The sequence below is a fragment of the Arachis hypogaea genome, chromosome 14, assembly GCF_003086295.3.
Source record: "Arachis hypogaea cultivar Tifrunner chromosome 14, arahy.Tifrunner.gnm2.J5K5, whole genome shotgun sequence".
NCBI classification, from domain to species: domain Eukaryota; kingdom Viridiplantae; phylum Streptophyta; class Magnoliopsida; order Fabales; family Fabaceae; genus Arachis; species Arachis hypogaea.
The window spans coordinates 113116806-113188894 of NC_092049.1; the positions used below are offsets into that span (position 1 = coordinate 113116806).

Genomic DNA, 72089 nt, shown 5'->3' on the forward strand with positions numbered 1-72089 from the left:
TGGTGCATATATATACGTTGCTATTATGTATGTTTATCATTATAGTAGTTATAATGACTATATAATTTTAGTAATACTTAAAAAATATTGTTAAAATTAAAGTAATATTTTTTTTTTAATTTAACAGTATTTCAATTTGAAAATAAAAATAAAAAATGTTAGAAAAAATATATTTTTAATTTTAGCAATACTTTTTAATAATTGCTAACGTTATTTAGTTACTGTACTCATTGATACCATAGACTCCTATTTATATACTTATTTCAGTGTATGTTATTTGAACCGGCTATTAAATTTAAGAATAGAACAGATGAAAATAAAAGCGTGAATTATACAATTGAATCAATAGTTATAAAGTGTGTGTCTAAAAACTTGTACACCAATTCTAAATAGAGCAATACTATAGAATCATCATAATTTATTGTTTGTAGTCAGCAATTAACTAATAATATTTAAAAATATTAGTTAAAAATATAATATTAGACTAAAAATATGAAATTATTAATTAAAATATTGACCAATATAAATTAAAATTGTTAATTAATCTTTAAACTTTTCTCATTCTAATATACAAATAATATCTTCCATATTTGAATATCCATTCAAACTTTACGTTAACTTACCCCAAAGAAGGCTAATAATTAGGGGAGTAGATCATCATGTCATATGAATTTTACAAAGCCTTAAGGACGGAAAAATCAGTATATAATTTGCCCTTATCTTCAAGCATCTCATTTTCATATGATACCCTATTATTCTAATAACCACTATCAAAAGGTCTCATCTAAAATGATCAACATTAAGACTAAATATTTTCATCTATATGTTTGGTTTAAAGGGATTGGCGGACATGAAAAAACCTCCAGAAATGATCTCTGGCAACATGACAGCAGGTTGAAAATTATAATCTGGTTATTATTTTTGTTAACTTGAAATAATATAATGTTCTTATATGACATGTTGAAACTAACATTAGTTTGCGTCTTTAATTTCTTGATTTTAATTATAATGTTTGATAGTGCAGTGATGTGTGTGTACTCAGCATTATTCATGAGATTTGCATGGATGGTAAAACCAAGAAACTATCTGCTTCTTGCTTGCCATGCTTCCAATGAGGCTGTACAACTATGCCAGCTCTCCCGCTGGGCAAAAGGCAATGGGTATTAACCTAATTACTTACCATCCCATTATAATATATATATATATATATATATTTGGTTTAGAAGATTTAGGATTTATATCTCGGTATCAAATATATGTCTACAATATTATTGTCCTAGTAGTATTAAAATAACTTCATTTCATCTTTTTGTTATTTTAAACTTTTTATTATTCATCTTAATTTCATACCCATTTTAATGAACCATATCATATATTGCCAGGGCCGGATTTAAGTAGTGCATTGTGGGGGCACTGACTTTTCAAAAACTTTCATTTAGTGCATAGTAAAAAAATTTATTTGCCCCCATAGTATACATGAATTTGACTCTACTCACAATTTATTCTCTTGGTCACAGTGTCCCTACATAAATGAAAAGAAAATTAAAAGATCCCACCATATTATAAAATATTATATTAATTATTTAATAAAAAATAATTAAACTCTTATAAAGTGAAAGTTAGTTTATGTAGGTAGAGGAAATTAAACTCTTATGTCTTATTGCATTTTTTTTTATTCGTGTGGTTAACTTTACTTGAAATAAGAAGAAATTATAGCCAAAGTAGTAGTTCTTTAGTAGTGTGTATATGGACTATGATTTCACTGTTACTTTTATCAACAACTTCTTATTTTGTTTTATATATTGATTTTGAAATTGTATTTGATTAATGAATTTGATTTTGATTTTGTGACGTTAGATTTTTAATAGACTATTGTTGGTACTTTAGTATTTGGTGTTTTGCATGTTGCAGCATCTTTAGAGTTTAGTGTTTGGTATTTTGCAAGTTGCAACATTGTCAGAGTTTAGAATTTTTCAATTTTCTTTTTAATTTATTAAAGGTTGATCTTTATTTTGTTATACTTTTTAATTTATTCAATTGTTATGCATTTATTTTGTAATTATATTCTTGTGTATTTTTTTTATCTGTTATTATTTAAATTATTATTTTTAATTTATTAGTTAGTTAATTTAAAAATTAATTATAGTTTATAATAATAAAATATAATTATAGAAATAATTATTATATCATATAATTTTTATCTCCACTGACAAAATTTTTTAGATACGTCATTGTGTATTGTCGTCTCTTTTTATAGTATTGCTGACTCTTATATAATCTCTGCGTGCTTATTATAGTTTTGCAAGTTTTATTAGTATGGAGTACCTCTACTAATAATTCTATCTTATATATTTGAGCTTACATTAATAGACATTTTGATATAATTATTAGGTACCTCTCTGAGAAGAAGGGTGAAGCTTCATCCAAGTAACTTCATCCTCAATTTAATTTACTTCTCTTCTAGGGAGGAGAGATACGAGACTGTGCATAGATATGATTCTTCATATACATGAGTACATAGTTTTGATTATATTTTGTGTTGTTTACAACCAATGTAAAATTTTGTGTTCTATTTGTTTATTGACCATTTTTGTATAGGAATTCTTTTTTCCTTCCACTCATCTTTCGTGCGAGTTTCTGATATTGAGAAAAGAACATGATGTTAATTATATTATATATGTGTTATAAAGTGTTTGACTTAGCAACAGTTCTCCATAAAATTGCCATTAACCTATCAAATTTTGATGCACATTCATAAGTGTTGATCTAAACCATTCCTTTTTTATTAATTTGCGACAATTTTAGAAATGTACGCTAAGTTTTTGCCGCTATTTTTCACATGTGTTATAATATATATAGGAATGTAGAGAAGTCTTAAATATCTAAAAAATATAAATGTTATTGTATGAAAGAACATGCTAAAGGGACAGGATTCTATTTATTGTGTGAGGTATGACTGGGTTTCTAGTGAACACCATTTTTATGCCAGGTGAAAAATTTTCAGTAGGAATCCTCTTCTTCCTTCAGTCTCTGGGTACTTTCTTCTTGGACCTCCTCCCTCCTTAGAAGGTGGTGAATGCCCAACACCAAACTTAGGTTTGATGTCGGAAAAAACTGTATGGGTTTCCAACAAAGGGGGAGGCTTGAGTAATGAGCTCTGCATGCATGCACCTCCTTCTCCAGAAAGTGGTGAAGGTTTATAAACCTTGAATACCAAGTAGTTCATAAAGCCTTAAAACCAATTCACCTCTCTCAACATCTATCAGAGCTCTCCCAGTAGTCAGGAATGGTCTTCTTAGGATGATGGAGTCCTTTGCATCCTCTCCCATATCTAATATCACAAAATCTGCAGGGAGGAATAGCTCTCCAATCTAGACCAAGACATTTTTCACTAGCCCATGCGCTTGCCTCAGAGATTTGTCAGCCATCTCTAATGCTATCCTTGTAGGCCGTGCCTCTTGAATTTACAGCTTCTTCATTACGAACAAAGGCATCAGGTTAATACTTGAGCCAAGATCACAAAGAGCTTTGTCAAAGGTGATAGTCCTAATAGTGCATGGAATCTGAAAGTTCCCTAGATCTGGCATCTTCTTAGGCAGCTTGCTCTAAATGAGTGCACTACACTCCTTGGTCAGTACCACTGTTTCATCTCCCTTTAAGGCTTTCTTCTCAGAGAGTAGGAATTTCATGAGTGCCATATAGGGAGGCATTTTCTCCAAAACCTCAGCAAAAAGAATATTTATTTGTAGCTTTTTAAAGATTTCCAAGAACTGAGAGAACTTCCCGTCCTTAGTCTCCTCTTGGGGCTTCTGAGGTTGTGGTGTTTCAGGCTCTTGAATATGCGCTTTAGGTGGGGCATGTAATAATGCAGCTTCAGCCTTTTTTGGAGTTTCTTTCTCCTCTGACCCCTTAGCAACTTGTGCCTCCTTCTTCAGTTTATCTATATGTCACCAGGAAGAGTGTTGGGGGGTCTCTCAGGTATTCTTTTGCTCAGCTGACCCACTTGTACTTCCAAGTTCCGAATGAAAGCTCTAGATAGTCTCCTGCATAAAGCTATGGGTGCTCTTGAAAAGCTCTGCAACTAGAGTGGCCAAGTCAGGAGTATTCTGAGGCTGGGTGGACGCCTGCTGTTGTTGAGAAGCTTGAAATTGGTGGCTATTGAAATTGTTGAACTTGTTTTGATTCAAACCGCCCTGAGAGTTATTGTTAAAGTTCTGTTAAGGCTTCTGGGGTTGCTCTCTCCATCCAATTTTTGGGTGATTCCTCCATCCCTGATTGAATGTATTTGAATAGGGATTATTACTGGATTTCTTGAAGAATTTTCCATATAATTAACTTGCTCAGGAGTGGGTTGAGCATAACCATAATTTTCCCTTGGCTGAAGTCTCCACTCATGTCATATAATACATCTTGAGTAGTTGAATTCATTGCATATGGGAGAAAGATAGAGTAATTTCATGTGATGGGAATATAGTGAAATTTAAAGTTGAATTTGTGTTATAGTTGAGTTGAATTCTAAACTTATTATTGATTATATTTGGTTGATTATAATGTGTTAATTGCTGGTAGACTATTCAATTTTTTGTTTTATAATGTAATATATTGTTTTATAGTGTAAGATATTGTTCATTGTTGTTCTATGTTATTTTTTTTTAACACTAGAGCTCAACACAACACAGTGGAGCAACAAACTAACAGACACATCAGTACCAAAAAGCCTAGTAAAAAGTGACACAACACCTTTCCATTCGTTGGCGCTCATCACCGTCATGTTGAAGATCTCTTCCACACCTTTGCTTACATTCTGGAATACTCTTCTATTTCTTTCCAACCAGATGTTCCAGACGATTGCATAGAAGCATCTCAGTCGTTGCTCTCGATCCTCCTTCCTCCTTGGTTCCTCTATCCAGCTTAAGAAATGTTCTCGCATCAAACCTGGAAAAGCCCACTGTCGGCATAACGTCGATATCCAAGCACTCCAAACTTGCTAGGCAAATCCACAACCTAGAAACAGGTGGTGGGCTTGCTCCACCTCAGTATGACAGAAAACACAGATATTATCTTCTTGTCTGATAATTCCAAACCTGCTAAGCTTGTCTTTTGTACTCACTCTACCTATTAGGACAAACCAAGTAAATAGTTCCACTCTGGGTGGTACTAAACCTTTCCAGATAGTCTTCGTGAAGCTGTAACTGGTAACCTCCTCTGGGATCAATTCTTCCTGCCAAACCTACACAAATGAGTTAGTTGAAAAAACTTCTTTTCTGTCTAGTTTCCACACAACACTATCCTCTCTGTTTTGTATTAGATTCACAGGTCTCAACACTTCGTGTAATTCACTCAGAAGTTCTAACTCCCATTGAAAGAGCTCTCTTTTCCAATGGAAATTCCAAATCCACTCTAGCCCATCCCAAAACCCACAATCTCCTATAACATATCCACATTGGTTTGAAACAGAGAATAGTCTGGGGAATCGATCCTTCAAAGATCCACAGTATAACCATACATCCTTCCAAAAATGAGTATGCCGTCCATCACCAACCTCCATGGACAAACCTATGATCATCTTCTCCCTTAAGTGTTGATTTGTTATTTGTAATTGACATATATCCTTCCAGGGGCCTCCTCTAGTAGGTAGTACTTGAGTTGACAGTAGCTCATTAGGATTTAGGTTGTTATAAGAGCACACCACTTAAATAACATAGCCGTGTTGCGGATCATAGCATTTCCAACTCCCAATCCTCCCAATCTCTTGGGAGCCTACACCACTTCCCATTTAACGAGTGCCATCCCATTATTTCCATCCTCCTTCCTCCAAAGGAACCTTCTCTGTAGGGAGATCAATTTTTTAGCAACCGCTTTTGGCATCTTGAACAAACTCAGATAATATACTGTTAGGCTATTTAACACTGACTTGATCAGCACCAACTTCCCAGCTTTACTCAGCACTTTCGCTTTCCATAGGCTTAGCTTCTCCTCCACTTTATCTATGATGGGCTTCCAAGTTTTCACCAGCCTCAAATTTGCTCCTAAATGAATTCCCAAGTATTTGACTGGAAGGGAGCCTCCCTTGTAGCCCAACAAACGGCACATACTCTGGACCCATTGCTGGTCACAGTTTACTAGAATCAAGCTCGACTTATCAAAATTAATACTCAACCCTGACATCAGCTCAAAGCACCTCAAGAGTCGCTTGTAGTTCTTGATAGTCTCCTCCTCCGGTGGGCTAAATAGAATTGTATCATCCACAAACTGAAGATGCGATAGCTCTATACTATCTTGCCCAACCAACAATGGTGATATACGGCCATTCCTGACCGCCTCTCTAATCATCCGATGTAGCACATCTACAACCAGTACGAACAGGAACGGAGAGAGTGGGTCACCTTGTCTCAAGCCTCTTTCCATTTTGAAGGGTTTGGACGGTGAACCATTTATCAGGACTAACATAGAAGCTGTCGTCACACACTCCATAACCCACGATCTCCATCTAATCCCAAATCCTATCTTCTGCAGCACTAAGTCCACAAAACTCCACTTGACTCTATCATATGCTTTTTGGAAGTCTAACTTTATTATTGCTGCCTCCTCCTTCCTTCGCTTGAGCCAGTCCACAGTTTCACATGCAATGAGTGTCCCATCGTGTATTTTCCTGCCTTTCACAAATGCGTTATGAGTCTCCCCTACTAGCTCTGGCATTACTTATCTCATCCTCCTCACCAGTACTTTGGAAATGACCTTGTACACACACCTAACCATACTAATAGGTCGCAGGTCTTTAATCTCCCTTGCCCCCACAAACTTCGGTGCCAGCGCCACCCAACTGATATTGGACTCCGCCGGTAATCTTGATGTCTGAAAGAACCCGATCACAGCTGTCGTGAATTCCAGCCCTATCTCCTCCCAACACCTCTTAATGAAATTCATGTTGTACCCGTCACAGCCTGGCGCCTTAGAGGACTCACAATCCCAAACAGCCTCTCTTATCTCCTCAGCTGACGGCAACATTTCCAACTTTACAGCCTCATCCTGGCATATCCTTCCCACTAGACCATCCCTGAAGCCCACCATAGGAGAGTGTTTCTATTGATATAATTCCTTATAGAAGTCGATAATAGCAATTTTAATCATTGCCTGATTCCTGACCTGTCTGCCGTTGACTAGCAAAGTATCTATCCTGTTATTCCTCCTTCTTGCTGAGGCTATGTGATGAAAGTATCTTGTATTTTTGTCCATCTCCTTGGCTTGTCTTGATCGGGACATCTGCTTCTAATGAATCTCTTTTCTCACATACCACTTGTCACAGCAACTTACTAGCGCCTTTCGCCTAGCCTCCATAGTTCCATCATACACTCCATTGCTTACCAAGTCATCAATCTTTTTAATTTCTTCCTCAAAGGTCGTAATCTTCTTATCCATATCACTAAAATTGGCCTTATGCCACCTTCTTAAAGGAATCGACAATGCTTTCAATTTATCTGTGAACTGAATCTCCCCCAAGCCTCTCCACTCCTCCTTCACCATTCTAATGAAGCCTTCATGCGTAAACCAGGAATCTAAACTTCTGAACGGCCTAGGTCCTCCCCGCATTTTGTTGTCTTCTACGATAATAGGGCAATGATCTGACAGCCCCCTTGGTCCACCTCGTACCCGAGTCTCCAGAAACTCCTCCAGCCACTCTAGGCTAAACATAGCTCTATCAATGCGACTACAAGAGCGTCCCCTAAACCATGTGAACATACGATCAGTGAGCGGAAAGTCCACTAACTCCATATCTTGGATCCAAGCCTTAAAATCTTCTGCAGACCGAGGTAAGGCCCCATCACCTTGTCGTTCCTCCACCTGTACTATTTCATTGAATTCTCCAATATAACAACAAGGCACTTGGCATAACCCCACTATTTAACTCAACTCTTCCCACACTTGCAACTTTGCACCCCTTTCATGTTGGTGCACGAAAATTACTTCACACTATGTAATTCCGCACAACTAACCAGGAAGTGCACTGGGTCGTCCAAGTAATATCTTACGTGAGTAAGGGTCGATCCCACAGAGATTGTTGGTTTGAAGCAAGCAATGGTTATCTTGCTACTCTTAGTCAGGATATTAATTTGTGGTTATCAGTTGACTTGCAAATGAACAAGAGAGAATGAATAAAAGGTTACTTGTTATGCAGTAATGGAGAATATGCTGGAGTTTTGGAGATGCTTTGTCTTCTGAATCTCTGCTTTCCTCCTGTCTTCTTGTTCACGCACGCACGTTTCTTCTATGGTAAGTTGTGTGTTGGTGGATCACCGTTGTCAATGGCTACCATCCGTCCTCTCAGTGAAAATGGTCCAGGTACGCTGTCACCGCACGGCTAATCATCTGTAGGTTCTCGATCAAACCGGAATAGGATTTACTGTCCTTTTGCGTCTGTCACTACGCCTAGCACTCGCGAGTTTGAAGCTCATCACAGTCATCCAATCCTTGAATCCTACTCGGAATACCACAGACAAGGTTTAGACTTTCTGGATTCTCATGAATGCTGCCAATGGATTCTAACTTATACCACGAAGACTCTGATTAAGGAATCTAAGAGATACTCATTCAATCTAATGTAGAACGGAGGTGGTTGTCAGGCACACGTTCATGGGTTGAGAATGGTGATGAGTGTCACAGATCATCACCTTCGTCATAATGAAGCGCGAATGAACATCTTAGATAGGAACAAGCGTATTTGAATAGAAAACAAAAATACTTGCATTAATTCATCGAGACACAGCAGAGCTCCTCACCCCCAACAATGGAGTTTAGAGACTCATGCCATCAAAGAGTACAAAGTTCAGATCTAAAATGTCATGAGATACAAAATAAATCTCTAAAAGTTGTTTAAATACTAAACTAGTAACCTAGGTTTACAGAAAATGAGTAAACTATGATAGATAGTGCAGAAATCCACTTCTAGGACCCACTTGGTGTGTACTGGGGCTGAGACTTAAGCTTCTCACGTGCCTGGGCTGTTTTGGGCGTTCAACGCCAGGTTGTAACTTGTTTCTGGCGTTGAACTCCAACTTGTAACCTGTTTCTGGCGTTGGACGCCAGACTGCAACATGGAACTGGCGTTGAACGCCAGTTTACATCATTTATCCTTGAGCAAAGTATGGACTATTATATATTGCTGGAAAGCCCTGGCTGTCTACTTTCCAACGCAATTAGAAGCGCGCCAATTGGACTTCTGTAGCTCCAAAAAATCTATTCCGAGTGTAGAGAGGTCAGAATCCAACAGCATCAGCAGTCATTTTTCAGCCCGAATCAGATTTTTGCTCAGCTCCCTCAATTTCAGCCAGAAAATACCTGAAATTATAGAAAAACACACAAACTCATAGTAAAGTCCAGAAATATGAATTTTTCCTAGAAACTAATGAAAATATACTAAAAACTTAACTAAAACATCCTAAAAACTACATGAAATTAACCCCAAAAAGCGTATAAAATATCCGCTCATCACAACACCAAACTTAAACTGTTGCTTGTCCCCAAGCAACTAGACAAATAAAATAGAATACAAATAAGTCACGAAGCAATAATATCTCAGAGTTTTTGAGTGAAGCTCAGATTCTAATTAAATGAGCGGGACTAATAGCTTTTTGCTTCCGAACAGTTTTGGCATCTCACTTTATCCATTGAAGCTCATAATGATTGGCATCTATAGGAACTTAGAATTTAGATAGTGTTATTGATTCTCCTAGTTCAGTATGTTAATTCTTGAACACAGCTACTTTTATGAGTCTTGGCCGTGGCCCTAAGCACTTTGTTTTCCAGTATTACCACCGGATACATAAATGCCACAGACACATAATTGGGTGAACCTTTTCAGATTGTGACTCAGCTTTGCTAAAGTCCCCAATTAGAGGTGTCCAGGGTTATTAAGCACACTCTTCTTTTTGCTTTGGATCTTGACTTTAACCGCTCAGTCTCAAGTTTTCACTTGACACCTTCACGCCACAAGCACATGGTTAGGGACAGCTTGGTTTAGCCACTTAGACCAGGATTTGATTCCCTTAAGCCCTCCTATCCACTGATGCTCAAAGCCTTGGATCCTTTTTATTACCCTTGCCTTTTTGTTTTAAGGGCTATTGGCTTTTTCTACTTGCTTTTTCTCTCTCTCTTTTGTTTTTTTTCGCATATACTTTCTTTTTTGCAAGCTTTGTATTCACTGCTGTTTCTTGCTTCAAGAATCACTTTTATGATTTTTCAGATTGTCAATAACATGTCTCATGTTCATCATTTTTTCAAGAGCCAACATATTTAACATTCAAGAACATCAAATTCCAAAGACATATGCTCTGTTCAGGCATTCATTCAGAAGGCATAAAGCATTGCCACCACATGTAAATAATTAGAATTTCTTTTATTAAAACTCAAAAAATATTGCCTCCTTATTCTAAAGAAAATCTTCTATTTTATTCATGTTTAATGATGATGAGAAAAATAAATTATAGCTTAATTGGAGATAAAATAACTACTAACTACTACTATAACTTCTAAGGTAAAACTCAAATAAGAACAATTATCACAGAGTTAAGGCTAAGATTAGAACTCAACAACCTTGAATTTGGGATGTGGATGTTCCTCTAGTCTGTGGGGTGCTTGGTCCTTCAAGAGATAACTTCTGACGCTTTAGTTCCTTTAAGTCACGCCCTTGCTCTTCTTGTTCCCTGAGCAGTTTGTAGAGCATGCTGTTTTGGTTTTGCTGTTCTTCTTTTATTTGGTCCATAGCTTCTTGCAATTTAGTAACAGATGCTTCAAGATGTTCCCAATATTCAAATTGAGGGATTTCTGGGAGAAATTCCTGTGCTCTCCTCTTGATGGGGTCATCCTGCACTTGTTGTTTTTCCATTGTGGTTTTAGTGATTGGTTGCTCTACTGAGATGTACTCCGTTATTCCCATCCTTACTCTAGCATCTTTGTAGAGCATAGAGATTAAGCTTGGATAAGCCAACCTGGCATCTTTGGAGTTCTTGTTTGCAAGTATGTAAAATTCAGATGGGATTAGTTGATGAACTTCCACTTCTTTTCCCAACATAATGCAATGGATCATCACTGCTCTTTTAACGGTGACTTCAGAACGGTTGCTAGTGGGCAATATAGAACGCCCAATGAAGTCCAACCATCCTCTGGCGACTGGTTTGAGATCTTCTCTCTTGAGTTGATTTGGGACACCCTTGCTGCTGGTGGTCCACCTGGCTCCAGGGATGCATATATCCTCTAGAATCTTATCCAAGCCCTTGTTTATTCTCATCATTCTCCTATTGAAGGAGTCTGGGTCATCTTTTAGCTGAGGTAGCTTAAAGATCTCCCTGATTTTGTCAGGGTGGATGTGAACAATCTTTCCTCTGACCAAAGTCTGATAGTCATAGAGGGCAGTTCCAGATATTCTCTGCCTGTCTGTTTGCCACAGATTAGCGTAGAACTCCTGAACCATATTCCTTCCCACTTTTGTTTCAGGATTAGCTAGGATTTCCCAGTTCCTGTTTCGAATCTGCTCTTGGATCTCCGGATATTCATCTTCTTTCAGATCGAACTTGACTTCCGGGATCACTGATCTTAGACCCATTATTTTGTAGTAATGGTCTGAATGTTATTTGGTTAAGAACTTCCCTTGATTCCAAAGTGGTTTTGGAATACTCTCTTTCTTGCCTCTTGGAGTGGGTTATTTTCCTTTAGGAGCCATGATCTTAGTGGGTATGGTTTAGTGATCACGGATAAGCACACCAAATTTAGAGGTTTGCTTGTCCTCAAGCAAAAGAAAAGAAAGGAGAGGGATAGAAGGAGAGCTAGTGTCGAATGGTGGATGAGAGGAGGGAGGCCGAATGTGGCTTTAAAAGGGAGGGGGTGGGTTTTCGAAATTTTTAAAAAGATCATATAGAAGATATGATTTATAAAAAAATAAGTATGATATGAAAAGATGTGATTTAAAATTGAAAATATATGAAAGATATTTGAAAAAGATAAATTTGGATTTTGAAAAAGATAATGATTAGTTGAAAGGATTTTAGAATGAAAAGAGATATAGTTGTTTTGTAAAATTTGAAAAAAGAGTTGAATTGGATTGAAAAGAAGAATTTGTGTTTATGGATTAAGATACATTTGTTAAAGTAGGGTTTTTAGAAATTAGGGTTTTTAGAAATTAGGGTTTGTAACATGTTTATGCAAGAAATCATGAATTGAAACATGAAAATTAAAATTAAAATGAAAAATGTGAAGTAAAAACGAATTTACCTCCTCCCCATCATCCTGGCGTTAAACGCCCAAATGCTGCATGTTTTGGGCGTTTAACGCCCAAATACTGCTTCCCCTGTGCGTTCAACGCCCAGTTGTAGCTTCTTTCTGGCGTTGAACGCCAGGAACTCCTTTGTCACTGGGCGTTTTTCTGAACGCCCAGGATGCTGTAAATCTGGCGTTAAACGCCCAGAAGGTGCTTCTTTCTGGCATTCAACGCCCAGAAGATGCTTCTTTCTGGTGTTTAATGCCCAGATGGCTATCCTTACTGGAGTTCAACGCCCAGTGGATGCTTCTTTTGGGCGTTGGACGCCCAAAACAGTCTGTTACTGGCGTTTTCTTTCCAGTGATCTTTTTTTTTTTGGTTTGTGCTCTGAATCCTTCTGTAACCCTGTGAACTTATGCAATTGACTCTTTACCTTATTAACAATGAACTTTATATAAACAAATAAAATCAAGAATAGGGTAAAATAACAGAAAAAGTGTTGCCAATGGCTGGGTTGCCTCCCAGCAAGCGCTTCTTTATTGTCTTTAGCTGGACATTGCTGAGCTTTTAATCTAGCTTCAGCCTTGAGCACTCTTGCTCAACATTACCTTCAAGATAGTGCTTGATTCTCTGTCCATTAACAATGAACTTCTTATCAGAATCAATGTCTTGAAGCTCCACATAACCATATGGTGATACACTTGTAATCATATATGGTCCCCTCCACCGGGATTTCAGTTTTTCGGGGAATAGTCTGAGCCTAGAGTTAAACAGTAGAACCTTTTGTCCTGGTTCAAAGATTCTATATGACAGCTTTCTGTCATGCCACCTTTTTTATTTCTCTTTATAAAGCTTGGCATTTTTGAAAGCAGTGAATCTGAATTCCTCTAGCTCATTCAGCTGGAGCAATCTTTTTTCTCCAGCTAATTTGGCATCAAAGTTTAGGAATCTGGTTGCCCAGTAGGCCTTATGCTCCAGTTCCACGGGCAGGTGACAAGCCTTACCATATACTAGTTGGTACGGAGAGGTCCCTATAGGAGTCTTGAATGCTGTTCTGTAAGCCCACAGAGCATCATCCAAGCTCTGTGCCCAATCCTTTCTACGGGTACTTACAGTCCGTTCCAGGATCCTTTTTAGTTCTCTGTTAGAAACTTTAGCTTGTCCATTTGTCTGTGGATGATATGGAGTAGCCACCTTGTGGCGAATCCCATACCGGACCATGGCAGAGTAAAGCTGTTTGTTGCAGAAGTGAGTGCCCCCATCACTGATTAGTACCCTAGGGACACCAAACCTGCTGAAGATATGTTTCTGGAGGAACTTCAGCACTGTTTTAGTATCATTGGTGGGTGTGGCAATGGCCTCTACCCATTTTGATACATAATCGACTGCCACCAGAATATAAATGTTTGAGTATGATGGTGGGAAAGGCCCCATGAAGTCAATTCCCCATACATCAAACAACTTAATCTCCAAGATCCTTTGTTGAGGCATGGCGTAACCATGAGGCAGATTACCAACTCTCTAGCAACTGTCACAGTTACGTACAAACTCTCGGGAATCTCTATAGAGGGTAGGCCAGTAGAAGCCACATTGGAGGACCTTGGTGGCTGTTCGCTCACCTCCGAAATGACCTCCATATTGTGATCCATGGCAATGCCACAGGATCCTCTGTGCTTCTTCTCTTGGCACACACCTACGGATTATTCCGTCTGCACATCTCTTAAAGAGATAGGGTTCATCCCACAAGTAGTACTTTGCATCAGTAATTAATTTTTTCTTTTGTTGCCTGCTGTACTCCTTGGGTATGAACCTTGCAGCTTTATAGTTTGCAATGTCTGCAAACCATGGTGTTTTCTGAATGGCAAACAAATGCTCATCCGGAAAGGTTTCAGAAATCTTAAAAGAAGGGGGAACGCCCCTTCTATTAGCTCTATCTGGGACAGGTGATCAGCCACTTGGTTCTCTGTCCCTTTTCTGTCTCTTATTTATATATCAAACTCTTGCAGAAGCAACACCCATCTTATGAGCCTGGGTTTCAAATCCTGCTTTGTGAGTAGATATTTAAGAGCAGCATGGTCAGTGTACACAATCACTTTTGATCCTACCAAGTATGATCTAAACTTGTCAATGGCATAAACTACTGCAAGCAATTCTTTTTCTGTGGTTGTGTAATTTTTCTGGGCATCATTTAAAATACGGCTAGCATAATAAATGACATGCAGAAGCTTGTCATGCCTCTGCCCCAGTACTGCACCAATGGTGTGATCACTGGCATCACACATAGTTCAAATGGTAATGTCCAGTCTGGTGCAGAAATAACTGGTGCTGTGACCAGCTTAGCTTTCAGAGTCTCAAAAGCTTGCAGACACTCTGTGTCAAACACAAATGGCGTGTCAGCAGCTAGCAGATTACTCAGGGGTTTTGCAATTTTTGAAAAATCCTTTATAAACCTCCTGTAGAATCCTGCATGCCCCAGAAAGCTTCTGATTGCCTTAACATTAGCAGGTGGTGGTAGTTTTTCAATTATCTCCACTTTAGCTTGATCCACCTCTATTCCCTTGTTTGAAATTTTATGCCCAAGGACAATTCCTTCAGTTACCATAAAGTGACATTTTTCCCAGTTTAAAACTAGGTTGGTCTCTTGGCATCTTTTCAGAACAAGTGCTAAATGGTTAAGGCAGGAGCTGAATGAGTCTCCATATACTGAGAAGTCATCCATGAAGACTTCCAGAAATTTTCCACCATATCAGAGAAAATAGAGAGCATGCATCTCTGAAAGGTTGCAGGCGCATTACACAGCCCAAATGGCATCCTTCTGTAAGCAAACACTCCAGATGGACATGTGAATGTTGTTTTCTCTTGATCCTGAGGATCTACTGCAATTTGGTTGTAGCCTGAATAGCCATCCAAAAAACAGTAATAATCATGACCTGCTAGTCTTTCTAGCATCTGGTCTACGAATGGTAAAGGAAAATGATCCTTTCTGGTGGCTGTATTGAGCCTTCTGTAGTCAATACACATGCGCCACCCTGTAACTGTTCTTGTAGGAACCAGTTCATTTTTTTCATTATGAACCACTGTCATGCCTCCCTTTTTGGGGACAACTTGGACAGGGCTCACCCAGGGGCTATCAGAAATAGGATAAATAATCCCAACCTCTAGTAATTTGGTGACCTCTTTCTGCACCACTTCCTTCATGGCTGGATTTAGCCGCCTCTGTGGTTGAACCACTGGCTTAGCATTGTCCTCCAATAAGATCTTGTGCATGCATCTAGCTGGGCTTATGCCCTTAAGGTCACCTATAGACCACCCAAGAGCTGTCTTGTGTGTCCTTAGCACTTGAATTAGTGCTTCCTCTTCCTGTGGATTTAAAGCAGAGCTTATGATCATTGGAAAAGTGTCACATTCTCCCAGAAATGCATATTTCAGGGATGGTGGTAATGGTTTGAGCTCGGGTTTAGGAGGTTTTTCCTCTTCCTGAGGAAATTTCAGAGGCTCTTTCAATTCCTCTGAATCCTCAAGATCAGGCTGAACATCTTTAAAGATATCTTCCAACTCTGATTCGAGACTCTCAGCCATGTTGATCTCCTCTACCAAAGAGTCAATAAGATCAACTTTCATGCAGTCTTTTGGTGTGTCTGGATGCTGCATGGCATTGACAGCATTCAACTTAAACTCATCCTCATTGACTCTCAGGGTGACTTCCCCCTTTTGGACATCAATGAGAGTTCGTCCAGTTGCTAGGAAAGGTCTTCCTAGAATGAGAGTAGCACTCTTGTGCTCCTCCATTTCTAGTACTACAAAGTCAGTGAGAAAGGCGAATGGCCCAATCCTGACAATCATGTCCTCAATCACGCCTGATGGGTATTTAATGGAGCCATCAGCAAGTTGGAGACATATCCGGGTTGGTTTAACTTCTTCAGTTAAACCAAGCTTTCTGATAGTGGATGCAGGTATTAGGTTGATGCTTGCCCCAAGATCACATAAGGCTGTCTTGGTGCAATTACCCTCTAATATGCATGGTATCAGAAAGCTTCCAAGGTCTTTAAGCTTTTCAGGAAAGCTCTTCAGAATGACTGCACTGCATTCTTCAGTGAGGAGAACTCTTTCAATTTCTCTCCAATCCTTTTTATGACTCAAGATCTTTTTCATGAACTTGGCATAAGAAGGTATTTGCTCAAGTGCCTCTGCAAACGGAATCTTTATTTCAAGAGTCCTGAGATAATCTGCGAAGCGAGCAAATTGCTTATCCTGCTCCTCTTGGCGGAGTTTTTGAGGATAAGGTATCTTGGCTTTATATTCCTCAACCTTAGTTGCTGCTGGTTTATTTCCTACAGAGGTGGTTGGAAATGCCTTTTTAGAGGGGTTGTTATCAGCACTTGTGTATATCTGATCCCTCACTAGCATTTGAATGCCAGGGTTAGAAACTGGAGTGACATTGGATGCCAACTCCTCACCTGTTCCTGGCGTCTGAACACCAGAACTGTGCTTCCTTTGGGCGTTCAACGCCAATTCCTTGCTTGTTTTTGGCGTTGAACGCCAGGACTGAGCATGGTTTGGGCGTTCAACGCCAGCTTTCCACCCAATTTCTGGCGTTTGATTGCCAGAATTATTCCTCTCCGGGCTCTTACTGTCCTCAGATGGATTTTGGATAGTTTGCTCATTTCTTGGCTTCCTGCTACCTTGAGGTGGGGCATCTAATGTTTTCCCACTTCTCAATTGAACTGCTTGGCACTCTTCTGTTATTTGTTTTGACAGCTGCTACTTTGTTTGCTTTAATTGTACTTCCATATTTATATTAGCCATTCTTGTCTCTTGTAGTCTCTCCTTGAATTTGGCTAACTGTTTTGTTAGAAAATCCAATTGCTGATTGAATTCAGTAGCTTGTTCTGCAGGACTGAGTTCAGCAGTCACTGTTTTAGCCTCTTCTTTCATGGAAGGTTCACTGCTTAGGTACAGATGCAGATTTCTGGCAACTGTATCAATGAGCTCTTGAGCTTCTTCAATTGTCTTTCTCATGTGGATAGATTGACAAACCCCATTTGTAGGGTTTATCTTGTATTGATTTTTGGGGATTTTATCACCTTTTACCCATATTTATTCAAGAAATAGCATGGTTTTGTATATTCTCCTTTAATTGTGCTTGAATGTGAAAACATGCTTTTTAGGACTCAAAATAGATAAATTTAATTCACCCTGATTCTATTAGATGCCTTGATATGTTTGTTAAGTGATTTAAGGTTTAGGAGGCAAAGATTGTATCAAGGGAATGAAGAAAGAAAGCATGAAAAGTTGGAGAACTCATGAAGAAAGGGAAGAACCGGAAAGCTGTCAAGCCGACCTCTTTGCACTTAATCGACCATAACTTGAGCTACAGAGGTCCAAATGATGCGGTTCCAGTTGGGTTGGAAAGCTAACATCCGGGGCTTCGAAACAATATAAGATTTGCCATAGTTGCTATACGTATGGTGGCGCGCACGTGCAAAGTACGCGCACGCGCCGTTGCTGCCACCTAGTTCACTTAAAGCAAAACGTGGCCAACGAATTCTAAAGCCTTGTGGGCCCAATCCAACTCATTTCTGATGCTATTTAACCCAAGGAGTGAAGAGGGAAACATAGGTTAGTTACCATTAGTTTAGTTTAGCTTTGTAGTTAGTTTCTAGAGAGAGAAGCTCTCACTTCTCTCTAGAATTAGGATTAGGTTTAGTTCAATAATCTTAGATCTAGGTTTTAATCTTTGCTTTCTTCTACTTCTACCTTTCAATTCTTTGTTGTTACATTGCAATTTCCTTTATGTTGTTCTTATGTTTTGTTGTAGATCTACTTTTGCTCCTTCTATTTTCTTTCAATTCAATTAGAGGTAATTCATAATAATTGTGTTCCTTTTGATTGTTGTTGTTAATTCATTGCCATAATTGTTGTTAGATTCTATTTTTGTTATCAATTTACTTTGCTTTTCTTTTATGCCTTCCAAGTGTTTGATGAAATGCTTGGTTGAATTTTAGTATAGATTTTGTTCCTCTTGGCTATGGTAGAGTAATTAGTGACGCTTGAGTTATCTAATTCCTTTGTTGATTGATAATTGGAGAGATTGCTAATTGGTTTGGAGTGCACTAAAGCTAGTCTTTCCTTGGGAGTTGGCTAGGACTTGTGGCTCAAGTCAATTTATCCACTTGACTTTTCTTTAATTAGTAAGGGTTAACTAAGTGGTAGCAATGAACAATTCTCATCACAATTGAGAAGGATAACTAGGATAGGACTTCTAGTTCTCACACCTTACCAAGAGCCCTTTTATAGTTGTTAGTTTATTTTCATCGCCATTTACTTTTCATGCTTCTTATCCAAAACCCCAAAATAACTCATAACCAATAACAAGACACTTTATTGTAATTCCTAGGGAGAACGACCCGAGGTCCAATACTTCGGTTTATAAATTTTAGGGGTTTGTACTAGTGACAAACAACTTTTTTGTATGAAAGGATTATTGTTTGGTTTAGGAACTATACTTGCAACGAGAATTCATTTGTGAAATTCTAAACCATCAAAAATCCAATCGTCAAATGGCGCCGTTGCCGGGGAATTGCAATGGTGTTATGTTATTGGTTATTGTACATATGTGAATAGTGTGAATATCTTGCTTTTTGCTTTATTTGCTAGTTGTAGAATTTTATTTCTCTTATTTTCCATTATCTTTTGATTTTTGTTTTCTCTTTCCATTATGAATTCTCATTTTGGCTATGAGTGTGATTACAACTATGTTGTAGGTGATGAGGACTATAATGGTAATGTGTATCAAGGATGGGACAATCAAAGGTGGGAAGAGCCATATGCTTATGATCAATCATCATGGCAACAACCCCCACCAATGCACTATGAGGAAGAGCCAATCTTTGATGCATATCAATCAAATGGCTATGGTGAATCTCCTTGTGACTTTCAAGAACCACCACCATATGCCTATGAGTCATATCCTCAACATGAACCTCAACCACACTCACAAGCCTATTTTCAACAAACACCTCCATATGACCATGATCCTTACCTACCATACCAACCTCCTTTTGAACCATATGAGCCATACATGGAACCACAATTCCAAGATTACTACTCCCAAGAACCACCTCAATACACACCACCACCTTACCAAGAAGAACCACCTTCCTATAATGAACTCTTTCTCCAAGACAATGAACCCTCTTATCCACCCCAATTCTCAATGGATGAAACCCTTAGCCTTATACTTCAAGGGCAAGGAGAAATGCAAAGGGAGATACTAGAATTTATGGCTACCTTGACCAAGGTAGTAAGCATTTTAGCCTCCCAATGCTTGAGCACTCAAAGCACTCCCATGGTCACATGTGGAGAACCAATTAAAGAGCATAGCATGAAGGAAAGATTGGAAACTCCGGTGGAAAAGGAGGAATGCTACTTTGTGTTAGAACAATTGGAGGAGCCTATGATCATTAAAGAAAAGGAAGAAGTGGTTGAAGACTTAGGAGATGCGGAACCTCCATGGGAAGCTAAAATCAAAGAAAATCCCTCCAAGAAGAGTAAATTTGATGTTGAGGAGGAATGTGCACAACCTCCGAGGCATATTCTATATGAAGACTTGGAGAGAATGAAGCAAGAATTGAGTTCCCTTGGTGATGAAGATCATGCACCCAATCTTCTTGGTGAAGAATCCTTTGAATTTGAAGAACCTTCTCCCAATGAATTTAAAAGTGATGTGGAGGTAGATTTCTCTCAACCTCCCATTTATGACTTGAGTGATGTTGAAGAGTTAGAGGAAGTTGATGAACAAAGGATTGAAAATGAAGAAGTTTATGAAGAGGTGGAGATTGACAAGGAAGCAAACAAGGGAGTAGAGCTTGCAAGCACATTGGAGATACCTCTCCCCAAGCCACTACCATCCATTCTCTCATTCAAGTGGGTAAATTCCTTATACTTAAGCTTTGTTATTCCCCTTGAATATGGTTTGCTTGAAACGGATGGCCAACTTAGGGAGCTTTGTGGGATGAAGCGTAAACGAAAAAGGTTTTGTGGTTGGCGTTGCAAATCAAGGCTCATTATGGTTGATGCATCAAACATGAGATATAAAGGTTGGAGTAGTGCTCAAATAGATGGGTCTAGGAGGATTGTTGGCCACTATATAGAGAATTCACCTCACTCACGACCCGGTTGGACTAATAATGATGATCAACCTCAAGACGGGTATGAAAACAAAGTGTGGGATCCCGGATTACAAGAAGAGGATCAACTTTGGGAGCCCCAAGCTTGTGAAGAACTCCATCAAGACTTGGCTCAATCCATGAAGAATCTTGGGGCACAATGGAGAACCAAGCATTGGTGGGAGTTCCAAGATGAATACAAGCACAAGCCACCTTGATGAGGAGCTCCCCATAAGTCCAACTTAAGGACAATAAACAAAAGTGCTAGGTGGGAGACAACCCACCATGGTAAAATCCTTTCATTTTCTTTTTTGTATATATTGGTAAAATTAGTTTAATTTCATGTTTTTTTTAGTTAGTTGAGTATGTTTGGTAGTTTAAGTATGTTAAATAAGGTTTTATGGTGTTTTGGTAGCTGTTTGGAGGTTTGGAATGCTTGGATTGGTGCAAAAACATAGAAAAAAAAAATTTTTGAAAAACAGAGCACCATCCACGCGTACGCGTACATGGCGCGTACGCGCACTTCCAGCATTTTCGACCATCCACGCACGCGCGCCATGCGTGCGTACGCGTGGATTGAGAAGTTCCAACCTCCATATATTTTCCAGAGAGTTGTGCCTGCGCCGCGTCAACGTTGTGCCTCTGGCACGAACCCCACTTGCGCACACGCGCACATGACGCGTACGCGCCACTCTCGAAATAAGCCAACGACGCGCGCGCGCCATGCGTGCGTACGCGCGGATTTCTTTCTCCCATCCACTTTTCTTTTCTTCTCCTCTTTCCAATTCTCTCCTTCTCCTTTCTTCTTCCCTTCTCCTACCCCTCATCCAACACTTCCAAACACCTTGGATAACCATTTATTTTAGTTAGTTAATTAGTTAGTTGGTTAGTTAATTAGTTAGTTTTAGTTTAGCTCTCATTTTATTTTCTCTCTTTTCATTATACGTGTTGGATTATTGACTTTGTTTATTATACGTTGCTGCCCTTATTGCCTAAATGCTATTTTAGCATAAATGTTTTTAGATAATCTTTGTTGGATTCTATGATTGAGGTTATATTTTGTTACTTGGTTTTGAGTTCTTCATGCTTACCTTTTGAAAAAAAATACCAAGTGATGAGAATTGTCTTCGAGCTTATAACTCTTTTGAATTGCATGTTGTAGCTAGCCACTATGTGATTTGGATCCTTTTCCCTCGATTAGGCAACCTCTTGATGGATGATGTTGTGCATTTACCTTAATGCATTGTGTTCATGATTATATCCATCCATATGTTTGACTTGAATGCTTTCATGCTTCTCTAATGCTTGTCTTACCTTACAAGCTTACTTAAAGCATCTCAAGCACACTAGGATAAGTGAAGTGCATGCTTCTTTTGTGACATAGCTTTTATGCTAATGTGTATTCTAAACCGCGCAATTTAGAATTCACACACCTAATATTTCTTAATGTCACACTAATTCACTCACCTCATTCTAGTGATTTACCTCATTCCAACAATGTATGCTTCCTTGCTTTTATATCTTCTCATCTTATGGTGTTATATTTTTGTTTTTCATAATGAATGCACCACAAGCAACCATGGAAGCGGAAGAAAGAACACATAGCAATCCGGAGAGTCGCCGTACCCCCTTGCTCATCTTTGAGTGCACCGAGGACGGTGCAAACTTTTAAGTGTGGGGAGGTCGTCCGACCGGTCGGCGATTTTGGGTGACAAATTTCTAATCCCAACACTTTTGCATTTCATTTTAGGTTTTTTTTGGATTTTTGTTGCATTTTCTTATTTTTGCATATATATACACAATAAGTTTAGTCAAAATAATGAAATTTTCCAAGGATTTCTATCTATAGGGAACCAATTGATTTGAGTGGAAAACTTTTCATAGAACTTGCTTGAATTATATATTTTGTGGAACATGATTTATGAGCTAAGAACACAAGCTTGTGAGATTTGAGCCTAACGGTGTGGTTACATCTTATAACCACTTATTTTTCCTTCTTGTGTGCATTATTCTCTTTCTATGATTGTAATCTTTGATTTGTTTGATTCTTTATGTCCATTATTTTGTGTATTCATGTATTTATATGATTGAGGCCATCAATTCATTAGCTCACTCACCCAAATGGCCCTACCTTTTATCTTCCATTGTTAGCCAAATTTGAGCCTACGATTAACCCACTTGTTCTTAATTTAGCACATTACAAGCCTTAAAGCGAAAAAACAATGAATGTCCTTTATTTGGATCTTTGATTAGCTTAGGCTAGAGTGTGTGTATCATTCAAGTGTGGGAACCTTGGGACATTGGGTGAATAAAAGGGTAGTTTTGTATTATTATTGTAAATATTGGGAATTGGGTACATGCTCATGTATTGATTAAATGTATAGACCTTATGCATTGGTACTCTTGTATATAGTTTGAAAGAAAGAAAAAATGAGAAAAACAAAAAAAATATATGAAAAGTATAGAAAAAAAATGGAAAAAGAAAGAAAACGAAAAAGAAAGAAATAAAAAGGGGACAAAATGCCCCAAGGTGAAGCTCAATAAGATCAATGCATATGAGTTGTGAAATGAAAAGAAAATGCATGAGTATGTGAAAAAGTGAGAAAATGGGTAGTTAGGTTAGAACTTAATTGTATAGGATGTCATAGGTTAGGTGGGAAGTTTAAGCTTATCAAAGATTCAAATTTTAAGCTCACTTGACCAAATATGCATCCTACCTTGACCCTAGCCCCATTACAACCAATGAAAAGACCTCATGATAATTGTATGCATGCACTGAATAATTGTTGATTGTTAGATGAAAAACAAATCTTGGAAAGCATGAAATAGAGGAGAATTGAGTGAATCAACCCTAAACACTTGAGCGAATAGAGTGCAAACACATCCGGTGAGGGTTTGATGCTCAATTACATGTTTCACCTATGATCATCATTCTTCATGCAAGTTTGTAAAAATATTTAATAACTCAATTCAATTGTGGATTAGACTTGCTAGTCCTTAGCCCTTGTGCATATATGTTTCTTGGGAATTGATTTATTTTGACCAAGCACTTGCATTCATTTAGATAGTTGCATATAGGTAGATTGCATTTAGTTAGTTTCCATTGAATAAATGCCATACCCTTACTTCATTCTTGGTTTAAGCATGAGGACATGCTTGGTTTAAGTGTGGGGAGGTTGACAAACCCCATTTGTAGGGTTTATCTTGTATTGATTTTTGGGGATTTTATCACCTTTTACCCATATTTATTCAAGAAATAGCATGGTTTTGTATATTCTCCTTTAATTGTGCTTGAATGTGAAAACATGCTTTTTAGGACTCAAAATAGCTAAATTTAATTCACCTTGATTCTATTAGATGCCTTGATATGTTTGTTAAGTGATTTAAGGTTTAGGAGGCAAAGATTGGATCAAGGGAATGAAGAAAGAAAGCATGAAAAGTTGGAGAACTCATGAAGAAAGGGAAGAACCGGAAAGCTGTCAAGCCGACCTCTTTGCACTTAATCGACCATAACTTGAGCTACAGAGGTCCAAATGATGCGGTTCCAGTTGGGTTGGAAAGCTAATATCCGGGGCTTCGAAACAATATAAGATTTGCCATAGTTGCTACACGTATGGTGGCGCGCACGTGCAAAGTACGCGCACGCGCCGTTGCTGCCACCTAGTTCACTTAAAGCAAAATGTGGCCAACGAATTCTAAAGCCTTGTGGGCCCAATCCAACTCATTTCTAATGCTATTTAACCCAAGGAGTGAAGAGGGAAACATAGGTTAGTTACCATTAGTTTAGTTTAGCTTTGTAGTTAGTTTCTAGAGAGAGAAGCTCTCACTTCTCTCTAGAATTAGGATTAGGTTTAGTTCAATAATCTTAGATCTAGGTTTTAATCTTTGCTTTCTTCTACTTCTACCTTTCAATTCTTTGTTGTTACATTGCAATTTCCTTTATGTTGTTCTTATGTTTTGTTGTAGATCTACTTTTGCTCCTTCTATTTTCTTTCAATTCAATTAGAGGTAATTCATAATAATTGTGTTCCTTTTGATTGTTGTTGTTAATTCATTGCCATAATTGTTGTTAGATTCTATTTTTGTTATCAATTTACTTTGCTTTTCTTTTATGCCTTCCAAGTGTTTGATGAAATGCTTGGTTGGATTTTAGTATAGATTTTGTTCCTCTTGGCTATGGTAGAGTAATTAGTGACGCTTGAGTTATCTAATTCCTTTGTTGATTGATAATTGGAGAGATTGCTAATTGGTTTGGAGTGCACTAAAGCTAGTCTTTCCTTGGGAGTTGGCTAGGACTTGTGGCTCAAGTCAATTCATCCACTTGACTTTCCTTTAATTAGTAAGGGTTAACTAAGTGGTAGCAATGAACAATTCTCATCACAATTGAGAAGGATAACTAGGATAGGACTTCTAGTTCTCACACCTTACCAAGAGCCCTTTTATAGTTGTTAGTTTATTTTCATCGCCATTTACTTTTCATGCTTCTTATCCAAAACCCCAAAATAACTCATAACCAATAACAAGACACTTTATTGTAATTCCTAGGGAGAATGACCCGAGGTCCAATACTTCGGTTTATAAATTTTAGGGGTTTGTACTAGTGACAAACAACTTTTTTGTATGAAAGGATTATTGTTTGGTTTAGGAACTATACTTGCAACGAGAATTCATTTGTGAAATTCTAAACCATCAAAAATTCAATCGTCATAGATCCACCAGCTGAGTAATCTAGAGAGATCTGAGCTTTTTCTGTAAGCCCATAATAGAAGATGTCTAGCTGAACCCACTCTGAAAATATTTCAGAGGGGCATTTTCTTAGCATCTCTCTGTATCTCTCCCAGGCATCATAAAGAGATTCATCATCTCCTTGTTTAAAGCCTTGGATGTCCAGCCTTAGCTGTGTCATCCTTTTTGGAGGGAAATATTGATTTAGGAATTTTTCTGACAGTTGTTTCCATGTCCTTATGCTAGCCTTAGGTTGGTTATTTAACCACCTCTTAGCTTGGTCTTTTACAGAAAATGGAAACAGTAATAATCTGTAGACATCCTGATCTACTTTCTTATCATGTACTGTGTCAGTAATTTGTAAAAACTGTGCCAGAAACTCTGTAGGTTCTTCCTGTGGGAGACCGGAATACTGGCAACTTTGTTGCACCATGATAATGAGCTGAGGATTCAACTCAAAGCTACTGACTCCAATGGAGGGTATACAGATACTACTCCCATATGAGGCAGTAGTGGGGTTAGCATATGACCCCAGAGTCCTTCTGGACTGTGCATTTCCACTTAGATCCATGATGGAGAATGGGAGATGATGTGGCTTTATTTTATTTATTTATTATAAAAAAAATTTCGAAATAATAAAATAAAATAAAATAAAAACTACAAAAAAAATTGAAAATATTTTATGAGGATTTTCGAAAAAATGAAGAGAGAGAATAAGTGGTTAGGAGGTTTTGAAAAAGATATGATTTTTAAAAACTTGACAACTAAGATATGATAAGATAAAATTTTTGAAATTGAAATATGAATTTTTATGAAGAATTTCGAAATATTAGCTTAAAAATAGTTAGAAAAGATATTTTTTTTATTTTTGAATTTTATGATGAAAGAGAAAAATACATAAAAGACACACAACTTAAAATTTTTAGATCTAATGCTCCTTGTTTTCGAAAATTTTGGAGGGAAAACACCAAGGAACACCAAACTGAAAAATTTTAAGATCAAAACACAAGGAAGACTCAAGAACACTTCGAAGAATCACAAGAACAACAAGAACATGAAGGTAGAACACCAAACTTAAAATTTTTAGAAGACCAAAATAAAATTTTCGAAAACCAAAGAAAAATCAACAAGAAAACACCAAACTTAAAGTTTGGCACAAGATTTAATAGAAAAATTATTTTTGAAAAAGAAGATTTTGAAAAGAATATACCCAATTACCAAGAACATAGACTAACGCTCTAGCCAATTGGGCTGTAAATGTAACACTTGTTTTGAAGAAGTATTTTTAAATAACTAAGAATGAAATTTTTTTTGAAAACTAAAGTTTTGAAAAGGCACAAGAAAAACAAGAAAAGAAACAGAACAAGAAAAACTAAAGGTCAAACAAGAAAAATAAGCAAGAGCAACTTGAAGATGAAGAAAGAACAAAGAACACAAATTTCGAAAATTTTTAAAAGAAAATTTTTTTCCTAATCTAAGCAAAAAAATAAACCGTCAGTTGTCCAAACTCAAACAATACCCAGCAACGGCGCCAAAAACTTGGTGCACGAAAATTACTTCACACTATGTAATTCCGCACAACTAACCAGCAAGTGCACTGGGTCGTCCAAGTAATACCTTACGTGAGTAAGGGTCGATCCCACGGAGATTGTTGGTTTGAAGCAAGCTATGGTTATCTTGCTACTCTTAGTTAGGATATTAATTTGTGGTTATCAGTTGACTTGCAAATGAACAAGAGAGCATGAATTAAAGGTTACTTGTTATGCAGTAATGGAGAATATGCTGGAGTTTTGGAGATGCTTTGTCTTCTGAATCTCTGCTTTCCTCATGTCTTCTTGTTCACGCACGCACGTTCCTCCTATGGTAAGTTGTGTGTTGGTGGATCACCGTTGTCAATGGCTACCATCCGTCCTCTCAGTGAAAATGGTCCAGGTACGCTGTCACCGCACGGCTAATCATCTGTAGGTTCTCGATCATACCGGAATAGGATTTACTATCCTTTTGTGTCTGTCACTATGCCCAGCACTCGCGAGTTTGAAGCTCGTCACAGTCATCCAATCCTTGAATCCTACTCGGAATACCACAGACAAGGTTTAGACTTTCCGGATTCTCATGAATGCTGCCAATGGATTCTAGCTTATACCACGAAGACTCTGATTAAGGAATCTAAGAGATACTCATTCAATCTAATGTAGAATGGAGGTGGTTGTCAGGCACACGTTCATGGGTTGAGAATGGTGATGAGTGTCACAGATCATCACCTTCGTCATAATGAAGCGCGAATGAACATCTTAGATAGGAACAAGCGTATTTGAATAGAAAACAGAAATACTTGCATTAATTCATCGAGACACAGCAGAGCTTCTCACCCCCAACAATGGAGTTTAGAGACTCATGCCGTCAAAGATTACAAAGTTCAGATCTAAAATGTCATGAGATACAAAATAAATCTCTAAAATTTGTTTAAATACTAAACTAGTAACCTAGGTTTACAGAAAATGAGTAAACTATGATAGATAGTGTAGAAATCCACTTCTGGGGCCCACTTGGTGTGTGCTGGGGTTGAGACTTAAGCTTCTCACGTGTCTGGGCTGGTTTGGGCGTTCAACGCCAGGTTGTAACCTATTTCTGGCGTTGAACTCCAACTTGTAACCTGTTTCTGGCGCTGGACGCCAGACTGCAACATGGAACTGGCGTTGAACACCAGTTTACGTCATTTATCCTTGAGCAAAGTATGGACTATTATATATTGCTGGAAAGCCCTGGATGTCTATTTTCTAACGCAATTGAAAGCGCACTAATTGGACTCCTGTAGCTCCAGAAAATCTATTCCGAGTGCAGAGAGGTCAGAATCCAACAGCATCAGCAGTCCTTTTTCAGCCCGAATCAGATTTTTGCTCAGCTCCCTCAATTTCAGCCAGAAAATACCTGAATTACAGAAAAACACACAAACTCATAGTAAAGTCCAGAAATATGAATTTTTCCTAGAAACTAATGAAAATATACTAAAAACTTAACTAAAACATCCTAAAAACTACATGAAATTAACCCCAAAAAGCGTATAAAATATCCGCTCATCACATGTGCACCATAGACCAGAAAAAAAGCACAGTTGAAGTTACTTTTTATCAGGATCCCTTCCACACACAACCATCTATCTCCCTTATGGCAGGTATTCAATTTAAATACTGATTCATCCCATATTAATAAAAGTCCAACTGATGCACCTTCAGAGCCTACATATTCCCATCCCGCTCCATCCTCTCCCCATAGTCTGGCCACATCATATCTCGTCACTATCCCCCTTTTAGTCTCAATCAAACCCAACAAATTCAATCTATGTTTATTCTTAAGGTTCTTCACCATACTAAACTTTCCATCACCCCTTAGCCCCCTAACATTCCAAGAACTAAAGATCATTTAAAAAGTTTCTAACACACCTATTTTTTATGCTTTGGTCTGCATCGTCTGAGTTTCTCCTTCTGCTTTGCTATTTTTCTTTTGTGATCTATTTCTTCATTTTGCGCTTGGAGTATGGCCATAATGTCATCGTTCTCATTGTATAACATGGCGCCTGACTCCTTTGCCAATTCCCAAGTTCTTCGGTTCTCCAGCATCTGTTCTTCCAAATCCGAACACTGGGTATCACCATCTTCTGCCGCTAGCTCTACTAGTTCATTCCCATAAGCATTCCCTTCCCTTTCGTCCTCCTCATGCCCGATCTCTAATCTGTTGTCACTCCGGACAACAATCTGACCTCCGTCTATGTCCGATTCAATCTGTTCCTCGGTTACCGCATACCCCTCAGGTCTCCCATGCCTCCTCTGAGTGCCGCTGCCAGCTTCCTTCAATCCTCTTGCTGTAACAGCCACATGCAAGCCGGCCCTATCACTGGCGTCTCTCGGGTGTTGCTCCTCATCGCCATGTGTCCAATAAATAGCTCCAACCTTCTGACCTGTTACGGGGCATCCTTCCTCCGAGCCTGGGCCTCCTTGCACCGATCCTCCTGGCCCGTGCTCAGCATAATGGGCATGAGTAGATCCACCGCGGCGCGCCATGAGATCAAGGCGGGGTGGCTGCTGACTTCCCTCGTGCCCAGCCCCAGCAATCATGCCATCGACCGCCTCGAAGAATCGGCCGCTGTTGGTGTTGCACCCATGCCCTTCGCCGTCTTCAACGGGTAGCGCTCCCCTTGCCCAACCCGAACCTCCCCTCTCAGGCCCATCCATTGAACCGCCTCCTTCTTCGATTGGTTTCAGGTCTAGTGCCCGCCCCGGTTCTCCCCTCATATGCCTAGACGTGGATCCGCTCCCATCAAGTGTAGCTGGCCCAATTTGGTTGTTTGGCCCCTTGTCCTGCTGTTTTTTGTGGCAGGCCCAAATCTCCTTCAAGGTGATAGATTTCTGTTTAGCATTGGTGGGCCCCCTTCCTTTTCCACTTAAAACACATGTGATCGTTCTCTCTAATTCTGCCTCATCCCTTGTACCGGTATCTCTTCCAGCATCAATTATGCCTTGATTATCTCCAATAATTTCTTGATCAGTTACGGATCTCCAGCGATATTGGCAATTATTGTTATCAGTCCATTCATTCAAAATTATGTGTGAAATTCCTAATCTGCCCTTGTCTTCTTTCTCGCCTCGCTTTAGCATCAACAGCATCTCCTTCTCTTGGCCGGCCCCGTACAATGAATGATTTTGATGGCGCTGCAACAATTCTACTCCTGTCCCCTTGCCCCTGCTATCTTGAATTGGTCTCTCTCTGTTTGTTGTCATTTGATGACCAGGTCTTTCAGCACAGTGTAGTTCACACGCCTCATGTCCTACCTCCTTCACGAACACGTCATATCCTCTGGTACCCACAGTGATATGAATCCATTCTTGGATTCCGTTCATAATGCACGTATCAATCTGTACACGACCTACCGTGAAGGAACTGCATAATTCAGTCTCTTTATCACATCTTACCACTTCTCCCCATTAGCTTCCTATCATATTAAAAGTGTCGACAAACCATGCTTGTAACGGGACTCCAAAGCATTCAAGCCACACTCTGCGAGTTTCACTGTGTTCCGACTCCTCCCACCTCCATACCCTGTGAAACAAGTGGAGTAGGCTATTCATGTGCAACGTGTAGGTTTCTTCAGCATGGATCGGGCTATCGAAAGTCAGTAGAGCTTTGTATGCTCCCATTTCCCTGACCTGGACGATATTAGGTATGTTCTTCGCGATCGTTTCCTTCAGAGAATCAAGGTAGATAGGCTTTGTCGTACCCCCTACAAGGCTACGCTTCAGCCATGCCAAATTGTCTTTCACCACTGCTACCTCTAACTTCTTCGTTCCGCCATTACCACGCATGTCTTTTTCGACTTCCTTCATCCGTTTCTCTCGTCCAGATGATTCGGCACCATTCATCACTACTTCGCTATATGGCTTCCTAACCAGTAGGTTTTGTATTTCCGTGCCTGTCTCTCCACTACCGGTGTTCGTTACTCCCTACGCTCTTCTATACTTTGCTTTCCCTACAAAACAACCTTTTTTCTCAGCCGCAATCGATTAATTTCTGTTATAGCTTTCAAAGCCCCTCCTTTCGTTGTGTACCGAATGAAAGCAAACATGTAGATAGTTTCGCCTTTTCGTTTTTGGGATAGATAAATGTCATTGATGCGCCCCGTCCAGTTTAACAAATGGAACAATTCTCGTTTTGATATGTTTTCAGGAAGATTACTCACAAAAACGGTAAAGGATTCATTCTCCAGTCGTCGATACTCTTCTCAGTTCTAAACCCTAGGATCTTTTCCCTGTTCCCTAGATCTAACCCTCCCAGTGTTTCCCGCCCAGCCTCTCTCTCTCTCTCTCTCTCTCTCTCTCTCTCTCTCTCTCTCTCTCTCTCTCTCTCTCTCTCTCTCTCTCTCTCTCTCTCTCTCTCTCTTCCCAGTTATTCTATGTTGTTGCTGTTGTATAAATATTGTTGTATATATGTTGTTTTATATTGACTATTTTATATTTTTATTTAGGTGAAACCGGTTTAATCGATTTAACCTGGAATCTATCGGTTAAACCAATAACCTAATGACCTAGTAGCTTGATCGGTTCGATTACCAGTTCGGTTTTTGACAACTATGCTTCCTCAGCAAGGAGGTGTTGGTGTTAGAAGCGAGCTGCCGCCTCCAACCAAACCCTCTCTAGAACCCTTTTTCATTTCTCAGCATACGTTTTGAACCAACGCGATTCAAGGTGAGTCCTACTTTTGATTTTCTTGCCTCTATTCATTCACGTTTCACTCAATTTCACTTCTTGCCAAGTTTTTGAAAATTGGTTCGAACCGTTTGGTCAAATCAATTGAACCATGAACTAATGAGATTCGCAATTTGGTTAAAAACTATAATAGTCAATTTTAAAAATCATTATTAAACCGTTGAACTGACTGAGAACTAGTTAGTCGAATCGAACCGGAATCCGGCCGATTTTCAAAAATTTAAACAGCGCTGTTTTGTTTCAAACTCCAAAGAAACCCTAACAAAAGTGCAGCACCGTCGCTCTCTCACTCCTCCTTCCAGCCCCCTTCCTAAATCAGAAAGCAACCCTAGCCTTCAAACTCCAAAGGCTCAAACGGCAACCCAACCCTAGCCTCCACTCACTCACTCACTCACTCAGCCCCAGTCCCGCGATTCATTAACTCATCATCAACACTCATCAGCCACCCACCACTAGCTGCAGCAGGCAGCAGCTCCCACCATCGCCGAACTCCTCTCCTCGGCCAGAGCTCACCGTCGCCGCCGAAATTGTGACTGACAGAGGGTCACTGTCAGCGCCGTGTTCCTCCGAGCTCACACCCTCTGCGAGCTCACTCTGTCACCGCCGTTCCTCCATCGGCGTCTCATCAGTAGGCCACTTCTTCTTCAGCTTCATCTTTATTTTCTAGTTAATTTTTAAGATTCTGAGCTCAGTTTATGTTCTGAAATTGGATTCTGAAGTTATTGTTGGCATGAAGTTTTTCAGTTATTGCAGTTGGTTCTGTTGTTGCCGAATTTGTGTTGCTGCTTCATTGTAATTACTATTTTGCAATCATATATAATTTCTGTTGTTACTGATTTTAGATCTGAAATTGTGGTTGATGATTGCTGAATTGTTGCTTGATTCTGGCAAGATTGAACGCATATCTGGTTGTTAGCGACGATTGAACCATCTTAGAGCTTTCCCTTTCATAACTTGAATCATTGAATGATTAGCTATGCTATTCTGTACTCTATATTCTGTATTCTTGGTGTTGATTGAATCATTGAATACTTAGTGAGTTAGTGCACTGCTGGGTTTTTTTTGGTTAATTTTTGGAAAAAGATGATTAATCTTTGTCAAAATTGTGCTGAAATTTTGCTAAAGTTGTGATCAGCTGAAAATCTTGTTAATCTTTATTAAAATTGTGCTGAAATTTTGTTAAAAGTTGTTCAGAGTTTCTATTTGTTCATTATGATCAGTCTTTTGTTAGAGAAGAAATAAATTTGTCATCTTTGTTTTTAACGAAGAAATAGATGAACTGAATTAACTCAATTAACTAGATAAGTAGATGTTCGAATATTTATTATTGGTTTGGTTAATTTAATAATTTTTTCTGTTTCTTGTGACTATCTTAAATTTCATATAATATTATAAATTTTATACGTATATAAATTTTGACCTTTGATATTTGTGTTTTTTATATTTGACTCGTGTAGTCATGTTGTATTTAAATGTGATTATGAGATTTAATTGGAATTATACTTTTAATTTGTATATATTTAAGATTCATATAAGAGTATATTTATATTTTTGTATATTTATTTATAATTTGATAAGTTATTTTATTATAATTTGGTTATTTCGGTTGAATCACGATTGAATCTGTTGAACCTCTAAACTGATGAACCAGTAGCTCGAGCGGTTTGATGACCGGTTCGGTTTTCAGAACCTTGCTTCATGCAATTCAATTCGCTAGTTTCCTTAGCTAAGAAAACCTAAATCTCCTCATTCTCTGCTTAAAACTAGTATTATTGATCAATTAGTGTGGGAATATGTTTTAAACTTCGATTCTTGCAGTGCCTCCACTTTTTTTGTGCATTTCATTTTAATCTGTGTCTGGGATAGGTTGGTTCGACACAATGGTGCAGTATAACTTCAAGAAGATTACGGTAGTACCAAACGGGAAGGACTTTGTTGACATCATCCTCTCCCGTACCCAGCGCCAGACACCAACCGTCGTGCACAAAGGATATGCAATTTCCCGTCTCCGTCAGTTTTATATGCGAAAAGTGAAGTACACTCAACAAAATTTCCATGACAAGCTCTCTACCATCATTGATGAGTTTCCTCGCCTCGATGATATTCACCCATTCTACGGAGATCTCCTCCACGTGCTCTACAACAAAGACCATTACAAGCTTGCACTTGGACAGATCAACACTGCCAGGAATCTTATTGGTAAGATTGCAAAAGACTATGTGAAGCTGTTGAAGTATGGTGACTCGCTGTACCGGTGCAAGTGTCTGAAGGTTGCTGCTCTTGGTCGCATGTGCACTGTCATCAAGAGGATTGGCCCGAGTTTGGCTTACCTCGAACAGGTTAGGCAACATATGGCTAGGCTTCCGTCGATAGATCCAAACACCAGGACTATTTTGATTTGTGGCTACCCTAATGTTGGCAAGAGTTCATTCATTAACAAAATTACAAGAGCTGATGTGGATGTGCAGCCTTATGCTTTCACCACAAAGTCGCTGTTCGTTGGCCACACAGACTACAAATACCTGAGGTACCAAGTAATTGATACACCGGGTATTTTGGACAGGCCTTTTGAGGATCGAAATATTATTGAGATGTGCAGTATTACTGCTTTAGCTCATCTGAGAGCTGCAATACTGTTTTTCTTGGATGTATCTGGGTCTTGCGGTTATAGTATTGCTCAGCAGGCAGCTCTATTTCACAGCATTAAGTCTTTGTTTATGAACAAGCCGCTGATCATCGTGTGCAACAAGACCGACTTGCAACCACTGGAGGGGATATCTGAGGAAGACATGAAGCTGGTCATCGAGATGAAATCCGAAGCCTTGAAGACTGTAATTGGCCAAGGAGGTGAGGCAACAAGTGATGACAGTGTGTTGTTGACCATGAGCACTTTGACTGAAGAAGGGGTGATTTCTGTGAAAAATGCAGCATGTGAGAGGCTACTGAATCAGAGGGTGGAGGTGAAGATGAAGTCAAAGAAAATTAATGACTGCTTGAATAGGTTTCATGTTGCGATACCAAAACAACGTGACCAGAAGGAAAGGCCACCATGCATTCCTCAGGCTGTTTTGGAAGCTAAAGCAAAAGAAGCAGCCGAAAAGGAAAAGAGAAAAACCGAGAAGGATCTGGAGAATGCGAATGGTGGAGCAGGTGTATACTCAATGAACTTGAGGAAGCATTACATTTTGGCTAATGATGAATGGAAAGAAGATATACTGCCAGAAATTTTGGATGGTCACAATGTATATGACTTCATTGATCCTGATATTCTCCAAAGGGTTGAAGAGTTGGAAAGAGAAGAGGGCATAAGACAGGCAGAAGAGGAAAACGGCGAGTTTGAGATTGATGGAGCTGAGTTGACTCCAGAACAGCAAGCAGCTTTAGCTGAGATTAGAAAAAAGAAAAGCTTGCTCATCCAACAGCATAGGATTAAGAAGAGCAATGCGGAGAGCCGGCCAACTGTTCCTAGGAAATTTGACAAAGACAAGAAATTCACATCTGAGAGAATGGGAAGGCAGTTGTCTTCTCTGGGGCTTGATCCCAGTCTGGCAATCCAGAGAATGCGAAGTAGGTCTGTCTCTAGGAGAGGTCGGAAGAGGGACAGGTCACCTGAAGGTGCCGATGGTGGAGACAGTATGGATGTTGATGGTGATACACCTGGCAAAAAGCAGCGCCTGAGTAGGTCACGTTCACGATCCAGGTCTGTATCTCGCCCACCACATGAAGTTGTGCCTGGAGAGGGCTTAAAGAACTCTGCACAAAAGATCAAGGCGATTAAACTTGCAAAGAAATCTGTCATGAAGAGAAACAAGCAAGCTCGCCGCGGAGAAGCTGATAGAGTCATACCAACTCTTAAGCCGAAGCACTTGTTTTCTGGAAAGCGCTCCACTGGAAAAACTGATAGGCGCTGAAAAAGGTAATGTTTTTGGCCTCTACGTCGTATTCTCTATGCATCTTGCTTTACTAAGTCTACTAAGTCTCCACAAACCTTAGATTTGATTGCATGCTTCTGTAGCTGTTGACTGCTGTCATGCCAAAGTTACTTCTGTAGTTAAGTTTATTTTATGCATACATTAGATTTCATTACATGCATGCTCTTGTAGCTGTTGAATGCTGACATGCCAAAATTTCATCACTAGTTTTTTTTCCCTTGTACATACATTTATTCTGATCCTATAAGTTGGTTCTTCATTTTTTCTTAGCAGGGGAAATTGTTTTATGCTGTTGTTGGAGAAGTTTCTCGGCATTGCTTGAGGCTGCCAAAAGTTTTGTTTCTCTATATTAGTGATACTGTGTTAGATTTAAGTATGGTAATGTTGCCAAAATTTTATTATATACCTCTGCTTCAATTTTATTTTAGAATTTTCACTGTGTCTGTTGCACAGCTTGCACTATTCATAGTTGTATGTTTTGTCAAATTTTGGGGACCCTATAATATAGTTATTTGAATGAATGAAGATGGTTGAGCTTTTTTAAATGTTTTGTCACGTAACTAAAAAGTAAATAAGTATTGTTTCAGCATTCTGCATTGTTTGGTCTGAACTTGTTCCAAGCTTTTGTGTAGTTATTGGAAGTTTAGCATTATAAGTTTAATGCCCTGATAAAAGGGTAATTTATCACAGGTATTTCGCATTATTGCAGGATCGGAAAAAGGCCGTACTTAGAGTATAATATAGGTAGTCTAACATGCTAATAATAATGTTCTGAACATTTGTGTCAGATGCCAAGAACATTTTTAGAATCAGAACAAAAAAAAAAATCCTCATAACCAAAAATCAGAATAAGGAATGGGTTCAGAACAAAAATCAAAACAGAACCAAAATCCAAAATAAAAAATTAGAACTAAGAACTAATAATTATAACAAAAAATCAGAATAAAAGATCATAACAGAACCAAGAACAAATAATCAGATAAAAAAATAGAACAAATAATTAGAAGTTAAAAAAACAGAAAACATAAATTCAACAGCTAATTGCAAATAAAAAAAGTATAACCAAATAGTTTACCCGAGATATCTACATTCTAGATGTAGATATTCAAAGAGCGGGGTGAAAGATGTTGAGGAATGCGACTGTTTATTGCGCTGATTGCACCGCAGAGGACGACAGCGGGTGTGAATTGTGCGAAGGACGATGGACAACGGCTTCAAAGTGCGACTACGGGCGACGGGCGATGAACAACGGCAGCTGTGACTACAAGGGAGGAAAAGGATGAGATAGGGATTGCGATGGTGGAGTGGTTGACCGAAGGTGAGGAGGAGAGTGTAGAGGGGCTGAGTTTGTGTGAGGGTTGACAGAGAGACTAGACTCTGAACTGGAGTGGAGAGGACTTAGGGTCTAGAGATGATAACATTACTCGAACCTGCGGGTATCCATTCCGCCCCTACCCGTTTTGTGCGGGGGCGAATTTTCTGTAGGGTAGAGTCTGGGGCAGAGCACGGCGAGGTAGGATTTAGGTAATATCCGCTCCGATATATATATATATATATATATATGGAAAAGTATAGGGAAACTATGTATATAGTGAAGAACGTGAATGACGTTTTAAAAAGGGAAGGTAAATTTGAAATTAAAATTCAGATTCTTAATTAATTAAATAATTATTATCAGATTTTAAAATTTGAAAAAAATTAGAATTAGCACCTAAACCACTACTTACGGTTACATGTTCACATATTGCACGTTTTGCACCCCACCATCCCCCTCAACGGCGTCGATCTTTCCCGCAACCGTCATCATCGTCGCAGCAAAGCTCTTGACACTGCTACCCCTCTCACCGCCGCATCAGGTTCTCCTCCAACGCTGTTAGTGACGCCGTTTTGCAACCCCTTACTGGCGTCGATCTCTCCCGCAACGGTCATCGTCGTCGCTGCAAAGCTCTTAATGTTGTCTCCCCCTCACCGTCACATCAGGTTCTCTTCCAACTCTGTTAGTGTCACCATTTTTGCACCCCCCTCACCCCTTATCCATGTCAACATGATTCTTATTAATGGCGGCCATTATGAGCTTGTCGCACTCGGGTTTCATCCACGTCGTCACGAACGTCGCCAAATTCAGCCTATGTTTCCGTCCAGCATGAACTTGTTTATTATCTAGTATGCTGCCTCCTTGGGTTATTTTAGTAGGGATGCATATGGTTATTTTAATTCTTACGTGGATGGTTATTTGATTGGAATGGGTTAGTTAGATACAAGTAAAATATGTTGGATGTTCAATTTACTAGGTATGTGGATAATTAAATTTTTGAATCTCTAAATGGGGTTTTTTGGTTGGGTAATTTGGGTAGAGTATTTTTTTTAACTTTTTTGAACCAAATTTTCAGTCCATTGTTCACGTTGTTTAGATTCTCTATTATCTATCTAACGGAGTCGATAATATATATAATTTTAATATATAGAATCCCACTATGTAACCAACACGGGATTTGCCAACTTTTGCCAACTCTTATTGGACTGGACCCAAAACCCACTAACATAAACAAAATCATGCCAATTTAACCCTAACCTAAGCAGCTGCGCCGCAAGCCCCCTTCTCCCTCTCCTCTCCCATCTCACCCATAGTGCCCACAACCCTAGATAGCTGCGGCACTGCCCCCTACTGGTGCCGACGAGCGGAACCCGCGACAAGACGCCGGAGTCGACAACCAGAACCATCACTGAAGAGAGCCCCGCACGTGTCAACCTCCGCATAACAACACTGGCAGCCTCGACCCAGCATCCATCTAGTACGAGACACTGGCAACGACAACCCGAGTCACCACGCAAGGAAGACGACGAAGCCATCAGCTGCGACTCCGCTCCATTGAAGACAACGTTACCCACACCGCGAACCATCCCCAGTGGTCTGTCACTGCGCAGCACACCAACACGTCAGCACAGCCGCACCCAGCACTGCCTCCAAGACGCGTTGTGCAGGTTCTTCCTCCTCCATTGTCGTGAATTCTAACGACCGTGTCTTTTTTGGAGGTGTTTTTTTGGATGTGTTTATCTATGAATGTGTCTTCTAACGGAGGTGTCTTTTGTGGTTATGGATATGTTTTTTTTTGTATTGGATGTATCTGCTAATGAAGGTGTCTTTGGTGATACAGGCGGCTGGTATGGTGGCGAGACGATGACGCGACGATACAGGTGGCTATGCGCGTAGGATGAGTTTCTCTTTCACGGGAATAGTGGTGTCACAAAATGGGATCGGGGGAGAGGGGGCGGTCAGCGTCGAACGACAATTGCAGCATCCCGATGACGAAAAAAGTTCCTGGACAGAGAGATTACCGGAGAAGGGTGAGAGGCTTAAGGTTGCGTGACACCTTCACAAGCTTCACGTAACAACATTTCTGGGGCGGTTACAAATCTTAATATTTCAAAATTATAATTAAGGCAATTCAATACATTCCTAATTGTATTTAAAAAATAATAATTAATTATTGTTGTCAAAAGTTGACAGATAATCTCTTGATACCTAATACTTTTTCTAATATATAATATATGTTATGTATATGATGATGGTTATATAAATTTTAAAATTTAATTTTATTTGTTGAATTTAATAATTATAGGGCGGGTATGGGCAGGATGGGTACTCGCGGAAGTGGATTAAGGTTTAACTTTTTACTACCTGCAGGTAGGAACGGGACGGATTCTATACAGTTATTAAGATCAGGGCGAAACGGGATCAGATAGAGCAAAAATCCACCCCTACCCGCCCTATTGCCACCCTAACTTAGTGTTAGATTTAATTTAATGGTAATTTTAGAATTTTGGGTTTAATCTGATACTTGTGTCATTTTTACGTTGTTAATTTTTGCTATTTTTTTATTAAATCTAGAATTATATTATTATTTATTTTATTTTTTATTTTATCCTAAAAAATATTTTTTATTAATTAATTTAAATATAACTTTTAAAAAATTATAAACACATGATATTAGAACAAGATCACAATTAGTGAAAAATAGATAAAATAAATTGATAAATTATGTTTGTTTTCCATATACATATAAGTAACATTAAAAATGAGCAAACTTTTAAATTAAAAAGATAAATTAACACTTATAATAATTTCTTTTGGTGTATAATAAAGAAAATAAATTAAGACTTATAATTATTACTCTAAATCAGTACATAGTTTGAAATTTAAAATTTATTATTAAAATTTAGAATTTAGAATTTATGATTTTAAGGGTTAGTGTTTAGGAATTAAGATTTAGAGTTTAGTAATTTTGGATTAGGATTTTGTATTTAAACTTTAGGGTATAGGTATTAGGATTTTGGATTTATTATTAATGTATAAGTTTAGGATTTAGGGTTATTTAAATTAGGGTATGGAATTTAAAGATACAGTTTGTCAGATTAAGTTTTAGGATTTAGAATTTAAGTTTTAGGGTTTGGGTTCAGAATTTCTGGATTATAATATTTTTAAAGTTTAGAGTTTAAAATTTAAGATTTAAAATTTTTAAATTGTAGTATTCTTAAGTTTATATGTACTTTATTATTTATTTACTTTAATTTACGCTATCTATAATTCATGTAATTGACTTATTTAATAATTATAAATCTATATTATGTATTCAGTCATTAATTAATATTTTTAAATAATATTAAATGTTTAGAAACCATCTAAAAATATAAGTTATCCAAATGTCAAAATATCATATGCTAAATCATTGCTAATGTTATGTATAGTTATAACAAACTATGTTGTTGAGATATTTAATTAATTTTATGTATAAATTATCAACTAAATTATCATTGCATAAAGCTCTTACCTAATATTGATGTAGAAAAACCAAGAAAATCGTGTAAGCAAATTAGGAAACAAAAAATATTTATAAGTATTTATTATAGTAATATTAAATTTTAAATTTGTCCTTAAATTTCAAATGATCTAGTATTTTTTGGGTAAAAAATTATATATATATACACACACAATAGGTTTAGAGTTCTTTTTAGCAAAATAATCAAATTTTTTATTCACAGTAGATCAGAGATGTGCGATTTTTTTTTTTTTTGAGTATAAAGATTTAAGTTGTGACCGTAAACATTTTCTGAAGAAGTAATAAGAACGAGAGTCAATTTATAGAGATTGTTATTTATAATGAAAAAGTTAGTGTTTAGAAATAATTATAATGATATAAATTACATACGTATATATATTTTTTTAGAAAAAATTCACATACTTATAGATAAAGTTATTGAAAAGAAGGGAATTAGGTCAAAAGCGAAGTTAAAAAAGCTATTTAATAGTTTGCCTACTTATATGGATTATTTTAGATATAAATATTAACACTTAATAACACTAACCGCATTTGAACTTAATAAAGGTCTTAATCAATTTAGATTTTGCCAAAATTAAGTTTATTTTAAAAAGAATTTGCATGATAATATATTAATAAAAAAGGTACATTAAATTTTTATTTCTCAATTGAAAAAGAATTTAATAAAAAGGAATTAAGTGATTTTTTTTAGTATCTCTAATTGAGGTGTTGTCTGCAGTTATTTATTATGATTATTATCGTGCAACACGCAGAAGATTGAGAGTTTAAGGTTTTTGGATTAGAATTTAGTATTATAGTTTAGGATTTAGGATATAAGAATTAAGGGTAAGAATTTAAGATTTTTTGGATTACGATCTTAAATTCAGTGATTTATTGTTCATGATTTAGTGTTTATGCATTAGGATTTGATATAGGGTTTAGGGTTTAAGAGTTACGTCTTAGAAATTTTTTAGTTTAGGATATGTGGTTTATGAATTAGGATTTATAATTTAGAGTTTAGTAATTATAAGTTTAGGATTTAAGATTTTTGAATTACGATTTATGGTTGAAAAATATGATTGGTGCATAGAGAATAGAGATTGGGATTTAGTGTTTTTTGGATTCCAATTTATGGTTTATATTTAAAAGTTAGTGGTTTGGGTTTATTATTAAATTTTAGGTTAAGAATTTTTGAATTAGGATATGTGGTTTATGGATTAGGATTTAAGAATTAGCCAGTTAGGATTTAGTGTTTAAACTTTAGTCTTTTTAGATTAGGGTCAAAGATTTAAGGATTAGAATTAGTGTTAAGGATTAGGAATTAAGATTTAATGTTTTTAAATTAGGATTTAGAATTTAGAATTTAAAGTTTTGACATTAGAGTTTAGGGTTTATGGTCAATGTTTAGGATTTAGAATATAGAGTTTTTTAAATTAAGGTATGAGGCTTATAAATTAGAATTTAGGATTCAAAATTTATGAATTAGGGGTTTAGAATTTATGGTTGTTGAATTAGGAACTAGAGTTTGTGTATAGGAATTAGGATTTAGTATTTTTTATTAGGATTTTGTATTTAAGTTTTAGAGTTTAGGTATTGGGGTTTTAAATTTACTATTAATGTATAAATTAGAATTTTGAATTTAGTATTTTAGGTTTACAATTATTTAGATTAGGATACGTGGTTTATGGAATATTTTTTGAAGTTTTAGAGTATGAGATTTAGGAGTAGGGGTTTAGAATTAATAATAAATAATAAGTAAATTAAGTCCAAAGAGTAATCTTAAAGTTGGCATCTATATTTTCATCGAACAAATTTGGGACTTGACCAATATTATTTATGTAAGAATCAAATCAATCAATACTAAAAATTAAATCTGTTCTTACGGTAATAAATTCAACTCATTGATAATTTTTAACAACAAATTTAACTATGATAATTTTTAGCAACAAAAAATTTAATTCCAAAGATAATTTACAACAACAAAAAATTTATCTAACTGATTATTTGAGCAAGACAGCAAAAAAAAAAGATTCAATAATGATAATCAGCAACAAATGCAATTGTGATAATTTTCATTAACCAAAAAATTAGCTTAGTAGTATTTTCAACAGCAAATTCAACTTACAGCAACAAATTCAACAAATCCTAATTCAGTCATGATTGACAGCAACTCAACATCTCAAAATACAGGGAGAAGGGGAATATGGAAAAGACAGGGAAAGCAATGATGCAAGAACTCACCAATAGTCCATGGCGATTGGCGACGGTGAGGACCTCAAACAAGAAGACAACGACCCCACGGAAGGTAACAAAGCAAGCAAATTAGGGGGAAGACAATGACCACTACCAGCCGAGGGACCAGATGCTAGTTCCGTCTTCTTTTGCCGGCGGCGAAGACAAGCGCAAGTAAGACGGCGACTGAGAGTGAGACGGCGGTGACGACACAGCGCGTGACGGCAACCTTGAGTGCGAGACAGTGAGTAAGCGAGCGAGACCGGAGACGTGAGTAAGTGCAATGACAACACCAACCACGAGAGAGGTGAGAGAGCTTGAGCTTGGATAAGACAGTGAGGAGAAAGAGCCTTGAGAGAAGAGAGACGTTGAGAGCTTGAGATCAGATTAGGACGCCGTTTTCGCGTTACAAAAGAAAAAAGTGCAGTTATATAAACCGTGGGTCAATTTTTCCCCCCAAATATCCAAGCTGGCCAACCTAGATTTTAGCGAGTATAATGTTTGAACATCTCAAGAATGACTCGGTTCGATCAGATGACCAGATTTTTAATCGAATCGATTAAGTCGAGTCAGGTTTGATAACAATGGAGTTAAGTGCTAGAACACTCGACATTTGGCGGGGTTTATCCCCCTTTCTCTTTTTTTTTATGTAAAATTTCTTTTTATTTGTTAATGTATATATATCTGAGAACAATCATTAACAATATTTAATTTAATGAAAAATAGATATACATATTTTAATAAAAAAAATGGTAATTATATACTAAAATCAGTTATTATATATTTGCGTATAAATATATTATTTAATTTATTTTTAATATATTTTATATTTTAATATATATTTTATATTAATACCTGATTTTAATAATTAATTTTAATGTATACCTAACATAGTTGATTTTAATAATGTCACTTATTTTCTCTACAAATTTATGCAAATATATAATACAAAGTGTTTGTGTAAAATATTATGAAAAAGAAAGTTGACATTATCATTTTCCCATTTAATGTAATAATATGTAGTTAGTAACATCATTTTTGTAAAGCAGTTTGCATTTTTTATTTTGCTTCTCATATAGTTATACCAATTGTTCCCACCATTTTTTAGTATTACAAGTTTTTTTATATATATAAAGTAGCGAACTGGAAGGCTAAAAAATCCGACCGGTTCATACAGTTTACCGATTAATCATTAGTTCGTCCAGTTTTTTTCCCAATTTTTTGCGGTTCGGTTTTTGGCATCAACTGGACCAGATAGATGATTGATATCCGGTCAATTCGATTAAACTGACCGATCCAGTCCGATTTTTAGAACATTGATTACAACTGATTTAGTTAACGACTGATTATAAACATTTGTGCTCACAACGCTGCAAAAAAACATTGGGATTGGTCGGCTAGACTAGACTAACATATTTCATTTGATGATAAATAAGCTTGCATTGTCCGCATCATAAATGTCTTTCTACTCATATTTCATTGATCTTTTTCCCCATGATATAATAATTAAATTTCTCTGTTACATGTGAAGCATCTTTAAGTTATATATTGTCAATAATGTACTTATGTACAGACTACAGAACATTGGTGCTACCACCAACCCCCTCCCTCCACCCAAAAAAAAAAAAAAAAAAAAAAAACTACAAACTACCAAACAATGGGTGCTCTTACTTTTCTACTATCTTTGCATTGCAACATAAAATAGTCATCCCTCTTCCTTACATTATGTCCATTTCTATGGATTATTTTGATTGCCAATTGGAAGGGAATATATAAAGCCCTCTGCTTATTGTTTTAGTGGCAGCAACTCAAGAATTTCTTATTCTCTTATCATGCTTTGCTTGCTACCTCTGTGGAAACAAACACCTCTTCTGATTTAACTTTTATCTTGACTGGATTGCCTAGCTTTGATTTATCTTCCATTCTTGCAATTTCTAAAGCTTTTGCACATACAGGAAAACTTTGATCATCCCATGACTCCAAAATCACACCGGAACCTATGCATTTCCTTCCCTCATAGAAGGCCGCAAATTGCCCAGCTGCTAGGCCTTGATCATCTTCAGATAACCGGACAACAGCAACGCTTTCTTGACCATCCTTTCCTACTTCCATTTCGAAACTACAATCATAAAATCCCGGACCGTGTCTCACCTGAAATGGTTCAAGATAACAGAACTTACAGTACTATACATAGAACGAAAATGTTTCCAGTTTATCCCAACAGGGAAGAAAAACTGAAATTCGAGAACTTCTCACCTTGCATTGAAGCTTACTTATCTGGGTTGCAGGCAGCCCACTCAACCATTTTAAAGAGCTTACACGAAATAGGCGCCTTCTTTTGTCAAAGGAAAAGTAATTTCTTGACACAAAGACTACATTGTTTTTAATATCCTTTTCAACAACATACCTGTGCGAGAAGAAATATGGGATAAGAAACTTTAGAAGGAGGCCAAAATTAATACTTTAGACTAGGATAAATATACAATGAAAGCAAATTTTAAAATGAATCTAGGTGGAGAAACTTGTTGAAGAGTAAAAGCTTGATCCCTTTCAAGAAAATTATCAAAAGTTTAAAAACCTCTCAGTGTGAACTATATAGTTCAGACTTTCATACTTCTTCACCTACAATATGTGGGATCTATCTTCAGGATAAAATGGAATCTATAATTATATGGTTTAAACTTCATTAGATAGATAATACAGTTGATGCCAAAAAGAAACATAGAGGGAACAAACCATGGGCCCCCAGGTAGACGTAAACCCTGGCGCTGGCCAATAGTATAAAACCAGAATCCCCGATGTTTGCCAAGGAAATCTCCTGTCTCAGCTTCTAGTATGATACCTTCCCTCTCCCCAATATGTCTTGCAACAAATTCACTGAACCTTATCTGTTACCCAGAAGATAAGGACATGATTTTGAATAAGAAAACTATTTTGAGATTTGTTTCAAAATACTAAAATGTGAACTAACTGACAACATAAAAGTAAATTATTCAAAATGTAAATTAACATGAATAAAATTTCAGAATCAACATCGTCCACATTCAAATCAATTCAAAAGAATCATTGGTGATATGTAGAAGAATCTATTTCTCAAAACTTTGACATAGATATAGTGTAATGGAGCTGTTTACTTTGCATACCTTGCCCAAAAAGCATATACCTTGTGAATCCTTTCTATCCTTATTTGGAAGATCAAATTCTGTTGCCAGTCTGCGGACTTCGTCCTACAAAATTTGTGGCAGGAGACAAAAGTTAGACTTCAAAATTTATTTTTCACAATGCAGTGCTATAATTGTTTTTAATCTTTTCATTTACAAAAAAATATTAGCATGCCCGAAATGATAAAAAATGTTAACTAAACAGGACAAAATAACTTCTTGGGCCTTTCATAAGTGGTTAGTGCAAAACAGCATATAATTTTCAAACTCAAATTACAATTCAGGGCACTACAAAAATAACAAGTATTTTCTGAATGCATACAGCCGATTAGTCATGCTAGACCATCATAAAAGTGACAACATAACGCACAAAAATAAAGCATTGTAACTGGTACAAGTCAGTCACAACAAACCTTGGAAATACGCCCAAGAGGAAAAAGAAGCTGCTTCAGTTGGGACTGTGAGAGGTGTGAAAGGAAATACGTTTGATCTTTCACCTAAAATTTTAAAACCACATAAGAAACCAACTGCTAACAAAAATATTTATCTGAGTAATAAACGAGAAAGCAAACACTTAATAGGACTTCTAAAAAAATTTAAGTTAATCTGTCTAAATTCTTCACAGAAAGTTGACTATGTATATAACCGATCAGTTAATGATAATAGTATATACATCTCATATGGGTACCATGTCTTGTGACAGCTCTAGAACAGAAGGTTCCTCCATTTGATCTGCACATGGGTGGATAACATTTGCATAATGTCCGGAGGCAACATAGTCAAATCCCATACCACTTATTGCATCTAAAAATGCACCTGAAAAACTAATGTTTGATTAACGAAAGAGTACACAGAATAAACCATGGCAGTGGATTCGTTCATCACATGTAATTCAATGCGCACCAAATTTTATTCTTGTGTTACAGAGAACATCCGGATTAGGAGTTCGGCCACAACGATACTCTTCAATGATGTAAGAAACCTGATATGTAGCATGTGTGCATCTTAATTAGAAGTACTCAATTATTTTAATAGTCTAATTACACGAATGTGCTATAATTTGATGTTTGACAGCTTGGGTGAAACTGAGTAAAGAATAGACAAAAACAAGTTCAAGAGAGGAGTTCATTTCATCATACCACATTGTTCCAGTATTCATCGGTCAAATGCACAACTTCTAATGGCACATCAACCTGTAATAAAACTCAGTTTGCATTATACATAAGCAACAATGAGCTCTTTCTTTTGAGTAGTGAACAAGGAAAGAAATTAACCTGATTACAAACAGCTTTGGCATACTTCAAATCCTCTTCCCAGGGGCACTCTGACCAAAAGTTCTCAAAATCTTCCTAAAGATAAAAGCCACGCGTCAGAACCAATCTAAACAAGTGTGTTGGGAATGGTTCGATTAAGGTGCAGTTTTGTTAACTAACTACATGCAAGCATATACTAGGTCAAATCATGTTATAAACACTCAGTTGTGAGAATTTAATGAGGGATTAGAGTTCGAAGGGAGCAGTACTTGGAACCAAATCTTGAGGTAGAAGGCGGTGCAGGAATGGCCGGCGGCGTGGAGGAGCCGGAGGGCGACGCTGCTGTCGACACCGCCGCTGAGAAGTACTGCGACTCGGAGGCGCTTGTGAGGCATGGAGCAACGGAGATAAGGTTGGAGATCAACATGGAAGGAGGAGGAAGAGGAGGAGGAGAAAGAGTCACTGGGAGCAAGTGCCGCGGAGGCGGACAGAGGAGAGAGGAGGTTTGAGGTGGGGAAGCGGAGGAGACGTGGGCGGCGAGGGAATCGAATTGTTGGGAGAGGAAGAGAAGCCATTGGCTTCCAGCAGCTCCATCGCACCGCCACTCTCAGCATCATACCCTCCTTCACCTTCTTCGCTCTTGCAGCTCGAAAACAGAAAATATTCATAAGAAGCCTCCTAAGCAGTAAAAGGGTAAAAAATAAAAAGAGAGAAGAAAATTTCAATTTCATATTGCTTCTTCCCCAAGGTGTACCTAGGAAGTGGACATATTCTTTTGATAATCTTAAGAGTCCCTAGATTATTTTTCAATTTTACAGATTCTTTCAATAATCTAAATGATGTACCTAGTTCTAAAGTTAGCTCTTATAAATCTCTCAATGTTGCCAGTAGTTTAGTTAATCATGATGATTCTAGATGTAATCCTAATCCTACAGTGAAACTATGGCATAAAAGATTAGGTTATAGTTCTACGAAAGCTGTAACTGAAATTCTAAAGAAATGTTCAATAAATATTGGTTCTGTTTCTACATTAAAGAATGTATGTGAAATTTGTTCCTTAGTCAAGATGCATAGATTACACTTTCAATAAAGTAAAACTGAATATACTCAACTGTTACAACTTGTTTTTGTTGATATATGGGGTCTTGCCCCTATGGTTTCCAAAAATGAATTTAAATATTACATTTTCTTTGTTGATGCATATTCTAAGTTCATGTGTTTATACTTACTTGCTAACAAATCTCAACCTTTAATTGCCTTTCAAAATTATAAATCTTTCATTGAAAAATAAACTGGTCACTACATTAAGACTTTACGGCCAGACCAAGAAATGGAATTTATGTCCAGGGCTCTTACTAACTTTCTTGCCTCTGAAGGAATACAATATAGAAGGTTTTGTATCTATACTCATCACCAACAAGGTAGTATAGAAAGAATACACAAGAAAATTACTGAAATGAGCCTCTCGTTGTTGGCCACAACATCTTTACCAATGAGTTTTTGGGAGGATGCCTTCACAAGTGAAGTCTATATTATAAAACATTTGCCAACACCAATTCTGGACAATAAATGTCCTTTTCAGGTTCTATTTTATCATTTATTAGATTATCAGTTTTTAAAATCTTTGGATGCGTGTGCTTTCTTTTTCTGAGACCTTATAGTAAAACTAAGTTCAATTATAAGTCAAAACCATGTTTGTTTTTAGAATATGACTCCAACTATAAAAGGTACAAATATATGGTAAAAAATAACAAAATATATTTAGCTAGACATGTGATTTTTTATGAAAATACTTTTCTATATCAGAAACTATTTGAATTAGAAGCTATTAGTAGAAATCCATCTTTGGAAGATGCTGCTACAAAATGTTCCAGATTCACATTCCTAACCCCACTACTCAATTAGACATAAATAGCTCACCAACACAACACCTCCATTACCAATAAATACTTATAGTCCTGTACCAAACTTAGCTTCATCTAGAGACACTTAACAATATCCTATCATTGCTTCCTCCTCTATTTTAGACACTTAACTAGAAAGCAATCACCCTTCTCCATAAATGACACAGAATGAACCAATACCTATCAGTGGTATTGAGATTTGTTTACCACCACTACCTAAAACCAATGATCACCCAACGACCACCAGATCAAAGTCTGGTGCTGCTAAACCAAATATTTTAATTGCACTGACTTATGATCTGGTTCATAGTGTACCAAGAAATGTGAAAGAAGCCTTGCAATCTAATCACTGGAGAGAGGTTATGGATAAGGAATAACAAGCTTTAGAGAAGTGTAACACTTAAACCTTAGCAGAACCTACATTAAATGCAATTGTCATATATAAGAAGGTAGTGGATTTTTGAAATAAAAAGAAATCAAAGAGGTGAAATTTTGATATATAAAATAAGGTTGGTTGGACAAGGATTTCATCAAATTGAAGGTGTAGATTATGATCAAATCTATAGCCCTGTGGTAAGGCCAACTACTATGAGGGTAATCTTAAACATTGCATTCTCATTAGGTTGGACATTAAGACACTTTGATTTTGATAATGCCTTTTAAATGGCCAACTCAATGAGACTATATACATGTCCTAGTTCCAAGGCTATGTTCAAGGTGATGAAACTCTAGTGTGTAAGGTTAATAAAGCCATTTATGGCCTTAAACAAGCACCTAGAGCATGGTATCAAACTTTGACAGAAGCTTTAACAAAATTTAGTTTTCAAGAAACCAAATATGATATATCTCCCTTTGTCAAGTTCTATGATGCTAATGTGATCTATTTAATAGTGTATGTTGATGACAATTGTCACAGATAGTAATTCGATGGATATTGAAATTCTTATTCAACAACTCAATTAAAAGTTTTTCTTTTGAAGGATATGGGACAGTTTAGCTATTTTCTTGGACTTGAGGCAATATATATGCCTCAGGGCAATTTGTTCATTACACAATCCAAGTATACTATTGAATTATTAAAAAGATCAGTTATGGACACATCAAAACCTATGCCTACACTAATAATGTCTAGCACTAAATTGTTTGTAGATGACTGAGAACTATTTATAGATCCCAAACTCTATAGATCTATTGTTGGTGATCTACAATATTTAACACTAACTCGACCTGGTCTAACTTTTGCGGTGAATAGTGTAAACCGGTTAAACGGTAATTAAATAAGTAATTAATTAAATATAGACTAAAAGGATTGAAAAATTTAGGTTTTATAATTTGAAAAATTAATGGTGATATTTGGACTCAGCAGATTTTTCTGACCGAGAGAATGTAATTTATTTCAGAAAATGCGTAAAGACGTGTACTGATAATTTAATCGGCAGTACCGACTTAAGTTTGTCCAGCACTACAACTGAGACAATTAGTTATGAGTCAAAAAAATGATGAAAATTAAATTTTATAGTTTGAAGAAGTAAAAACATTTAAAATACGAATTAAAATACTAATTTTAAAAATTTTGACCTAAAATTAGACCAATAAATCAAACCGGTTGAACTGGACTCATACTGGGCCCAAGACCCAACGTATATAAGCTGAAATTCATCATCTTCCCCATTCATTTTTGAAATTCACGTTGAAGAGAGGGAAGAAGCATCAACCCTAACCCCAAATTTCAATCCAAATTTCAATCTTCCATGACTTTCAATTCGAAGTTCCGATTGACGACCCGTTTATGGCCATGCATTCATCTCAGAGTCCTCTTCAATTCTATCTGATTAATTTGGTAAGGAATCTCGAAATTCATGCCCAAATCTCCCTTTCCTATAAATTTGCATTTTTTATTTTTGGGATATTGAATTATTGTGATTTTAATTGTGTAGGGATACTCTAGCATGGATTATAAACGAGTTTCACCCCAATTTTCGAGTGGATAAGATAAGAAACCACTAAACCTTTGTTAATTAGTGAATTAGTGAACCCTTGTATTGATTATAGTGAAATTAGGTTGAATATATGTGAAATTGATGTCAAATTGGTGAATTGGAATAAAGTTGTGGTGATTGGAGTTTGTTGAATTGATTTGGAACCCTTGGAAGCTGGTCAAGTGGACTTTGGAGGCTTGAAAATTTTTGAAAATAAGTTTTTGTGATGCTTTGTGGTTTGGGAGAAAATCGGTCAATGTATGGTTTTGATTTTCTGTAGCTAATCTATAATGATATGTGAAAACTTAGGCTAGTTGCCATAAGATAGGCTTAAATGCTCTGAATTGTGATATATTGAATTAAATATGTAGAAATGTGATATTGATATTGATTGGTGAAGTTGGCGGAATTGTGTGTAAAAATGGTTTGAAGGAATTGGTGGAATTATGTTTTATAATAATTGTGAATTGGATAAATGGGTATGTGATAGTGTGCAAGAATATTTGGTGTCGAATTGATTATGTTTTGGTTGGTATTGTATTTGGAATTTTGGAAAACTTGAGGTTTTGAATCCTTGGCAAAAATTGAATTTTTGACTAACTTCGACGGGTCATAACTTGGCTTCCAGACTCCTAAATCTTGTGAAACTTATTTTGAATGAAAGTTGGGTCAGAAAAGTTTACAACGCTCGAAGAACATACGAAAAATAATTTTTAATGAAAAAAGCTATGCGCGTTTGAAATTTAGGTTTAAAAATAGAATTTCACAGAAGTTGTTGAAAAACCAGAAATTCTGGTATGTGTGTCCACGCACACTATTGTGCGCACACACAAATCAGAGCATGTCTTGAGACTCATGCTTACGCACGATGGGTGTGCACACGCACACCCTGAAAGTTTTACAAGTTGTGCGTACACACACTATGATGAGTACGCACACGCTGGGAAAGTTGTTTGGTGCGTGCGTACGCACAGTATGATGCGTATGCACGATGTCCTGTTTTTGCACTAAAATCCTGATTTTAACTGTTTGACCTTTCTGGCAAGTTTGTGAACATCCGTCACTCCTATTTAAGGTCCGATAGCTAGTGTTAGGTTGTAGAAGAAGAGCAAACCCATTAAAGAAGTTAGTTTGATATTGAGGTGAGATGTATTAAATGTAATAAGAGGAATAATGACGAGTGATGATAAATTAAGATGATGATGATTAATTATGATTGAGGTGCATTGAGGATGACTATGATATTAAGAGGTGATGATGATTAATGATGTTATTGACTATGAAGGAAGTGGAGTAAGGTGGAGGATGGACTTGAAAATAAAATTGAATCTGATTAAGATATATGTGACCGGGTAAGATGCAGTGCCGTTGTCCACTTGCTCTGGATAAAAGTTGAGACACTAGGTAAGAGGTAGTGGCGTTGTCCACTTACTCTAGGTAAAGGTTCGAGACGCTGGGTAAGATGTAAGGGTTGAGTTTTGTCACTCTTGCTCCGGATTGAGAATTGTAACACCGCGTAGGTAAGAGGCAAGGGGTGAGATTGTCCCACTTGCTCTGGACTCCTGACGAGGCAGCGTCTGACTTGTTCTTGTGCCGAGGTGCTGCCGTTCAAGTTTCTCATGAGGAGGTGGGGCGAAGTACCTGCAGGAGACTCCGATACTTAAGTCAGCAAGAGTTTTAAGCAGGTGATGCATGAGCATCTTTCCTATCTTTACCTAGTGAATTTGCATTTGAATTGTTAAGTTTAATCAAGATTTAAATACTTTTTAGCCACTATGAATGCTACTTTTGAGTTGTGTGCAATTCTGTTTATTTCAGGTAGCATTCAGATGGATTTGACGGAGTTTTATAGAAGAAGAGGAAGAAAGTGGATGATGCTGTCAACCATGACCTCCTTTCACTCTAACGGACATAACTTGAACTTAGAGGTTCAATTGATGCGGTTCTAGTGGCATTAGAAAGCTAACTTTCATATCTTTCCAATAATATATAATAGTATACCCTTTCTCTCCATTATATACGGTCAAGATGGTGCCTAACTTGGAATTTTCCAAGTTAGGCGCCAGGATCACAAAGCCTTCCACAATGCATGCTGCCAAGGTGGCACCTAACTTAGAATTTTCCAAGTTAGGCGCCATATGAAAGAAGAAGTTGGGAGTCCCATTAGGCCAAGGCAGCGCCTAACTTCATTTTCCTGAAGTTAGGTGCCAGTTCAAATAGAAACCATGGTCCCCACGCAAGATAAGAAGTATTTGAAGATTATTTTAGATTTTGATTAAAACTTTTATTTTAATTACAAATAGGAAAAGATATTATTTAGTTTTAGAAAATATATTTTATATTAATTAGGATTAGATATAAAAGGAAAAGATTCAGCCCTTTGGGCTCACTCTTCTCTTTGACGGACCTCATTCCGCAATTTACAAGTTTTCAAAATCCTTATTTTTTCTCTGAACCATGAGCAACTAAACCTCCACTGTTAAGGTTAGGAGCTTTGTCTATTGTATGGATTGATACTATTACTATTCTATTTTAATTCATGTATTGTTTTCAATTTCAAGAATTTGTTTTCGTTCTTCATCTTATGAATGTGGGTAGAATGGAAGTATGACCCTTATTCTAATTGAGTTCCTGTAAACCTTGGAAAAGTAATTTACATGAACAACAGCTTGAAAACAAATTCTCCTAAATCACTAACTATCTAGACTTAACGGGATACGTGACATATAATCCTCTTATACTTGGATAATTAGGGTTTCTGTGGCACATAAACTAGTTTTTGAACTTAATCCTCTAATCGGAATCAAGTGACCAAGGAATTGGCAGTTGATGAAGGTTAGAGGAGACTAAAAAAGTCTAAGGAATTAGGATTTAGTTATATATAGTTTGCCATGAATTGAATCTTGAATCTTGCATGATTAAAATAGTTGGTAAGAAATAGAAATCTGAAAAATAAACATCTTTGAAACCTTAACTGTTTTACTCATATATTTCACATCCCGTTTACTCATTGCTTTCTGATTTTCTAAAGCTACTGTTTAATGCAATTGAGACCTAAACACTCTTTCCTGCTTGTCTAACTAAGTAAATCACTTAATCATTGTTGCTTAGTCCATCAATCCTCATGGAATTGACCCTCACTCACCTGAGGTATTACTTGATACGACCCGGTGTACTTGCCGATTAGTTTGTGAGTTATAAATTCTGCACCAAATTTTTGGCGCTGTTGCGGGGAATTGACTGTGATTGACAACTACTAGTTGTTTGATTGCCTAGATAAGATAATTTTTCTTTTTCAATTAATTTTCTTTTATTAATAAATTTTAATTTCATCTTTTTTCTTTCTTTTTCTATTTTTTTTATTTCGTTTCGTTCCTTGCTCCCCCGTCTTCTTTTCATTTTATTCCTTTAACTTCAACTTTGAATTTGTTTAAACTGTCTTTCGTTCTTTTGTTTTTATTTCATTTTCGTTTTCCTTCTTTATTTTTATTTATTTTTATTTTTCTATTTTATTAGTTTTATTTAAATTTTAGCTTTAATTCTTGAATTTTTGCTCAATTATTTTTTTTCTCAATTTATGAATTTAAGTTCGGTGTCACCTAGTTATTTTTATTTTAATTTTTCTTTTTATTTTTTATATAAATTTCAAAATTTTCATTCCCATTTCGCTTATAATTTTCGAAATTCTACTGCTTTAATTATTTAGTTGTTTTATTTTATTTCTTTTACACAGGTTACCTCACTGGGAATTTTCTGCACTCTGACGTAGAGGTTCTCACTTTTCTTTGTTTTCTGTTTGTTTATGAGCAGGAATAGGGATAAAGAGCGCCTTTTTTATTTTGATTCTGAACCTAAGAGGACCTTCAGACGGCGTTTGCAACAATCTAGACTCTACAAAGCTAGTGAAAATCTCAGTGAGACCTTTAAAAAGGAAGCTGCAGAGTCTACTATGGATCCTAATCATGTTGTCAACCCTAATATGGTAAATCAGAATGAGAATGAACAACCTAGAAGGATGCTTGACTCATACACTGCTCCCAGTCCTAATTTCTATGGGAACAGTATTGTGGTGCCTCCTATAGCTGCAAACAACTTTGAGTTGAAGCCTCAGTTAGTCACTCTGGTGCAGCAAAACTGTCAGTATCATGGACTCCCACAGGAAGATCCAAACCAATTCATCTCTAACTTCTTGTAGATTTGTGACACTGTGAAATCAAATGGAGTGAATCCTGAGGTTTACAAGCTCATACTCTTTCCATTTGCTGTGAGGGATAGAGCAAAGCAGTGGCTTGATTCTCATCCTAAGGAGAGCCTGGACACTTGGGATAAGGTAGTCAATGAATTTTTGTCATGTTCAAACCTTCAGACAGAGAGATGGTGAGACCCTCTATGAAGTCTGGAAGAGGTACAAGCTAATGACCAGGAAATGCCCTCTTGACATGTTTTTCGAATGGACCAAGATGGAGTTCTTTTATGATGGCCTCTTTGAAATGGCCAAAATGTGTTTAGACAACTCTGCAGGTGGTTCATTGCACATGAAGAAGACGCCTGAAGAGACTGCTGAGCTTATTGAGTTAGTTGCTAACAACCAATATCTTTACTCATTTGATAGGAATCCTATGAACTCTGGGGCTCCTCGGAAGAAAGGAGTCTTGGAAGTGGATACCTTGGATGCTATTCTTGCTTAGAACAAGGTTATATCTCAACAGATCAATATGCTTACTCAACACTTGAGTGGGATGCAGGTTTGATGAGATGCAGAAGCTGGTGAATTAAAAATTATTAAAATGGTTACGTTGCAAGTATAGTTCTTAATTCACCGAAAATCTGCCTATCAATTTAGAAATATGTCACAGAGAATTAAATTAAAAATTACTGGGAGTTTTAAGTCCCAGGTCGTCTCCCAACGAGTTGCAGAAAAGTGTGCTATCTTATTAATCAGATGTTCAAAGAAGTTGAGTTAAGTAAATTGGAATTTAAATTGAGGAAATTTAATTAATATGAATAAAAGCCTTGACTGGGAGTTGATTGGTTGGAATTGCTACTATTGATGGAGTGATTGTAAGATTAATTTATAATTACCGGTTGTTCTGTTTGGTTATCCTTTACTAGGTAAGGGAAAGTCAAACAAGTTGGAATGCCAGATCTGTGCACAAGTTGCAACCCACTTAGTTTAAAGGGATTGGCATTGGTGACAGGATAGCAATCCAACATTTAACCCAATTACAAATTTTTCCTTCAATCCTTCCAACTCAAGAGTTCCTTTTAATCAACTCCCCATCAAGTAAAAAAACTACTCACGCATTGTAAATAATAAATCCATAGCACATGAAAGGGAATTAAAAGAAGACATGATTATTGGAATTGAAATTGAATTAAAAAGAAATAATCCTTGCATTAATTAATCATAAAAGTATTCAAATAACAAAATTGAACAAAACAGAGAACATGGAAGAATGAAACCAAGTTAAGAAAACGAACTAGAATAACGAAGTCTTGATGAGGAAATAACTCTTCTCAATGTTCCAATGCAAAGATCAATTGAAAATTAAAAATTCTAAAACCTAGAGAGAAAAACCTAAGAGAGTAAAACTAGATCTAAAACTGTCTCTCAATGAATGTGTTATTTGTTTCTGCATATTCTCTAACTCTAGTCTGCTGTTCCGGACCGAGAACTGGGTCGAAATAGGGTCCAAAATCGCCCCCAGCGAATTCTGTAGATTATGCATATCGCATATGTGACGCGATCGCGTCATCCATGCGGACGCGTCACTTGCGCTTTTCCTCGCCACGCGTTCGCGTCGTCCACGCTACCGCATCGCTTGGGCTTTCCAATCCGCGCGGCTGCGTGAGCCATGCGGCCGCGTCGCTGCGATTTGCTCTTCTTCGTGCGGTCGCGTGAGCCATGCGACCGCGTCACTTCTCGCTGGTTATCTCCTCAAATTCTTGTGTTTCTTCCATTTTTACTAGCTTCCTTTCCAATCTCCAACTCATTCATGCCCTATAAAATCTGAAACACTTAACACACAGATCACGGCATCGAATGGAATAAAGGAGAATTAAAATTAAATAATTAAAGTCTCTAGGAAGCAGTTTTCAAACATGTAATAAATTCCGGAAAGAAATCTAATATGTATGCTAATTTAATGAATAAGTGGGTAAGGATCATGATAAAACCACATAATTAAACACAATATAAACCATAAAATAGTGGTTTATCAAGGTTTCAGCTATTAGTGCTCAGAATGCCCCTCAAGAGGCTCCATATGACATGAATGGTGGCTTCACTCAAGGTGAAAATTATGAATATGCTCAATTTTATCTTGAACAGGTCAACTTTATGGGGAATATGATAAACCACTATTTTATGGTTTATCTTGTGTTCAATTGAATGGTTTTATCAAGCTTTTACCCACTTATTCATATGATTTGCATGATTTTGCAATTCCTTCCTAGTTTTGTTTTATGGTTGAAAACTTACTTCCTAGAGATCTTTTATTAGTATATTTTAATTCTTCTTTATACCATTCAATGCCGTGATTCGTGTGTTAAGTGTTTCGGGCTTTATAGGGCAGGAATGGCTTAGAGAATGGAGAGGAAGCTTGAAAAAATGGAAGGAACACAAGAAACTAAGGAGATAACCAGCGAGCATCGACGCACATGCATGGCTCACGCGAGCGCGCGATATGAAGAAATTTGTAGCGACGCGTGCACGTGCCTGACGCGTACGCGTGGATTGGAGTTCTGCAAGATGACGTGTTGATGATTGGACTTTTGTGTGGTCTAGAATTCACAATAAATTCTCGTTACAATATAGTTCCTAAACCAACAATAGTCCTTTCATGCAAAAATTGGTTTGTCACTAAAACAAACCCCTAAAATCTATAAACCGAAGTATTGAACCTCGGGTCGTTCTCCCTAGGAATGGCAATAAAGTGTTCTTGTTATTGGTTGTAGAGTATGTTTAGGGTATTGAGATTTTAGACAAGAAATGTAAAATGCAATGAAAATAAACTAGCAACTAACAAAACTCTTGGCAAGGTATGAGAACTAGAAGTCCTATCCTAGTTATCCTCCTCAATTGTGACCACAAATTGTCCATTTCTACCACTTAGTTAACCTCTAACCATGGAGGAAAGTCAAGTGGATGAATTAACTTGATTCCACAAGTCCTAGCCAACTCCCAAGGGAAAGACTAGCTTTAATGGTATCCAAATCAATTAGCAACTTCTAATTATCAATTAACAAAGGAATTAGATAACTCAAGCGTCACTAATTACTCTATCAAAGCTAAGAGGAACAAAATCTACTCTAAAATCCAACCAAGCATTTTATCAAACACTTGGAAGGCATAAAAGTAAAGCATAGTAAATTGATAACAACAATGAAATCTAACAACTACTTATTGCAAGGAATTAATAACAACAATCAAAGAAAACAAGATCTACATGAATTACCTCAAATTGTATTAAAATAAAATAGAATGAACAAGAGTAGCTCTACAAACAAAATAGAAGAAAGAAATAACAACAAGAGAAGAATGATGAATGTAACAACATAGAATTGAAAGGTAGAAGAAGAAGAAAGCATGGATTGAAACCTAGATCTAAATTATTGAACTAAACCTAATCCTAATTCTAATCCTAGAGAGAAGTGAGAGTTTCTCTCTCTAAAACTAAAACTAAACTAGCCTAATGTCTCTTGTGATAGATAATACCCCTCCCCCTTCATTCCTTGGTCTTTTTAGTCTCTTTCCCGCCAAAAGCCCAGCTCCAAATGGGGCTGGAAACCCTCCAAAATCACCAGGCACGTTTTCCTCTTTAAAAATCATGTGTGGTCATCGGCGCGTACGCGCCCCTGGAGAATTTCGCGATCTGCGCGTGAGCGCATAGTGCGCGTGCGCGCCCATGGGATTTTCCAAACTTTTGGCTTTTCATGATTTTTCCATTTTGTATGCTTTCCTTTCACTCCTTTGATCTCTTCCTAGCCCTTTTCAACCTGAAATCACTAGCAAACACATTAAGGCATCTAGTGGAATCAAAGGCAAATCAAAATTATCAAATTAAAGGTCTAAAAAGCATATTTTCACATCTAAGCACAAGTATGGAGACAATCACAAAACCATGCTATTTCATTGGATAAATGTGAGGAAAAGTTATCAAAATGCTCTAAATGCAACACAAGATAAACCCTACAAAGGGGGTTTATCACGCGTGCGCGTGCCTGACGCGTACGCGTGACAAGGAAATTCGCCAAATGACGCGCACGCGTGACTGACGCGTACGCGTGACATGCGCGATCTGCAGAAATAACAGAAAATGCTGGGGGCAATTTCGGGCCGAGTTTTGACCCAATTTTTGGCCCAGAAATACAGAATAGAGCCAGGGAACATGCAGAGACTCAAGACACATTTAGACATTCACATTACGCATAGTTTTTAGTTGAGTTTTCGAATCTTAGAGAAAAATTCTACTCCTTCCTCTAGGGTTCTTCACATTCATAGTTTTAGAGTTTCATACTTTTGCTTTTGGATACTGAGAAGGATCATTACCTCCGTGAAAGTTTTATTATTCTAGTTTGTTTTCTTAATTCCCTTTCTTTTTACTGCCCGTTGACCCTGTTTGGATAAGTATGTTGCATTTTGGGATTTATTAATACAATAACCTTTTTACTTTTAATTGATTTTTAATTGTCTATCATGTTTTCCTTTTATCCCCCTTTTAATTCTGTGAAGTTTATATTCATGATAATGGAGTAGTTCCCTAACTTGATTGGGAGTTGATTGAAAGGAGAACCTTGAGTTGGGATACTCACGTGTTAATTCTAATGGGTAGTTGATGACTAACAACTCTTACTCTAATCCCTTCTTAGGAAAGGATTAGGACCTGTGACATAGTTGGTTAGTTAGTTACTTGACTTTTTCTTATTAATTAAGGGATGACCAAGTAGAGCAACAACCTTTTATTATTAAACTTGGAAAATTTCAACAAGGATAGAAATTCTAATTAATCTTCTCCCGATCAAGGTTTTTAATTTAATTATATAAATTCTCTCGTTAATTTCCATTGTTTAATTTTACAATTATTTATTTTCCTGTTTCTCAAACTCAAAATTGCTGGAAAAACCTCTAACCAATAAGCTGCACTCTTTTGGCAACTCGTTGGGAGACGACCTGAGATTGATACTCCCAGTAATCTTATTCTTAAATCTGTGATAATTATTCTAAATTGACAAACGAATTTTTGCTGGTTAAGAACTGTACTTGCAACGCATTTTTATTATTAATTTCTTAATCGACCAATTTTCGCCGCATCAGAATGCTCCTAGAAACCCCAACAATGATCCATATGCTAAGACCTTTAATCAGGGATGCAGAAATTACCCAAATTTTGGGTGGAAAGAGCAACCTCAGAGGCCACAGAATTTTAATAATCCTCAGGGTGGTTTTCAGCAGAATAATTTCAATAACCGCCAGTTCCAGTCATCTCAACCACAAGATTGGAGCACTTAGAACGTGAATATACCTAAGGGGTGTTAGTGTATTTATAGTAGAGCTGATAACCACCTTTTTTGGAGTAGTTCCACCTTTGTTGGTAAATGACCATTCCCTTTATCTTGGGAGTTTGTTGAAATCTATCTTTTACTAGAGATAGAAATAGTAGGAGAGATTTGGGGAGACAGTTACTTATTTTGGACAAGTAAAGCTAGTCTCTCTTGTCGTGTCTGACCTTTTAAAGAGGTCGGGTAAGTGGTAGAGGTCATCCTTTTTGGCTGGCCCTTTTATCCTTATTGGGTTTGCCTTTATTTCTGGGCCATGGTATGAATAGTGCCCTTGCTTGAGTTCGAGCTTTCATAAGGCCGGGCTCAAGCATTTGTGGCTTCTGTCTTCCTTGTTGGGTACACCGCCTTCAAGAGGTCCGGTACTCGACGTGTTTTTTAAAATTTTGAAACATTTCTGCTTTTAATGAAGGGGCAAACGTTACGCGATAGTTTCCTAGGAATTTGCAAGTGGCTTTAAAGAGGGGTGCAAAATGTCCCCTTTGCCCCTTTTCTCTTATAAAAGCTTCTTCTCTTCCTTCTTCTCTCTTTTCCGTTTCTTAAACACTTTTCCTTTCTTTCCATTATTTCTTTGTTCTTGCTTTGTAACCATTTCTTGGCTTCGAGATTTTTCTATCTTGATTCCTTTGAAGATTTCTTGGCACTTTGAAGAGAAACATGCGAGCTTTCTTGCTGCTTGACATGCCCTTCCGTTTCGCATCTCTTTAAGGTTGGTACCTTTTTTGTTTCTTGTCTTTCAATTATTTTGAATAGTTATATTTGCTTGCTCTGAATGATACTTTGAGTAGTAGTTATGGAAATGTTAGTGGAGATTCTTACATCGTCGATATTTGTGTCTTGAAACTTCTTTGAAAAAACTGTTGACTGTTGCTGTTTTGTTATTACGGATTATGATTGTGTTGCCCCCAAATGGCGTCGTTTTCCTTTTTTTTTGAAGTGGCGCCATTTCCAATTCTTGGATTTGAATGGAGAAAGAAACCTTTTTCAAATCGTATTTGTCAATTTGTTTGTTGAGAACCCAACTTGTTTTGCTTGATGCCCGAGTTTTTTAGTGACAATTTCTTTTGTTGCATTTGTAGGTATAGTTTTATGTCTCATTCTGTTATTCTTGACATCTCAACAAAAGTCCCTTATTCTCTTTTAGCTTGGGTAGATACTTCTGTCCTTACTCTTGATCCAATAGTTGATAAAGAATATGCTGAGACTTTTCGTAGGCATCAGAGGCTGTGTGAGAATCAGGAAGATGAGCGAAATTAGTGGCTGATCCTGAGGATTCTCCCTTTAGACAATTCGGAATGCCCCTTCTTTTACGCTTACAATTGCATTTTTATAAAGTTAGACATTAAACTTCCTTTTTCCGATTTTGAGATAAATATCCTTTGGACTTGCAATGTCGCTCCTTTCCAACTTCACCATAACTCTTGGGCCTTTTTGAAAATTTATCAACTTCTATGTCGGAAGTTTGATGTCTGACCTTCCCTCAAAGTTTCCTTTTACCTTTTTGTTCTAACCAAACTCTTTGGTTCAAAAAAGCTAGCTTGGCTTTTCTTTTATGTCGTCCAGGGTAGGAAGGTTTTCCCCATTTTTGACGAGTCCTTCCATTACTTTAAAAATTATTTTTTCAAAATCTGAGTTGTAGAAGGTGCCTGACCTTTCTTTTTAGATGAAGGTAATCAAGAAGGAACTGAAGGAGGATAGAGATAGGCTGACATCTAACTTGGAGAAAGCTCGGGCTAAAGTGAAGAAGGTAGAGGAAACCTTGGGCATGGTGGAGGGACTAAAAAAAGGGCCAAGGAGAGCTACACCCGAGTTTTTGGGGAGAAGATCGACCTTGAGGAGGAGTTGGACAAGGCGCGGGAGAGGTATGCTACACTTGAGGAGTCTGTAGCTGAGGGAATGGATGAAATGTTTGATAACCTGAAAGCTCAGATTCAAATTATTGCTCCCAAGGCGAATCTTTCCTTGTTCAGTCAAGATAACATTGTAGTAGATGGGAAGATCATTCTGACTCCTAAGGATGATGAGGAAGTTCCCTTGTCTGACCCAAAGTCTTGGGTGCAGAGATCGGTCAAGCTTCTCAGAATCCCAAGGTTGTTAGCATCGAGCTTCCTCCTTTGCCACCTGGTGCTATCCCAGCTGTGCCAGTCTCCGAAATATGACCCGACCTCTTCTGTCCGTGCTAAGGACGTTGTTACTAGGGACGATCTTAATCCTTTACTGGGCACTTCTTTGTAGTTTTTTCTTTGTCTTTAATATTTTGATGGCCCGATGTGTGGGTCTTTATGAAAAAATTTTTATTTGTAATAGTTGGTAGCTTTTTTTAACACTTCCATATGATTGGTTGTGCTTTTTTGGACAGCTTTTTCTATCAAAAAATCTTTTCTCATTTTAATGATTATAGGTTTTAAGTAATTGCTTCGAGTTAGATCTTAGCCCGTGCAACCATTTAGTTGAAGATCGTGTCTTAGCAACTTTTAATGTTTCTTTGTTGCTAAGCTTAAGAGGTGACATCGGTGAGTTTGTTGTTATATTAATTTCCTTTGTTAAGTTCCAACTTCGTGTAGTCGGACTTTGTTAAGTTACTTTTACACTTCATTTTTGTTCCACCTTGATTTTGAGGTCGGTTTTCACGAGTTATTTATATAAATTTCTACATTAATTTGTACCTTGTCCCTTCATCTTGCCGACCATTTTAGGTCGGGCAATGATTTTTGCGGTTTGTCAAGCTTAAATTAATGCGTTTTTATAGGAAACTTTAAAGGAAAAATGGAGTTATCATTGATAAATAAAAAATTCCTTCACATAAATTTGCTACTAAGGATTTTGACTACCCTTAGACCTTGTTATGGTGTTTCGTTAAAATTCCCTTAAGAAAAAACCCTTGTTGGGAAAAGTTCTTTCAGGTCGGGAAAAAGAATACACTAGGAAATAAGGTGCGCTATCTAACTGTGGTATTTCTTTAGGTTACACGCATGCCACGACCTTAGGAATTCCCTTCCTTATAAGTCAGACACTTTATAGTAACATTTTTCTAAGACTTCAACAATCTTGTAGGGTCCTTTCCAGTTGACAGATAGCTTTTCTTCACCCGATTTCTGGATTTCGATGTCATTTCGGATCAGTATTAAGTCGTTTGCAGTGAAGGTTCTTTTAATCATCTTTTGATTATACCTTAAGGCCATCCTCTGCTTTAGTGCTTCTTCTTTGACCCGAGCTTGTTCCCAGACTTCTGGGAGGAGGTCGAGCTCTTCCTTTTGTGTTCGAGTATTGGCTTCTTTATTGTAGAAAATAACTCTTGGTGATTCTTCATTGACTTCTACAGGAATCATAGCTTCCATTATGTAAGCAAGTCGAAAAGGTGACTCCCCTGTTGTAGAGTGAGGAGTTGTCTGATATGCCCATAAGACTTGAGGGAGCTCGTTTGCTCATGCTCCCTTTGCGTCTTGTAGTCGGCGCTTCAACCCGGCTAATATGACTTTATTTACAACTTCAGCTTGTCCATTAGCATGAGGATATTCCATCGATGTGAATTGATGCTTTATCTTGAGATCGGCCACCAAATTTCTGAAGGTTGAGTTGGTGAATTGAGTCCCATTGTCCATGGTGATGGAGTTGGGAAACTCTAAACCTTATGACAATGTTTTTATAGAGAAACTTTCAACTTCTCTGGGCAGTAATGGTTGCTAGTGGTTTCGCCTTAATCCACTTAGTAAAATAGCCAATCCTACTATGAGATGTTTTACTTGTCCTAGAGCTTGAAGAAATGGTCCGAGGAGATCGAGACCCCATTTTGCAAATAGCCATGGTGAGGTGACGCTAATAAGCTCTTCGGGAGGCGCAAAATGAAAGTTGTCATGCTTCTCTTTGTAAGGTCGGCCAAAAGAAGTCGTCCTGGATCACTTTCTTGGCTAGTGATTGGGATCCCAAATAGTTCCCACATATGCCATTGTGTACTTCCTCCAGGACCTCCTTTGTATTGGAGGTCAGGATGCACTTTAGGAGAGATGTTGATACCCCTCTTTTGTATAGAACATTGTGGACCAATGTGTAATTTTGTGCTTCCCTTACGAGTCTTCGAGCTTCCTTTTCATTTTCAGGAAGGACATCAAAATTAAGATAGTTAACTATGGGGGTCACCCATCTTAGGTTTTGATTAGATATGGCCATTATTCTGAGTTGTCATCTCCCTTTGATATTGATGGTGTGTGGAGAGTTTTCTAGATGAGGCTTCTATTGTTGACCCCTGGCTTGGTACTGGCTAGCTTGGAGAGGCATCTGCACGGGCATTTGATTCTCGAGTTATGTGTCGGACCTCCCTTTCCAAAAACTCTGATAGTTGTTCCCGGGCCTCGTCTAGATATTTCTTCATGTTAGGGTCTTTGGCTTGATAAGTGTCATTAATTTATGAAGTTACTACTTGTAAATCACTAAACACTATCAACCTTTGTGCCCTTACTTCTTTAGCCAGCTTCAAGCCAGCAAGGAAGGCTTCATACTCTGCTTGGTTATTAGAAGCAGGAAACTCGAACCTTAGATAGAGTTCTATCCGAGTTCCTTGCTCACTTTCCAAGATGACACCTACTCCACTGCTGGCTTTATTTGATGATCCATCTATGTATAAGCTCCAAGTTGTCGGACTTCCCCAATTTTTAGTGTATTTAGCTACAAAGTCAACGAGATACTGGGATTTGATTTTTGTCCGGGCATCATACTTCAAATCGAACTCGGACAGTTCTACAGCCCATTGTATCATCCTTCTTGCTAGGTCCGTCTTTTGTAGAATGTGTTTTATTGGTTTATTAGTACGAACATTTATAGTGTGAGATTTGAAGTAAGGTCAAAGCCTTTGGGAGATAAGAGCATACGCGAATTTTTCTATCTTTTGATAGTTCAACTCAGCTCCTTGTAAAGCTTTGCTGACAAAGTAGATAGGTTGCTACCTGTTCACATATTCTCGGATCAAGGCTGAGGCTATAGCTCGGGTTGCCACCACTAGATAGAGGACGAACTCTTCTCCCGCAATACATCAGATAAATATGGGGCGTTGTCCCAAGAATGCTTTAAAGTCTTGAAAGACATGTTCGCACTCCTGGGTCCATTCAAATTGCTTTTCCTTTCTGAGGATTGAATATAATGGTAGGGATTTTAATGCTGATCTTACCAAGAATCTGGATAGCACCGCTAGTCTTCCATTTAGTTGTTGTACTTCTTTGAGATAGGTTAGGCTATTCATGTCTAATATGGTTTTACACTTATTCGGGTTTGCTTCTATGCCTCTTTGAGTTAGTATGAAGCCTAAGAATTTTTCTACCTCTACTGCAAAGGTGTATTTTGAGGGGTTTAGTTTCATCTCATGCTTCCTTATTGTGGGAAATACCTTGGAGACGTCGGACAATAGGGCTAGGTCATCTTTAGTTTTGACGAACATGTCATCCACATAAACTTTCATGAGTTTTCCTAGGTGAGAGGAAAACACCTTGTTCATCAGTCACTGGTATATGGCTCTAGCATTTTTTAATCCAAAAGGCATTACTATGTAACAATAGTTAGCTTTAGGAGTTATGAAAGAGGTTTTCTCTTGGTCCAGCTTATACATCAGGATTTGATTGTATCCCGAATATGCGTCCATAAAGGACAGGTACCGATAACCTGAGGCTGAGTCAACCAAAGAATCGATGCTCCTGAGAGTGTATGGATCCTTGGGACAAGCTTTGTTGAGGTCTGTATAGTCTACACACATCCTCCACTTTTCGTTCTGCGTGCTTCTTTACTAGAACCACGTTAGCTAGCCACAATGGATATTTTACCTCTCTTATGAATCCGGCTTCCAGCAATGCTTGCACCTATTCTTCCACGACCTGCGTCCTCTCAAGCCTGAGTTTCCGACGCTTTTGCTAGATAAGTCTAGGACTCGGGTATACAGTGAGCTTGTGGGACATCAAGTCGGGATCTATGCCAGGCATGTCGGAGGCTTTTCAAACGAAGAGGTCAGAGTTTCTCTGTAGGAGGTCTACAAGCTGTGCTTTCAGTCCCTTTTCTAGGTTAGCCCCTATATTAGTTTTCATTTTGGGATGATCTACGATTTTTACTTCTTCTGTCTTTCCTCCAGGTTGAGGGCGTAGTTCTTTCCGAGTTCGAACACCAGCGAGCTCGATAGTGTTGAGTTCTTTTCCGTCTGGGATGCCTTTTAGATTATGGCTTTCATTGTAGCACTTACGTGCTAGATTTTGATCTTCTTTTATTGTGGCAATTTCTTATGTAGTGGAAAACTTCATGCACAAGTGTGATGTAGAGACAACCGCTATAAGTCGGTTTAGAATGGTCCGACCTATGAGGACATTGTAGGCTGACGTGACATCAACCACAATATAGTCAATAATTAACATCCTTGACTTCGTTCCTTTTCCAAAAGGAGTGTATAGAGAGATAACCCAATAGGATGGATCGGCGTGTCCCTCAGTCCGAAGAGGTTATCTGGGTATGTCTTTAGATTCTTCTCTTCCAGCCTGAGTTTGTTAAAGGCTGATTTAAATAATATATCTGCCGAACTGCCTTGATCCACAAGGGTTCTATGGAGGTTTGCGTTGGCTGATGCATGAGCATCTTTTACCCTATTTCCCCTTATTTTCTGCCTATTTTAAGTTAGAATTTATTAAGTTTTATTATATTTTAGTAACAAAATCCTCTTTGATGCTACTTTGAGTTGTTTTGGTGTTAGATGATTTCAGGTGAAATTTGGATCAATTTGGAAGAGTTTTGAGAAAGAAACGAGAAGAAATGAAACTACCCCTTTGGGCGCTAAATGCCAAGTTGGCGTTTAGTGCCAGCAACTCAGCACGCTCTCTGCCCTCAAGGGCGCTAAACGCTAATCTTGGCGTTTAGCGCCAATCAAGCCAGATCTCAATCACTCTTGGAGCATCTTTAGTGGATTTAGTTTTTTTATTTACTCGTATTTTATTTTTGTAATTTTTATTTACAAACCAAATCTTTTAGGTTTAGAATTTAATATTTTATTTTTAGTTTCAAATCAAATTAGGGTAGAGATAAAAGGGAGAAGATTCACTCTTTAGAGGATCTCTCCTCTCACTTCCGCACTTTCACAATTTCTAAAACCCTTGTTTTCTCTTTGAAGCATGAGCCACTAAACTTCCCCGGTTAAGGTTAGGAGCTCTATTTATTTCTATGGATTAAGACTATTGCTTTTCTATTTTAATTAATGCATTGATTCAGTTTCAAAGATTACTTTCATTCTTCATCTTATGAATCTGGGTAGAACGACAGTATAACCCTTATTCTATATGTGTTCTTGTGATTCTCGACAAAGTTATCTAGCTTGACAACAGTTTGAAAGTAAATTTCTCCTAAATTGCTAATTACTTGAACTAATATGGATACGTGATATATAATCCATTTAGCTTTAGGTAATTAGGGTTTTTGTGGCCATAAACTAGAATTGAGCTTAACCCTCTAATCAAAATTAAGTGACAAAGACATTGGCGGTTAACTAGGTTAGAGGAGACTAAATCACTAAGACATTAGGGTTTAGTCAATTACAGTTTGCCATGGAATGAATTTTGCATGATTAAAATAGTTGGTAAGAAAACTTAATCCAGAAAAGTAAACATCTCTGATACCTTAACTGCTTTATCTAATATATTTTTCATACAATTCTAACTGTTTGCGTTTTCTATTCTCTGAACTACTGTTTAATGCTTTTGAATACCAAAACATCAATTTCTGCTTGCCTGACTAAGTGTGTCATTCGACCATTATTTCTCAGTCCATCAATCTTTGTGGGATCGACCCTCACTCACCCGAGGTATTACTTGGTACGACCCAGTACACTTGCCGGTTAGTTTGTGGATAGTCGAAATCCGCATCGTTAGCGAGGAACATTGTTATCACCACCGGGTCGTCATGACCAGGCGTTACCCCTTGAGCATCCTCTTTAGTGAACAAGATGGTGGACACGTTGGGAGTTCTGTTATCTTTCCCAAATTGGTACACCTCTTTAAGATGCCTCTTCCGTGATGATTTCAAGATTCCTCCTCCAGCAAATCCTTTGTTAATCATGTATATGTGTCGTTCAAGAGTTTGAGGTGGACATTCTTGTTGGCCTCCTTCTTCATCTCTTTTCCTTTTCCTTTGATCATCCAACCTTTCTGCCAGGCACCTGTCTAGTCGACCTTCTCTGGCCAATTTTTCAATAATATTTTTTAAATTATAGCAGTCGTTGGTAGAATTCCTGTAAAGCTTGTGGTACTCGCAGTATTCTGCCTGACTTTTTGCCTTTTGTGCTTGATTTGGTGAGGAGGTGAAAGCTTCTCGGTGTGGCATATCTCCCTGTAAACATCAACAAGAGAGACTTGGATACCTTCAGGGTTTCTCCGAGTTATATTCTTATTTCTTCTTGGCTTGCTTCCCCTTTTCCGAAGTGGATAAGGTAGGCTGGATCTCAGGAGAGGCTCTCTTAGTTGTGAATTCTCCTCCATGTTAATATATTTCTCCACCCGTTCTTGTAGTTCGTATAAGGAAGCCGGGTGTTGCTTGGATATGGATTGAGAGAATGACCATTCTTTAAGGCCATTAACTAATCCCATGATCACTGCTTCAATAGATAAGTTTGTATTTCCAGACATGCTTTATTGAACCTTTCCATGTAATCTCAGAGTGTCTCTCTGATTTCTTGTTTAACTTCTAGCAAGCTCGAGGCATGCTTCACCTTATCCTTTTCAATTGAGAACCTAATAAGAAACTTTCTCGTCAGGTCATCAAAACAAATTACCGACTTGGGAGGTAAGTTATCGAACCATTTTATCGTGGCTTTGGTTAGAGTAGTCAGGAAGGCTTTGCAATGAGTAGCATCAGAGGCGTCGGCTAAGTACATCCAACTTTTGAAGTTGCTAAGATGATGCCTCGGGTCGGTCATTCCGTCATAGAGATCCATGTCGGGGTTTTAAAATTTCTTGGAACCTTGGCTCGCACGATCTCTTCAACGAACGGGTCTTCACCTTTCAAAGGGCTTTCCTCCCAATCTGCTCGATTGCTTTGCCTTCGGAGGTTGGCCTCCAACCTTAAGAGCTTTTCTTCCAGCTCTTTTCGGTGTCGTACCCCCCTTTGCAATTCTCATTCTGCTTCACGTTGTCGTTTAACTTCCTGTTCGAGTTGTTCTAATCGTCTGCGGTGGCCATGGACTAGCCCTAGTATTTTCGTTGGATGAGGAGGTTCTTCATCTTCGGGTGGGTGGATTTCTGATTGAATCTTCCTCGGTTGAGGGTTTCCTGATATTCTTTCTCCGTGGGGAACATGCTATTCTCTCCCGAGGTGGAGGTAGTGCCAGCGCGAGATCGTTGTGATGGAATTCTAGTTTTGACTCAGATGTTGTGTGGCCATTTTCATATTGATTGTCCGCCATTGTCAAGGGTTGAGCTCCAGGTCCCTAGCAACGGCACCAATGTTCCGAAGGTTACCTGAAATGATGATTTGGGCCTGGACATGAGGTTCAGACTCTTGGCGAAGCAGCGTCCAACTTGTTCTTGTGCCGCAGTCCGAGTTTCTCGTGAGGAGTGGGGGTGATACCTACAGGAGACTCCGATACTTAAGTTAGCAAAGGTTTTAAGTAGGTATTTTATAGATTAGAATGTGAATATACTTGAGAGGTGTCAGTGTATTTATAGTAGAGTTGATAACCATTTTTTTTAGTAGTTCCATCTTTGTTGGTGAATGACCGTTCATTTTATCTTGTGAGTTTGTTGGAATCTATCTTTTATTGGAGATATAGATAGTAGGAGAGATTTGGGAAGACAGTTACTTATTTTGGACAAGTAAAGCTGGTCCTTTTTGTCGTGTCCGACTTCTTAAAAGAGGTCGGGTAAGTAGTAGAAGCCATTCTTTTTGGGTGAGCCTTTTTATTCTTATTGGAACCGGCTCTATTTCTGGACTAGAGTATAAACAGATTGTAATATGATATCTTGAAAAAATAACAAGCAAAACAATGTGAACAGGAGCAGAAAAAAGGTGAAGTATAGATCCATATGTGATGCGCAGACATAAGTGATGTCAATCCAGAAATTACTTGAGGACACCCGCACATTCCACAGAACTATTAGTCTATTATTACTCCAACAGTATATTGTGACAATCAGTCAGTTTGCTTATTGGCAACAAATCCAATGTTACATAGCAGATGTAAGCATATGGAACTGAATTTATACTTCCTAAGAGACCTGGCTGGTGAATTAGAAGGCTTTATATGTGACTCATATCCCCTCTCAAAACCAAATAGCAAATTCTCTAACCAAACCATTGTCCCTCCTGCTATTTGAGAAGTATATATTCAAACTGAAGCTTCGAAGTGTAGAGTTAACTATAGTTGGAAATCTGTTGTAATTAACTATGGTTATTTGTTGGTGCACTTGTTATATATATATAGCTGTATCTCTGTAGAGCAATATACACTCGAGATAATTCACTTCATTGAGATGCTTTTAGTTCTCTTTCATTCGAGCTGAGTTCTTTAGTTCTTTAGTTTTCTTTACTGCATAATACAATTTTATCTTCCAATTGTTCAATTCTTGAATTCTTGCTTGTTCAGAATTCTTCAGGGTCATTAAGACTCTTTCAGTATATATGTTAGTACGAATATAAATGGATTGATATAGAAATGAACTTATTTTTTCACACATGAACACTTTATTATAGTAACATATGCATGTATATATCATGTATGCATGGGTTCAATTTCGCTTTTCTCACATTATTAAGAATGGACATAAAACAATGAAATTCTTAACAAATAAATAAGTTGGTTGATGATAATATTTGGGGACAAAGTTTGGAAGTCAAATATACTCATATAACTTACTTTTTTTTTTTATTTGCATTCATTAACTACTAGATACTGAAATAAATACATAATATTATATGTAACAAGTATATAATCATAAATGTTATATATATGAAATTCTAAATGCTAAATTAAAAAGATAATTTTAGAGTATTGTCTTTTTATAATTATTCCGTATAAAATAACACGCATATGATGAGTAAGAAATAAAATTATAGATCCACAACACATTATTCATGTTGTACCGAATACAAATTAACAACAGTTAGACTATCGATAAAGTATGAGATCATCGATAAATTAAATAAGTAGAACTTTTCTTTTTCAATGAACTATTTTTATTAACTATCAAACAATCGGTAAACTTTGGCACCTATTAGCATAGATAATATTGTTGACGGACACACGATGATTTTATTGTCGTCAAATTTAACCATGATCAAACCCTTTGTAATAATTAATTAATCAAATTTAGTTTTAATTTAAAAATATGCTATTGACAATTTGTTTGCCAGTAAAGTATTTAGCTTCTTGTTTTAATATAAAATAAATTAATTGAATCTTCAGCCATAGGTAATATTTAATTTTAAGTTAAAAATAAAAAGCTTTTATTAAAAAATTAAATTTTTTATTTTCTCAATACACTTTTAAAATATTAACAACAAAAAATAGTAAAAATTATTCTTTTAAGTATCTTTAACAAATGTCTCAAAAGTACATATTAGCTAATAAAAAATTAATTAAAATAGGCTAAATTTATCTTATTTAATATTTTTAATTATTATTTATTTTATTTTATATTTTTTAATTACTGTTATAATAATCAAATAATACTATATATAATAAATAAATATATAATTATATATACTACATATATAAAATTATAGATATTTCTATTAAATAAAATAACTTTAGTTATAATCTTCCTAACGTAGCCATAATAATAATTATGAAAAGCCAAAACTCTATTATTTATAAGAAATATTAAGTAACTAATATTTTTCCAT

The 72089-nt window shown here is 37.3% G+C and overlaps 4 protein-coding genes across 5 annotated transcripts in view; 2 read left to right on the forward strand and 2 right to left on the reverse strand.

Annotated features, from left to right (window-relative positions):
• LOC112740525 (mitochondrial pyruvate carrier 1-like) overlaps nucleotides 1–2431 on the forward strand; it is a 2730-nt gene extending 299 nt beyond the window's left edge. Inside the window, exons 2-4 of the mRNA XM_025789195.3 lie at nucleotides 839–893; nucleotides 1025–1160; nucleotides 2392–2431. Of these exons, the coding sequence (XP_025644980.1) occupies nucleotides 839–893; nucleotides 1025–1160; nucleotides 2392–2431 (231 nt within the window). The remainder of the gene's footprint in view (nucleotides 1–838; nucleotides 894–1024; nucleotides 1161–2391) is intronic.
• A 4271-nt stretch (nucleotides 2432–6702) lies between these two features.
• On the reverse strand, nucleotides 6703–28509 carry LOC140178675 (uncharacterized). Its single transcript, XM_072215893.1, has 3 exons — nucleotides 28333–28509; nucleotides 7315–7842; nucleotides 6703–7083 (listed from the first exon to the last, which is right to left on the reverse strand). Exons 1-3 carry the CDS (start codon nucleotides 28507–28509, stop codon nucleotides 6703–6705), a joined length of 1086 nt encoding a protein of 361 aa, XP_072071994.1.
• Nucleotides 28510–31582: 3073 nt separating this feature from the next.
• On the forward strand, nucleotides 31583–35877 carry LOC112743733 (nucleolar GTP-binding protein 1). Of its 2 annotated transcripts, none has more exons than XM_025793053.3 (3): nucleotides 31583–32028; nucleotides 33267–35316; nucleotides 35606–35877. In XM_025793053.3, exon 2 carries the CDS (start codon nucleotides 33281–33283, stop codon nucleotides 35309–35311), a length of 2031 nt encoding a protein of 676 aa, XP_025648838.1. In that variant the 5' UTR covers nucleotides 31583–32028; nucleotides 33267–33280; the 3' UTR covers nucleotides 35312–35316; nucleotides 35606–35877. The 2 variants fall into 2 exon arrangements, with proteins under 2 accessions (XP_025648838.1, XP_025648839.1); XM_025793054.3 differs by having other exon boundaries at nucleotides 31584–32028; nucleotides 35603–35877.
• A 7946-nt stretch (nucleotides 35878–43823) lies between these two features.
• LOC112743734 (uncharacterized) lies at nucleotides 43824–47731 on the reverse strand. Its single transcript, XM_025793055.3, has 10 exons — nucleotides 47065–47731; nucleotides 46817–46891; nucleotides 46682–46735; nucleotides 46446–46524; nucleotides 46231–46358; nucleotides 45956–46039; nucleotides 45525–45608; nucleotides 45118–45269; nucleotides 44638–44788; nucleotides 43824–44532 (listed from the first exon to the last, which is right to left on the reverse strand). The coding sequence occupies exons 1-10, from the start codon at nucleotides 47524–47526 to the stop codon at nucleotides 44212–44214; spliced, it is 1590 nt and encodes a 529-aa protein (XP_025648840.1). The 5' UTR covers nucleotides 47527–47731; the 3' UTR covers nucleotides 43824–44211.
• Between the last annotated feature and the right edge of the window lie 24358 nt (nucleotides 47732–72089).

Excerpts from the sequence above, each read along its gene's own strand:
- LOC112743734 (XM_025793055.3), bottom strand. The coding sequence starts at position 47,526 with ATGAAATTGAAATTTTCTTCTCTCTTTTTATTTTTTACCCTTTTACTG. Across the intron at positions 45,270-45,524 it reads GTATATGCTTTTTGGGCAAG|ATAAGGTTCAGTGAATTTGT; the intron begins GTATGCAAAGTA and ends TCTGGGTAACAG. Across the intron at positions 44,789-45,117 it reads CGTCTACCTGGGGGCCCATG|GTATGTTGTTGAAAAGGATA; the intron begins GTTTGTTCCCTC and ends CTTCTCGCACAG.
- LOC112743733 (XM_025793053.3), top strand. The coding sequence starts at position 33,281 with ATGGTGCAGTATAACTTCAAGAAGATTACGGTAGTACCAAACGGGAAG.
- LOC140178675 (XM_072215893.1), bottom strand. The coding sequence starts at position 28,509 with ATGGTGAAGAACCTTAAGAATAAACATAGATTGAATTTGTTGGGTTTG. Across the intron at positions 7,843-28,332 it reads TATTAATATGGGATGAATCA|GTGGAGGAACGACAAGGTGA; the intron begins GTATTTAAATTG and ends GAAATAGTACAG. Across the intron at positions 7,084-7,314 it reads AGGCTAGGCGAAAGGCGCTA|AAACACTCTCCTATGGTGGG; the intron begins GTAAGTTGCTGT and ends TTATATCAATAG.